This window comes from Gossypium arboreum, chromosome 11, assembly GCF_025698485.1.
Source record: "Gossypium arboreum isolate Shixiya-1 chromosome 11, ASM2569848v2, whole genome shotgun sequence".
Taxonomy (NCBI): Eukaryota; Viridiplantae; Streptophyta; class Magnoliopsida; order Malvales; family Malvaceae; genus Gossypium; species Gossypium arboreum.
Window position 1 is genome coordinate 132425008 of NC_069080.1, and position 64783 is coordinate 132489790.

The window sequence follows — 64783 nt, forward strand, 5'->3', positions numbered from 1 at the left end:
AAAGAAATAGAGAAGGGTGAAAATAGGAGAAAAGAGAAGAAAATGAAAATAAAGAAAATAAAAGGAAAGTTAAAAGACATAAAAGAAAAAATTATGAACACCGATTGTATAATTTAACCTAAATTTTTATTTGAAATGATGATTTAACATGACACGTTAATTTACTATTATACTATTAATATTAATTAATAGTTTAGTGATTAAAATATTACAACTAATAAACTAAATGATTAAAATGTGACATAAGGTAAAACAAAAGTGATTATTTTAATAATTTAAAAAATGAGGAGGAGAAGAAGAAGAAATGATGTGGAAGAGGAAGACGGAGGGGGAGAAGAAAAGAAATAATTTTTTTAGTTCTGAAACTGGAATCCTATTATTTAAAATTAATTGTTAAATTTTGTATAATTTTTTATACGTAATTATTTTGAATTGTTTTTTTAAATTAAAATCAAATTAACGTATACAAATATTTGTAACTGTCATGTTATCTTTCGGTTAACCTGTTAATGGCTGGCGACAAAAAATAGAGCTTGAGTGATAATTTTGCATTTTTTTTTTAGTTAAGTGTTTTTTTTAAAGAAAAAAAGTAGTAAACAGAGTGTAGTTTATTATTATTCACATTTTCTTATTGTTTTAAACTTATTATTTATTTTATATTTACATTAATATATTTTAAACTGTAAAAAAAAAAAATCTTTATTCATAATCAGATTCTTCACTGAGAGGCTACAAAATCTTTCGAAGATCCAACCAATGTCAACTTCCCTCTAATCTTTCTCTATCCAAGTTAGGGGTTTTTTTCTTCACTTTTTTCTCTACGTTTTACATTTTCCAAAATCGTCCACTGAAAAAACCCACAGAAACTGTCATTCTTTTAGGGTTTTGGGTGAATTCATTGTTAAATTTTTTATTTTGGTCCCGGATCAAGCTCCAATTGGGTTTTTTTATGGTCGTCATTTCCAGGGGTGGGATTTTAGGTTGGACTTGTAATAGCCATTTGAGTTGTTGACTTTTGGGAATTGAATTTGTTGATTTCTGAAGGTTTCGATTGGGTTTTGTGGGTGTCACATGTAGAGGATTATTGAAACTTGTAATGGATTTGTAAGAGCTTCTCATTTGGAGATTTTAGGGGTTTTTGTGTGGTAATAGTTAGAAAAAAGAAGATATTTTTCTTGGGTTGGTTTTGATTCGGTGGCTTCTAATTAGTATGCATTAAGGGGCTCCTCTGCTCTTGGTTGTAAAGGATCCCTATTGAAAAAAAAGTTAAATGATTTTAAGTTACTAATCTTGATCAGTTGAGGTAAAATTTGTTAAATGCTTTAAATTGCTTGAGTTTTAGTGATTTCCTGGTGAGAAAAGAGGAGAAAAAAACCAAGTGGGGAACTGGTTGCATTTGAGTTTCTGGTGGACACATAATTTGGTATTTGTGTAAATTGGGGAGGAAATGTTTGCTTCTGCTCCAGATAGTGGCAATGGAAACAGTGGAGTTTCAAGGTCACTTTTGATTCCAATGCGCTTCGTTTGGCCTTATGGGGGAAGTAGAGTGTTTCTCTGTGGCTCCTTTACGAGGTGAGCTGACAAATATCACAATTTTGGTTTTTTATTTGGCCTCTTAAACCTGTGATTTAAATTTATTATATTTGAAGCTCACAACCCCCCCCCCCCCCCCCCAAAAAAAAAAAAAAAACTAATATAAGTTGGACATTGGCTATTGATTGTATCATTTTGTGCGCAGATGGTCAGAGCATATACCTATGTCTCCAATGGAGGGTTGTCCCACTGTATTTCAAGTTATTTGTAGCTTGAGCCCTGGATACCATCAGGTTAATCAGCTTCTTCTTCTTTATTTATGTGTGTGTGTGAGAGAGAGATATTAGCTGTGAAGTCCCAAACTTTAGACTGGAAAAGTCATATTTGGAACTGGATTCTAAGTGATAATATGGTACAATATTCTTGGTTTTTTAAATGGTTGTGTATATTTTCAGATAAAATCTTCGGTCCAGCCTGTTCCTTGTAGAAGAATTTAACCTGTTTAAAGAACATAGTTAACTCTTTTCTCCTGTTCAGAGCACTTGAATGTTGAGACTTGATTTTAAATCTCTCCTCTCCAATTTGAGCAATCATCGAAATGGTACTGATAATTCATTGGATGTAAATGTTGCAAGTACCTTTACACTATTTTGATGAGATCCCAGTTGAGTTATTAAGTACATCGCAGAGATTATCCTCGATTCCTAGTGATGGTAAATTAAGCTCTATAAGCTGTAGCTTCAAATAGATCATGAGCTGCTTTACCATATGTGTTGACGTTTTGTTATCTAACAAATATGACAAGTTTTATGATTGTTTTTCTATTTGAAGCGTGTTGTGTACTAATTGAAGAGTAGGAGAATGCATGAAGGAAAGCTCTGTATATCTTTGCTCATCTCTATGCTGCATCATATGGATGCATATGTAGTCTTCCTGCAGAGTGCATGTTTATTCCTATCTGAAAAATATTCGTGTTTTTTTCTCGGCAGTTTAAGTTTTTTGTTGATAACGAATGGCGGCATGATGAGCACCAGCCTTTTGTAATTGGTGATTATGGTGTGGTTAACACTATCTTTATAGCTAGGGAACCAGATATGCTTCCTCCAAGTTTTAGTCCTGAGACGCCAGGTAGGTCCAATATGGACCTGGATGATGTTTCTAGTCAAATGGTATACTTCTTTCTTAAACAATTTAAATACTTCTTTTTTTAGTATTTTTGGTGTTCACGTTAGTCTCTTTTAAGTTGTCATTTTTTGTCAGTCCTTTATCAAGTGTTGAGGTGCTTTTTGTAAAGGAATCAAGCCAAAAGTTATTGTAATATGTTAGAGTTTAGATGGATAAGACTTAAGTTCATTTATGGGTGACTTGTAGGAAGCGGCTCCAACAATATCCAATGCAGATTTGGAGGTCTCTCGTCATCGTATAGCTGCTTTCTTGTCAAGACACACGGCATATGAGTTGCTTCCTGAGTCAGGCAAGGTTTGAATGCATTACCTTTCTCTAGGAGCTGTTTATGTGGTAATTTATTAGGGTTGCTTGAGGCTAATTCTATCTGAATGTGTCCATTGTCGCAGGTCGTTGCCTTGGATGTTGATATTGCTGTGAAGCAAGCATTCCATATTCTGCATGAACAGGTGAATCTCATTAAAGACTTAAAAACATGCGGATAGGAAAGATATGCACAGTCATTCCAAATGAAGGTTCTACTTCAAATGTTTCCCTCTTTCTTAAGTCTGTCATCAAGAGAGAAGATAACTTTGTAGTGCATGCAATTTTTTCCCTTTTACTGCTTCCTTTTTTTTTCTCTCCCTTTTATGTTTTGTATGCATCTTATCTGAAGTAAAGTAATTCTTCTTTCTCTAGTTCCTTTGGAATAAGTCATTTACATTTTATTAGAGTTTTTAATGATTACATCGGTGTGCAACTCGTATAGTCTTTACATTTCACCTACGATTGTCAGCAAAGATATAATCTTTGTTGATTTATGCTACTTTCAGGGAATTCCCGTGGCTCCTCTCTGGGATTCTTGCAAGGCCCAGTTTGTTGGAGTCCTTAGTGCTCTGGACTTTATTCTTATCTTAAGAGAGGTAAGTTTGAAAGAAAAAGATTTTCATTTTTCCTTTCACATGTTAATCTAAGCTGTAAGAAGCTTAAGGAAAACTTTATTTGTAATTGGAAAAAAAGCAATTTTATTAAGGGCAAATTCTGTTTAGAGACCCATTGTTGTATGGATTACAGATATGAACTTTGATGAAATAGATGGGTGGCTGTTACTTTCAATGGAATTCTGGCATGAAACTAACCATGCTTCTTTCTTATTATGCTGAACTTAGAGATCTCCATTATTGGGGGAGAGAGAGAATAAGAGGAATATAGGAAGGAAAAACCAGAGAGCCACCTAACAGTGGGGTAGCCTCTTGTATTTTATAGTAAGAGGTTGAGCATACAAGTCATCATATGACATCAAGACACCTTATAACAACAATGGCTTAGAGATTACCTATTTTTGATAGAGAGAGAATCGTTCAATGAACTACTGAAGTAGTTCTTTATGTAAAATATTTGGTGAAAGTTTCATTGGCTAGAGATTACCTGTTGTCCTCCACAGCTAATCAAATGTTTTAAATCACTGTAAAGCAGTGGATAAAGTAACATAATTTTATAGGAGTACTAATGGGATGTTTTTAAGCTTTCTCATAAATACTGCAAGTTGAAATGTGGAAATACCTGTTATTTCCCCTTATTTGCAACAGTGTACCTTTGAGTATGTTTAACATGTATTTTGAAGGACAGTTGGGGAATCTTGGTTCGGATTTGACAGAAGAAGAATTGGAGACGCACACGATATCAGCTTGGAAGGAGGGAAAGGTGCATATTAGCAGACAGATGGATGGCAATGCCAGATCATATCCTAGACGTCTTGTTTGTGTAAGGGCTTTCATTTACTTGGTTATCTAATATATCTGGTTCACCATTCATGTTTGCCTCTGATTATTTACATTTTTTTTTGGATTGTTCATGAAGGTGGTAAACTTGCCTCAATACTACTTGATTTTCAGCTCTTCATTTTTTTTTTCTAAATGGAATTTTAAAAGTTAAACTACTGCTTTTGGCTTGAAAAATGGGTTATTTAATTGTTTAAATTATTAGGATGAGCTTTTTTTTTACCATGTGATCTTAAGTTCTTGACCTATTGCTTTTGGATGACCTTTTGGGATATATTCATGAAAAAGAGATGGTAACTTCTTAGTCCAGCAGTTCCAGCTTTTGGAAGGAACGATTATTCAGGTTCTCATGTTACTAAGGTTATGCAATCTTTGATATTTCTCCCAAAATTTAGAACAATTACCCAATCCCATGTTTATAAAGAATCCCGTTGTAATTCTATTTATCTTGTATTTTCTCAGACTTCTTTTGCTAATATTTGTTAGTCCTTGGACTTTATTGAAGTCAATCTAAATTTTTGGGTTAGTTTTTTTTATCTGTACGGTAACATTTAGTACCACTGTATGCAGGCTGGGCCGCATGATTCTTTGAAGGATGTTGCTTTGAAGATTTTGAACGGTAATGTAGCTACGGTTCCCATCACTCACTCTTCGTCACCAGATGGTTTGTTTCCGCAGCTTCTACACCTTGCCACCTTGTCTGAAATCCTAAAATGTAAACTTTTAACTTTGTTGTTAGCTGAAGGTACTTGACTTCATATTTGTTTGTTGAGGGTGCATGAGTTCTTTCTAACCCGAACCTAATTTGCAGGTATTTGCAGACATTTTAAACATTCTTCTAGCTCCTTGCCCATTCTTCAACAACCAATTTGTTCAATTCCCTTGGGTACTCGGGTACCAAAAATCGGGGAATCAAATCGTCGGCCATTGGCAATGCTGCGACCAAATGCCTCTCTTGGTGCTGCTCTGTCATTGTTTGTGCAAGGTAACCTCCAGCCTTTGTGCTTAAGGTTTTCCACTGTTGATCCATGTTACTTGGCTTGAGTGTCAATGCCAGAGATGGGTAGAGGTGTTCATGGGCCAGGCTATGGCCCATGAACCATGAACCATGCTCTGTCATTGTTTGTGCAAGGTAACCTCCAGCCTTTGTGCTTAAGGTTTTCCACTGTTGATCCATGTTACTTGGCTTGAGTGTCAATGCCAGAGATGGGTAGAGGTGTTCATGGGCCAGGCTATGGCCTGAAAAATTTTCAAATCCCTTAACCGAGGCCATGTCTAGATATGCATGGGCACATGTCGGACATGGTTACTTTGAGAAAAATAAGAAGTTGGCTGCGGATGTTTCATGTAGTACAATAAGATAGAAATGATGACTTAGTGAGTAATTTAGAAAGGAATGGACTGTTTCAAGCATTATTTCTTGTAAGGTTGGATTCGGGATGTTTTTTCGTCTACATCTTTTCATTGCGTGTTGAGCTTTTTACCTTAGTTGTCTTGGTGAACGTTCAAATAACTAGTCATATATTGTAGATACGGATGGACCTTGTTTAGAGGTGTTATTGTATTACTAATTCTTTTATTTTGGGAGGGATGTCCATTAGAGTTATAAGTGATAGTTGGTATTTGTTCTTTTCCATCTTACAATATCACTCCTTGTTTTGCAGCCGAGGTAAGTTCGATACCAATAGTGGATGAGAATAACGCGTTGATTGATATATATTCAAGAAGGTAATGACATTTTTTGTTTAGTTCAGAAATGAAAATTATAAGAACAATAAAATGTTGGATGCAAAACTGATTAATTTATGTTCCTTAACAAAAGTTATCCGCATGTGTGCTTGACAGTGATATAACCACTTTGGCAAAGGATAAAGCTTACGCACAGGTTCGTCTCGAAGACATGAGTATTCATCAGGTAATTCTGAAATATTGTATGTGCATTAAGTGCCTATTAAGTTGAATGCAAAGATGGAAATGGAGCTTTTCTTATCAGGCTGAAATGTCGAAGACCTCTTAAGAATTTTGTGATACTCACTCTTGCAGGCCTTGCAGTTGGAGCAAGATGCAAACTCTTTCAATGGACAAAGATGTCAAATGTGTCTACAATCAGATACTTTGCACAAAGTGATGGAGCGGTTGGCAAATCCAGGTATCCTTTTCCAGACGTTCTCTTTTGTTTATATTTACATACGGGCATAATTGAATAAACAGCCCTCAAACTATAGTGCTTTTTTGAGTTAGGTACCTAAACTATTTTTTGGTTGAACCGAGTACCTAAACTATAATTCTGTAACCATTACAGGCCCTACCATTATCTCCATTAGAAAAAAGAACACTTTAGCCAATTAGGAGTTGACATATAATTAAAATTTTATTTGCTCTTTATTTAACTAGAAAATTGAAAAAAGAAAATAAATAAATAAATATTACTGTTAAATAAAAATTAAAATAAAATATCCCCCTCTCTCTCTCCATCTTCTCCATCTTCATGACTTCATCCACCCCCCATTACTTGCAAACTATACCAGCAAACCTCCATCATCTTGATCTACCATCTCCTATTATCATCTAATCTCATTACCATCAAACCTCCATCACCATCTGATTGCTTTAAATCTTAGAAAAAAAACTTAAAATATACCGAATTTTAAAAAAAAAAAAATCTAAACCCAAAACCAAAATACTAGGAGAAATTTGGGTATTTCTTGGAAACTGGATATTTCAAAGCTGTAGGATTTCAAAGTTCACCATATTTTTTGAATCTGAGTATTTTTTTAATGGCTTGAAATTTACCAAATTGAAAGCAAGTGCATGAAGTTTTTTGGGTCTTTCTTTTCTGTTAATTAGAAGGAATACGTACATCCCTGAGAAAGTGCATTCAACAACTTCTTCTTATTCTATTATTCATGGTTTTCGTTCATTAGCCTCTCCAAAGCTTCTTTTTTTAACCTTTTCTCGCTCTATATCTCCATGTCCAGGTTCATCTCTTTAACTTTTCAAATATTTTAGCTTTTTTATTAATTTTTTTTTTTTGGAATTTTTGTTGTTGTTGGTGTTACTAATCATTTGAGAAGCTTTTTTTTTTATTTCCAATGGTAAATTCTGGGATGAGGAAGATGAAGAGAGTTGTTTTCAATTTAATTTTTATTTAATATTAATTTTAATTTTAATTTTATTTTTATTTTTCATTTAATTATTTTCTTTTTTTTCTTTCAAATTTTTAACTAAATTAAGGGAAAATAAAATTTTAATTATGTGACAACTCCTGATTGGTTGAAGTGGCTTTTTTTAAATGGAGATAACGGTTGGGGCCTATAATGGTTACGGTATTATAGTTTAGGTACCTGGTTCGACCCAAAAAACAGCTCAGGTACCTAACTCAAAAAAGAGGAATAGTTTAAGGGCTATTCATTCAATTAAGCCTTACATATGCTGCAGCTTGTTCTCTTATAATTATCTCAAGTTTCCAAATCTCTTCAACGTGATTTAGTCTCTGCTGTTTTGTTGCTCCTATGTCTTCAGGGACTAGGAGACTCGTGATTGTGGAGGCTGGCAGCAAGCGAGTTGAAGGAATTATTTCATTAAGTGATATCTTTAGGTTCTTGCTTGGTGTTTAGCTCATAAAGGTTGAGCCTTAAGTAATTCCATTTGAGCACTTTAATGTGGCGGCATTGAGGAAGATCTATTAATTTCATCGAGTCCTGTTTCTATCAGCTCCACGCGACCCCTCGTCCCATGGTGAATGATCTTTGTGACTCTTGGTTGTTTTGATTGACGGGGCTTCGTAACTGCAACCCCCAATCCGTTTTTAGGATAGAAAATTTCAATGAGCAAGAAAAGAATCTGTAAATTGTGAATTCAATTTTCCCCACCTTCATTTCAATAATCAACTCAACCATATTGCTGTTGTAGCATCATTGTCTGTGACTATGCTAACAGGGAAAAGGAAAGGGTGTAACTGTAGCAGCCGGACTTGGAAGAGTGCATTTCTGGGTTCATAATCCACACAGTCCCTGACATTATGTAGTGCATTTCCCGGTTCAAGATCGGCACAGCCCTAAAGCTCGAGTCTCAACCTGTGATATTAGGTTAGTTGGACTTGAAAGAGTGCATTTCCAGCTCAAGGTCCGCGCAGGCTTAAAGTCTAGTCTTCTCCGGTGAGACAGGGTAGTTTTTAGGCTGGCTGGACTTGGAAGAGTGCATTTTCGGGTTCAAGATCCACATAGGCATAGAGCTCAAGTCTTGGCCTGGGACACTAGATTGTTTTTAGTCTGGCTGGCCTTGGAAGAGTGCAATTTCGGGTTCAAGATCCACAGGTTTAAGGCTTGAAACTCTGCCTGGGGCACAGGACAGTGTAGTTTTTTTTAGTTTCTGATCCTCTCTTTGGTTGGTTCTAGTCTTTCCCAGATATTATATAGGTAATGCCATATATTTGTGAAGCTAATGTGGTTATTATTAAAATATATAAAATATAAATATTTTCTTTTACATACACATATATAAGTGTAAAATCAAATTAAAATTTATTAATATGATACATCCGTTTGGGGTGATATCTGTTTGTTTTCTGTTTTTCATATTAATTTTTTTTAAATTGATTTTGACAAAATGAATTTTGTTTTATGCATTTTGAATAATGTTTGAAAAATTTTTAAGTTTTTAAAAATCATTTTCAATTAAATAAAAAACAATCAATAAATTTTATATGGTATTTTTCATAAATAATTTTTTATATAGATTTTTAAAGTTAATTTTATTATTTTAAATATAAAATATTTATTTTTATGATAAAAATTAAAGCTGTAAATTAAATAAAATAAAAAATTCAGTTCCCTGCATCTCATAAACCAACATTTCGAACATTAAGTAGATTTTCGTTTTTTCCCTCAACTCTATATCCACTTTGCAAATGAAAATAAATAAAATTAAAATATCAAAGTCAATGTAAAAAACACCTCACAAGAGATAATAAATAAGTATTTTTTTTAAATGTTGAATACTTGTAATCAAATTGTTTTTATTTTTTTAATTGAGCTAAACAGGATTGGTATTAATCTGACTAATGACACCAATATATAACACTTCATAACCATCTTCCATAATCTTTATAAAGAGGAAAAAAGGGTGAAAATGAATTAAGATAATGTAACTCATAAGAAAAGAGTTACAAATCTAGAAGTTCATATTTCACTTTTATTAAACATCGTCGTCTAATTGCAAAAAAAATATTGTATTAAAATTGGAAAAATAAAAAAGAAATATCATATTAAAGTTGGTATTAAAGCTAATATTTGAGTCTTAATTTTGCCCATACACATTTGTATTTCTCGGTAAATAGGCAGGTTTTGGGGACAGCATGGATGCAAGCTTGTAATGGCTGAATCAATTATTTGAGCCACATCTGCTGGTGGAAATTGTCTCTCTGTACATCTCTGCACGTTAGAAGACAAACCAGTAATCAGCACAAAGATCTCGATTTTCGATAACTTTAGACACGGATACAATTTACACGAAGGAGACACCGAAAAATAACTAAAATAAACTATAGAATATGATATGAATATATGAAGGAAAAAAAAGTATGAACACATGGATCATTAGGTTTAAGAAGATTGTAAGAAGAAACATGTATGAAACAAGTGTTAAACTCGAAGTGACCGAAAATGGAAATCTGACTGTCTAAACTTGAAGCAACTTGAAAAGCCCGACTGACAAACCCGAATGACCCAAATCTGAGAATCTTAACTCAAAGTGATCCGAGAATTTCATAACCCGCTTTGATCTGACTAAAGTCAACCCGACCCGTCAATTGACATGTCTACAAGTACATGAAAAATAATATGGGTATATAACATCAAATATATGCACTGTTGCGTCTAAATAATTGCAATAAAGAAATGGGTATGAAGCAGTGAGTCTTCTGGTAATCAGCACAAAGATTAATTTGATAATTTTAAGATACAACACAAGAAGACACGAAAAATTAATTAAAACACGAGGGAATAAAACATGAATGCACGAAAATTGCAATACAAAATTTAAAAGAAAAAAGTATGATGCAGTGTTCCGGTACTGTGTTTTACCTGTATCATGAGCAAGGTAGAAACACATGATGTGATAAGCTCCAAAGGAACTTGTTCCTCATTTTTGTTGGAAGCTTCTTGCAACCTGGGATTAGGGGCCCAACCGGTGGTGGGCATTGGTTTTGATGTAATGGAAACCGAGCCATTCACCTGATTCTGCTCCGGTGATTTGATCGCTGGCATACTAATGTCGGATGTAATCTGCTTTTTATCAACAATGTTCAGAGCTTCTCCGATCCTCTTAAATGCATCTTCACCTTCCTTCATCGATGACAGAGCCTGAATAAATAGTGCATGATAACTGATAAGTCTCAGTAAACCATAAGTTACATTACTTCTAAAAAAAACTTAAAATGTAGGGGTATTTGTATTCGACACTTGTATCCAAATCTGTGTAAGACCATAAGCCTTATACAAAGAATGAAAAGATGTACCTTGATAGCAGCATCAACCATAGCACGTGCTTTTAGTCTCGAGCCATTAATAATGTCACCTACAACACACCCTGCTTCTGGTGAAATAAGTGAACTATCAAATGAACAACTTGTCAAGCCACCTAAGAAATCAAGATTAGTTGGGTGTTTCTGCCATGGTAATAGAGGGTTTGCAGGGTAAGTATTACGTTGTCGCAAGTTAAGTAATGCAGAAGAAGCCTGCAGAGAAAACAATCAAACCAGAAGTTGTCAAAGAAGAGAACATGAAAATGAAAAGAATTTAACCAGTTCTTTTAACAATTCATGGAAGCCACATGCCTGGCCACTGGCTTCCTTTAGCTGTACAAGTACCGTGGTAATATGCTTCTTGAAATGTTCAGATACCTTTAAACAACTCTCTCCATTTTGGATTTCTATTATGTCGTTTGTATTTCTGAGCTCTGACAGTAAAGCTTCCTGCAATGTTTTATATATATACATGAAAAAGATCAGCCCCACTCATGTAATTCAGCCTATATTACCCGGATTCAGGGTAAGTGGTAAATATGGATATATAGATATAGGTTAAAGTACCAGGGAAGTCCCTATATTATAGGAACCGGATCAAGTTAGTCCCTCTATTATTAAACGGATCAATTTAGTCCTATACTATTAAAAAGAATCAAATAATTCTAAATTGTAACAGAGTTAACATTTACCGTTTAAAAAATGTCTTGAAACTAATTTTTTCAATTGCAGTTCAATTCTAAATGAAAGATTTCATTTACAGAACCATAAAAACTTTTAAAATATTAACATTATTAAAAAGTAAATGATATTTCCTTAACAGTAAATGTCAACTCCATTCCAATTTTGCCTTGTTTGATTCTTTTTAATAGTAGACTAAATTGATCCATTTAATAATAGGACTAAGTTGATGAGGTCCATATAATAGAGGGACCTCTTAGGTACATTCACCTATATATATATAGATATCGTTATATTAGTTGGACTCATCCTTTTTTATGAAATACCAATGTCTTACACTTGTGTGCAACACACATCTGGATATGGTATGAGGATATTACCCTCTAAATACATCCAAAACTTAGAAAACTTGAACAGACCTATAACTGACAATCACACCCAAGTCCGAGTAACATAGATATGTCTAATATGAATCTACTTAATCCAAAGAGATCATTTTTTGGAGATGGAGGTATCCGCTAGCAAATTAGTTATCTATATGAGCATGCTAAACTCATATGAAAATATCAAAGAGCATTAAGATGAATTGAAAAGGGTATAAACAATGAATCTCTAAAAGTAGTGTAATAACCTTTTTGTCCAAAGCATGACTCAATTCAGACATAGCTCGTATATCAGCTTCCCTCCCTTGAATATGTGCAATTCCAAGGGGCTGATCATAGGCTGCCTGATGTGCACTAACAACATGCGGAAGAGCTGGCTTACCATGCAACAGAGTATGTTTTGCATCAACCTGGACAAAACCCATATATGTTGTATTGGTTATGGATTAATATTTAAAATTATTGCTACAAAAATTCTAATTCTAGACTTAATAATGAACACCTAGAGTATTTGATTAAAAAAAGAATGTGCAAAAAGGGAAGGTTTTGGGGGAAGGAAAAACAGGGTCCTCAAAAACGATGTGTTAAGTTGAAATCTCAAGTCATAAAACAAAGAGATTAACAAGAAACATGTTAAATCAAACCAAAAAAATCTAGAATCAATAAAAGAAATTAGTATTTGCAATTTCTAAGCATTCTTACCTTTATCGGGTTTATGTTCACAGAGCTTGTCGCATTTTCCACGCACCCACAAGAAGTGAATACCTCAGGCCCACCAAGCTCTAAATGTCGATTCCCTTGGGACCCTCTGGGTGCCAAAGAAAATTGATCGAAAGTAAGATTTTGTTTCTTAAGAGTTTCTGGCATATTTTCCAACGGATTTAGTGGCATACAATCAATATCCTGCAATAACATGCCTGTGTGACTTCCGCAATGAAAGAACATTAACAATCTATAATGCTGATATGTTTATAAAAATGCAGTTACCATGACAAATTCAACTCCTAAATCTGGACTGTCAAACTGAACCCTGCACCTATCATGATCCACGGTAAGTACTTTTCCATCATGAACTTCCCTTGTTTTAGGGTGAATGGCAATTACTCGTTGTCCAACACATAAAGGTGGTGCTAAATCTGTGGCAAGCCCTTCCCTAGTACCAACACGAAGTTGAGTATAATGTTGTCTCACAGACTCCCGATACTGTTTAAGTTTTTCCCTCTCTTCAATTAAAAAATGTTCAGAAAGCCTCCGAGGTTTGCCAAGGGAACTGTATTAACAAGCAATTGCATTGTGAAGTTTCTGTTTTTCCAAATTTCTCAACACTAGGGATAATGACAGACTTACCTCCTTATGACACCCCACTCAACACGGGTAAGCCTTGGAATGTGATCCAAGCTGACATGATTTAAGTACTCCACAAACTCCCTTTTAGCAAACCAAGCATAATCAATAGCACTGTAAAACCATTCGAAACAGCACCATCTTCGTGCAAGATTGGATGATAGGCAGGAAGAAAGCATTTCCTGAAATCCAATAACATCCATAAATTATACTCTAAAAGTTTTGAAAATTCTTTTGCGGGAAGGAAATGAATGGTGGAAGATCAGGTTCTACCTTCGGTGTGAACGGTGGAACAGAATGGTTGTTTGGTTGATTTTTTAGTGTGCAAACAGAAGAGTTTTTGTGTGCTGAAAGTAAAGCTCTCTTTAGGTTCATTTTACGTCTACTTTGATGCTTAGCTGGTAAGCTAACAGGATCTGGGGCAGGAACTTGTGAAGTCGACACCACTGAATCAATTCCAGCCATTTTTGGATCATTATTAGTGACAGAACCTTCTGGAACTTTGAATGATGTTTGCTGAGAAGCACATTTACTTTTAGTGAGATATTTCTTCTCTTCCTTAGCCATTTCCTACAAGACAAAACAGCATCAACCAGGTGATAATATATGTAATTAAAGTAACATGGAAGTTACTTGCTCTCTTAATATGCATTAAACAAGTACATAAAACATTACAAGATTCACCTACCTCATTATCACAATGTTTTCTCAAACGAGAATCCATTGGAGCCTCTGAGTTTGATATCTGCAGTTAGAACAAAAGATTGTCAAAAATCATAATTGGAAGGAAAATAGTTACAATAAAAAATATTCAGCACCTACCTTTGAAACGTAGGGTTTTTGTTTTCTTTTCCTTGGGTTATTTGAAGGTTCTTGCTGTTGTTTTGGTTCAGAAACTGTTGATTTTCGAGAGGTATCATCTTCAGTTCCATTAAGTAAGTTGAGCACCTTTTTATTTGGCCTGGGTTGCTTTATTTTATCTCTATGATGAGTTATAGATGCAGCTTCAGGTACACTAGACTGGTCATCAGCTTCAATTGTAGTTCTATCCTCTTTCAGTTTGACAGAAGATTCTAGGCAAACATGGTAACAACAAAAGGAATAAGAAAATGAATCCTTCTAGCATGCATTAAGTAAATGGAGTAGAAAAAAGAAACATATAATGAGCAACTAAAACAAGTGTCTGGGAACCTGATAACATATGGTACACTGAAAAAGAAAAAAGTTGAAATATAAGCAACTGACACCTACCGGATTCCGTTATTGATGTTGGCACCACAGAAGACAAATTGGCCAATGCCAGCAGAGCATCTAGGGCACAGCTTTGATCTACATACAGGAGAAGAATTAAAATCCGATGTTGAGCTTGTATGTGGTATGAAATCCAAAAGTAATACAGTTACAAGAAACCATTATACATTAAACAATGTAACAACGTTAAATTCCTCTTTGATTTTCCTGTTCTTTTTCTATTGTTACTTTTTTGCCTTGATTAAGTAGAACTATGACATCATGCAATCCCAGATCTCAAGTTCATACCTCTGAGGACATGCTTCTTAGTTCTCTTCCTCTCAGTACATGGTGAAAGTTTCTTTTTTGCACTAGAAATCTCCATATCAACTTTCCTTTTGAGATCATTACCTACAATTCCTTCAGTGCCACTACATGCTTCTCCACCATCATCGGACAGATTATTCTTGCTCTCTTCAACTTTGATTTTCTTCCTGTAAAAGTTTTTCCCCTTTCGATGAACTTCAACAGTACCAATGCCGTCCATATCCATCAAAGGGCCTCTATCTCTGGCATAAGTTCCACTTACAAGTTCTATGCCTCCAGGCCCACCTTCCATCCAGCATTCATATGAAGAATCATGAAGCTCAGCCTTACTTGTCTCTGATTGTGGCAACTGATTGCATGTCAATAGAAAAAATAAACATAAAAATTATTGCACAGATAGGGCAAGACAACAAAAAAGAAGTTATAAACTTAAATCAGAGGTAATATACCATCCTATCATAGCTTCGAACAGGTGAGGGTCTTCTGCGTTCAGTTATTTTATAAGGTGAACGAGAAGCAGAAGGGGAACCTCCTTTCTGCAATGTCCCAGTCAATGTCAATGCAGCAACATGTTCATCATCCTTATCATCAACCTCTGATTTCTTAATTCTTTTGGTTGGTGGAACGAAACTTTCAGTGTCATCTCTCCTATATGAATATGAAACAGGGACCCGAGGAGTCCTTTTCCGACATGCATGAGGAAGAATACCTAAAAGGAACCAAAACCAAATGAGGACCTCAATCAAGTTATGGAGATTATTATAATAAACTTTTGCCAGCATTGACATACTATACTTGGCAAACATATTTGAAACATGGCATTCTTCCCCTTTAAATACATAAAACACTAAGAACAAATTATGATTGCATAAACAGAACCAAATATTATACCAAAAGACAATTGGTCCCCTAGACACTGAAAGAATTTTCCTAGATCATGAACAGTCTCCACTGATCTTTGAACTAATAATGATGCTAAATGCAAACACTTGGATTCCCTATAGATAGGCAAGTAAACATGGATTGCAGAAGAAAATACAAATAATAGCAGGAAAAGCCTTAAAATATCAAAAAGAGGAAGAAAGAAAGCTCTGATATTAGCTTGCCAGTGTATCTCCCACATTAGAGATCCTCCTAAAAGAATTTTGATTCACAAAAGCATCTGCACATCTTCCACTTATTCTAATTGATCATCAAGTAAAGCTTTTGTTTTCTCTTCTTGTGTTATTTCTGCAGACCAAACAATCACCAGTGGAACCTTTTATTTAGTTTTCCCCTTCTGATTGATAACATTTCTTTCTAATATTATTAGACTTCTCCGCTCTGCGACAAACCAAAAACAACTTCAAGCACAATTCTTTGCTTTTCTTCCAACATATATTTGGACAAATAGTATCATTTTGACTGTTTCCCTTTTCGGTCTCCTAGTTGCTTTAATTGCCAAAAAAGAGATATAACTAGGGGAGGGAAAAATTAAAGACTCTTATGATAAACAAAGAAACTAAATTGAAGATAGACACAATAGTGCTAACAAGAACAATGTATCTTACCATTAAGACCTGCCCTTTTCAACAAAGACAGGCATCCTTCACTAGATGCAATGGATCGGGGCTGAACAACATCCTCTTTTGAGGACTCAAGATGAACCTTAGCTCGCTTTCGCTTTTGAACTTTCTCTGACATGTCAGAAGGTTTGTTGCTCTCTCTTTCGCCATCACTCACGCCCTGTTGGTTGAGATGGTGCAAAATTTTCAATCCTTAGTCAGTAGAGGAATCATAATAAGAGTTCAAGTTATTTTAGAGCCTAAAATGGAAAAGATGCAATTTGCAAAAAAAAAAAAAAAAAAAAAAAAGAAAAGGAGCACAATGAGGAAGTATACTGCCTAAAGAATAGACTACACACACACACACACAAAAAAAAAAAAAAAAAAAAACAACAACAACAACAACAAACAAACAAAAACAAAAACTTTTATTGATAAGAATGCGGACTGCAGAATGAAGCTTGTGGAATAGCTTTAAAATTAATAGTATTAACAGCAAAGAAGAGAGGGGAACAAAATTTGCTGAAAATAAAAGATAAGCCATAACAAATACAGCAAATATCACAGATTTCCTTGTAAATATTCAAAACGAAAAATCCAAACTCACCAGGACATTATAGTGGTCAGTCATCATTGCTATTAGGCCAATCACAGAAGCTGTTCCATCTGGCAGGGATAAATATGCCTGAAAATAAAACAGTTACTATAAAAAGACCTCAAGTTAACAATATTCATAACCAAATAGAGGACAGACGAAAGCAATGCTTTTTCCAACATATAAAGGCCCAAATGAAACTACATTCACAGGTCCTGAAGCACATGACTCTATATAACCTCTTGAAGACTTTAGAAACTGCTCGTTCACATTACACCATAGCGGTGCATGGATTTCTAAGCACAATCCTCATCCAATTTCAACTGGATAAATCTTGAGAAGCCTAGTTAAAGCTAAGAAATGGCATTAACTAAGAAGTTTCACTGTTTTTTCCCCCCTTTTTGATCTTTTTAGAATAGTTAGTCTTTCTTACACAATCCCTTGAGTAGCGCAGAAACAATAATCAATAAACCTAGAAGCATCCAAGCACAGAATTAAGCAATATTAGTTCTTAAAGCTACATTCAAAGCTAAACATACCCTATTCATACTGTAAAGGGCTTCCACCATTTCAGCGGACCTATTATGCACAGCAGCAGCCACCTAAACATAATAAATCACAAAGTTTTAAAACAAATAAAAAAAGGTTAATTAAGTTTATAATTATACAGTCCATGATGGGATTATCCCAATATAAAAGAATGCATAGAACTACAAAGAAAACCTTTTTTTTTTAGTTCTTTTGATATTTCTCAAAGTTACAGTAAATGTATCAGAAATAACAATACCTTCTTCCAATCTTTCCCGTGTTCCCGGTAAGCTTTATAAAATTGCTCAATTTCAGCCTTGCTCCATTGAGTTCCTAACTTGTCAGTTAATTTCTTCTATGTTGTAGATTCCACACGTCAAAACAACACAAAATTAGCAAATAAAGTGCTCCAAATTAACCAAGTAACCAACATATGATAAAAAAATCAATGAGAAGTTACTCAAACACTTACCTTTGCCGTACTTTTTCTTGAATTCCCAGCATTTTTATCAGGAGATACTTCATATACACTCGAATACTGTTTGTTCACACTTTTAGATTTCCTTGTTGGGGCCATCAACACCTTTCTCTATCTGAAAAATTCCATTAACAAACATAAACCCCCAAAAAATATTATCCATAACTTGAATAAACTAGCTAAATTAGATTCCTTAACTTAATTCTTAGCCAACCAATATATGAAAAGTTGATAAATTTAATACAGATCAAAGACCCCAGCAGCAAATGGTAGTGCAGAATTTAACACAGTTTAGAATTGGAACTTGTTTTGTTAATAAATGTAAACAGCTTAAAAAGGGAGGGAAATATAAAAGTTTGTGCAAATTTAAAATCAATGTCAACAATGAACTAAAAAAAGAAAGTTTAAATTTTTAAATAATTAATTAAAAGAGAAAAAAAAAAACACTAGAACACCTCAAATCCAGGATCAAGATTTTGTTCAAAAAATACATATTTTTTTGAAAATCTAAAAGAATCCGTTATAAAGCTTCTGTAAACCATCACCTTTTTTTTCTGAAAAAAAGGGCATATAAGAACAAATATAAAAAAAAATCCAAATTGCAGGAACTCAAAAACCAAAATCTATAATTCAGTATAAAAGGATGGCCAATGGTTCGAAAAACTGCTTCAAAACCAGTAAAGAAAAACAAAAAAACACTTTTAAAAAACCATAAAGATTCATACTTTGAACACAATATGTCTTATTAACATTCCAAAAGGCACACGTAGTTTCAAAATCTCAGCTTTTTAAACCCTAATTCACAGATCGGAAACAAACCCACTTACCAAATTACAGCCTTGTTCGATCTGAGCTAAACCATGAAGATAAACATAAGGGTTTTAGAAGGAGAAAGGTACAAAGTTTACCCAAACAAAAAGAAGAAAGAGGTTTTTCAAAATAAAAAATAAAAAAAATACAAATATGTTAAAAGAAATTTTTGATAGAGAGAGGGTGGCGTTGCCGCGAAACTTGAATATAAAGGTGGTTTGGCCAATTAGATTATTTTTTAAAAAATTTTAATTTTTTATTTTTTATTTGGCCTTTTTCTCTTTGAATCTTTGTGGGGGGTGATTTTTGAAGGCTATGGATGGGGTGGTGATAACCACAGGACACGTGGCACGATGATCGAATTGGCCATTTTGATGGTTGATTTTGAGGTTATCGGCTTGGATTTATGTGGATGATAATAGGGGATTAAGTTTGAATGTGCACTTTTAGGCTAAATTGTCAAATCAGTCCCTTATTTTATGTATAATTTTGTTTAACTGCCGGAAAATTTTAAAAATTTAAATTGTTTTTTGACTTGTTTTAGGACACCAATCCGAAAATATTGTTTCGAAATTTTCACCATATTGGAGAATTTTAGAGGTGAAAATAATATATTAATTTAATATTTTAAAAAATATAAAAATCATCTAAAATTAAATAAGGCAATAAATGTTTTTATAGATAAAGTGAAATTGAGATGCGATTTTAATTTCTTTTTAAATATTTTATCTAATCTCTAATTCGCGCTAACCCTAATAAGATTTTAATATATTATTTAAATTTTAAAAATATTTTATATTAATATTAATATATTTTAATTCAAGCCAAGTGATTTTAATTAAAATTCACTTTGTTTGAGCTCAATTAGGACTAGATCTATTAAACCGAAAGAATAATTGGATTTATTGGGGGAGAAAATTTTCTTTCCATGAAGTTTATAAAGTACCATCCCTACACAGTGAACGGATTTCTCAACGAATTGGTATAGTCTTCTAGACGAATCAAAATTTTATCTCTTGACTTTATAGATACTTGAAATATCACTTAAAATATAAGTTTACAGAGTAGAAATGTCTCATCCAATCGAACCATGCACTACACTTCGCTCTCTCTGTGTGAACTCGAACTAAACTCTAAACTCCCTTTTAGTAAAATTTAAGGGGGCAATGACAAATGTAGTCAAATTACGTACTTGGTTTTATTTTGATCGCCTAATTATTAATTTATTGGGAATTTAGTCATTCAACCTTTCAAAATTAAATATTTTAGTCACTTTCTCATTAATTTTTGTTGACTTGATAATGGAAGTCTAACATTGACTTTTTATTGATCTAATAATAAATTTAACCCTCCAGTGTTTACACGGTAGATCAACTCAATCCTAAATCTAAAAAAAGTTAACCATCAATATTTACAAAATTTATTATTTTAATCTTTTTATAAAAATAGAGGCTAAATCGAAAAAATAATAATCGTAACCAAAATAGAATCAAGTGCATAATTGAGTGACTATTCTTCTACTTTACCAAAAATAGACTTTACTAGGGTAAACAAATTTTAATTTGATTTGAAAAGATTGAAAATTTTATTTATTTTAAGTTAATTAAATTAATTGATTTCACTTTTGAATGAACTCGATTAAGTAATTTGTCTTTTTGAGTTTAAATTTAATTAAATTTTAATAACTTAAAAAATGAATACATCGAATAACAAAATGGTGAAAATGCTCTTTAAGCCCTTATCAAATTTGAAAATGAATAAATTGATCCATCTAAATGATACAAAATAAACTTCAAATAAATTATAAGAAAACTTTCCAATATTTTATAATGATTATAAAAATACAAACTAAATTAAATTTTATATAAAATTCTAATATATATGTTAAATTAAAACAAAATAATAAATTCGATACTTAAACAAATAAATTAGCAGATTAAGTTTTATCATCTTAAACTATCTTATTTTATATTATTTGAAAAATTCTAAGATATATATTATCATATTTATCTACTCTAGCTTAAAACTTAATTATATTATCTACAGCTTTAATTTGACATATATTTTTAATTTAACTTAAACAAATTCAATCAACTTAATTTTATTTCATTTAATTCAAAAAATAATTAAATTTATATTAAGATTATAAAATAATCAATTTAATTAGTTAAAAAATTTCCATTAAATTTGACTCAATTAATATTTTTCATTGTGCGTGACACTATCCACAATTTTTAGGGTAAATTACAAAATATCATTAAAATATTATTTTTATTTTATTTTAGTCACTGAACTTTTCAAAATCAAAATACGGGCTTTTTATTAGTCTAATAAAAATTTAGCTCTCTAATGTTTACACATTATAGTAATTTGATCCTAAATATAAAATATTCAATAAAATTAGCCTTCAAAATTTACAAAATTTACCAATTTAGTTATAGTTCTAAAAAATCAATAAATTAATTTTTGGTCATTTATAGAAATTAATAATTTAAGCTTCTTAACCTAGAAATCTTAGCTTTAGATTTCAAAATTTTATATTTTTATCCTACTTCTATATAGAATTCCTAGCATGTCTTTGTCATAGACCATTCTTATACACCTTGTTTATCGACCCAGCACACGAAAAACGGAAAGAAAGAATGAAAAAACATCATATAGTAATGATATTTAAAACATTATAATTGATGAAGCAAAGCTAGTTACAAATCTCAGGTAGAGGCTGCAATAATCAACCGGTCAAGTTATAATAAAAAACATCACCAAACAATAAAATTCAATACCCGAAATAGAAAAAAAAAAGTGAGCTCGAAGTTGTTATCTCCAACTTCAAAACATAAAATAAAATAATGAGAAATATATTGTTTATTTATAGTTAACGTAAACTAAAATTTCAAATTTTATAAATATTGAGTACTAAATTTGTTGAATATTTTATATTTAAAAGTAATTTGATATAATGTGTAAACAATAGAGGGCCCAAATCAACTTTGAGTGACCAAATATTTAAATTTAAAAATAGTAATTAAATCAAAAGTTTAATAATTTAATGATTAGATTCAACATCCTAGTTTAATAGTTTATATATTAATTGTATAAAAATAGTTTATATTTTAATTTTCAAAAAAAAACAACCTGAACAAGAAAACATTTTATAAAAACATGTGATCTAATGGTATAATATTTAATGTGAAATTAAGAGATTAAAGATTTGAATATTTGATTTTATCCAGCTTGTGGTATTAAGATAATGAAACCTAAAGAGAAAGTTTGAAATTTGAGTTTGATAATGAGATGTTATTATCCATTCCAAACATCAACTATTATTCATTTTTATATGTTAAATATTAATATTTTATCAATAAAATTTACTAGATTATAATTCATATCTAATATTTTTAAACTGAATCGGTGATCGAATTAGTCATCGTTTGTCTATCCAATCAGTTTGATTAAAAAATTATAAATAAAAAATACTTTTTTTTCTAAAAACTCGATTCAACCCGTCCATACCGATTCTCGATCTAACCAGTTCAAAACTAGTCTCTGGACGTTATCTCAACTGGTTCCTAATCCAACCGATCAGTCTGATTTAAACAATATTTCTCATGACCCATTAAGCTTTTGGGTTAATGTGCAACTAGATATTTAAGTTTTTTCAATTTGATACTCAGAGGTTTTTTGTCTCTATTAAATACCCGAGTTTAATTTTAATGTTCAATTTGGTATTTGAATTTTTTTATCGCCTAAGTACTTATATTTTCGTATTAAAATATATGTGTCAAATATTTGTTCAGTCATACGATGTTATTTGATTTGTATATAAAATTAAACGTTAAAATCGAATTCAAATATTAAATATCAACCCTTAACATATTTATGCCTACTTTTGATTTCAGAAAAATAAATTTTATTTTATTAGAAAATAGTAAAATTAAACAAAAGATGTTTAGTTAAAATTTTACAATTGATTCTCGAATATTGAAAATAAAATTGTAAAATTGAAATAATTAAAAATAATGGTTTTAAATTTAAATTTAATTATCTTTATTTTTAATTTTCGTCATTTTTATTATTTATTGATTTTAAAATAAAACTCCAAATTTTGCCACATAGTACAATCCTAATATGTCATGCGGTGAAAACAACTCTGAAAAATATTGTCATTATTTTGTAATGATTGATCATTAACTTTAGTGTTCAAAAGGCTTAATTAATTGAAAATTTAACATTTAACTGCCCAATTGAGTGGAAAATGAATATAGGGGCTTATTTTCCCAATTGAGTCGAGTCAGTTGATAAATCCTATTTTAGCAATTGAATTCAATTTAAATTTTTTTCGAATCGAATCAAGTCAAAAAATTTTGAGTCAAGTTAAGTCGAGTTAACGGATCTTATTATTTATACTCAATGTTGCGTTTACATGAATCAATTATTTAACTAGTAGATAAAGTATAATATTATTTAACTACATAAACAATATAATGATTTTACCTTTTAAGTTAATGAGTAAACATTTACCAAAACAATGTACTTTTGCATTTTCTTATTTAGATTTTTAGATAACTCAAATTGTGTAATTCATATTCAAGTTAAATAGAAAATTTTGTTTTTTTATTCAAGTTGATCTGAACAACTTGAACTATTTAATTCAAAAAAATTTAAATTTTTCTAATCGAATCTTTCTTATCCGTATCCTTAATCAATAAACTAAATGTTGTGAGTTCAAACCAAACAAGGAAGGACCAACAAGAGAATCTAGTTTTTCCTTCTTTTTTTTTAATAATTATGGGGAGGGAGTAGGGAGTAGGTTGCAGGTTGCTAAGAACTGAAAAGACATTGTAATGCCACAATACAGATGTTCTTATTACTAAATATAGGTATATACTAGGATTTGAGCCCACATCAATTACATTAATAAAATAAATTAATAAAAAACACTTTTTCATTTAAACTTAAGTATAAAAATATTATATCTCAACAAACTTAATGTTAAAAATCCTAAGCATAAAAATGGTCTAAAGTGAGTTTCCACGAACACCTCTAGAAGCAAGTTTAGTTTGTTTTTAGTTTTACTATTGCTTAAGTTTAATGGTAGATTTGGATGAGTGGTGCGTTTACCTACGCTATTAATATAAAAACAATAATGGCGGTGAGATTAGATACTGTAGCATGAGATAAAAAGTAAGCTAAACGCACTGCATCGTACCTAATCATCCATCCAAATTCACCCTAATGATGAAAAAATACAATGATATATATGAATAAGAGATTTGAAAGAATGATCTTATTTCAATCCAATATTTTCATGTTTTAAAAAATTCAAGTATCTATTCAAATTCCATTTAAGAAGCGATTTTTAAAATTACTCAAACTATTATTTCATTTAATGTACAAAATTTCATTATTAAAAAAAAACTCAAACTTCAATATATAATTTTTATTTAATTTAAATATATATTTAAAATTTTCTATTATTAATTTTTTTACACATTCATTGATATCCATATTGCATATATATATATATATATATATTAAACAATGTTATTTTTCTTTTATAATTTGTTTATCACATTAAATCTCAATAATCTATTTTTAAACAGTTATTTATCCAAACAATATAATTCCTATTGCTAATATATTTTGAATGAATTCTAAAAACTACTATTGTTAAAATTCTTTATCCAAAACACTAGCTCATTTATCTATTTTCTTTTCTCATAAATTCATTGTGAAAAATAAATAGAATAAAATAAATAAAAATAAAGAACACATAAATTTTACGTGAAACCCTTTCGGAAAAAAACCACGGGCGAGGAGAAGAAAATTCACTATGTCGAAAAATTTTTACTCAAATACAAGAGGAATAGACTATGTCTATTTATAGGCTTGCAAAGCCATATTCTAGTAGGATTGAAACACCTTATCCTAATCAATATAAAATAGATGGAGTTTAATAAGGTTTAAAACCTTATTCTAAAATAAAATAAAAGAAGTCTAGTTCTATATGGATTTTACTTTTATTTTATTTTCCATCGTATTTTATTTAAATAAGAATTTGGGTCACTTAATTCTAACAATCTCCACCTTGACACAAATTCTCAATGAACAAGTTCTTCATCGCGAACTTTCAATAAACAAGTTCTTCACCTCTTCCAAAAACCCCTTAAGGGTTTAACTTCAACAATGAACACCAACCAAGTCTAAGCAATGCTCAAACTTGGTTATAGGAAGTGACTTAGTCATCATATCTGCAGGATTTTCATGAGTGCTAATTTTGCTCACAACAATATCACCACGAGCAATAATATCACGAACAAAATGATACCGAATATCAATGTGTTTTGTTCTCTCATGAAACATTTGATCTTTTGTAAGAAAGATGGCACTGACCGTCACAAAATACTTGTCTGATTTGAAGGTCTTCATTGAGTTCACTGAATAGTCCCTTCAACCAAATAGCTTATTTACAAGCCTCAAGAATCGCCATGTACTCGCCTTCATGGTAGACAAAGCGATCGTAGTTTGCAAAGTGGCTTTCCAACTAATTGCACAACCTCCGATTGTAAAGACGTAACTCGTGAGAGATCTTCTTCTATCAAGGTCTCCAAGAAAATCAGCATCAACATACCCTATAACTCCATCTTTAGTTCTTCCAAACTGTAAGCAAACATTAGTAGTGCCTCGTAAGTATCTTAAAATCCATCGAATCGCTTTCCGGTGTTCTTTACCAGATTCGCCATGTATCTCGCTAACCTGACCGATCGCATATGATAAATCGGGCGTGAACAAACCATAGCATACATGAGAGATCCTCATCGCACTAGAGTATGGAACATGTGACATGTACTCAATCTCATTATCGATTGAGGAGATAAGGCCGATGAAAGTCCGAAATGGTCGCTAAAGGAGTACTAACAGCTTAGCACTCTGCATATTGAACTCGCAAAGAACTTTCTCAATGTACCCTTCCGACTTAGGTACAATTTACTTGCTTTTCTATCTCGAGAATCTCCATACCAAGTATCTTCTTTGTTGGTCCTAAATCTTTCATCTCAAATTCTTCACTTAGTTGGGCTTTAACCTTTCTTATCTCTTTTATCTTTTGTCGCTATCAACATGTCATCAACATAAAGAAGTAGATACACAAAAGAACCATCACTTTTTTTCTTAAAGTAGACACAACTGTCAAAACTACTTCTTTTGAAATCATGAGAAGTCATAAAGGAATCAAACCTCTTGTACCACTTGTCTTGGTGACTGTTTCAAACCGTAAAGGGACTTTTTCATCAAGCAAACATAGTCCTCTTTTTCGAGACTATAAAACCCTCTGGTTGTTGCATGTAAATATCTTCCTCAAGTTCTCCATGCAAAATGCGCTTTTACATCTAACTGCTCAAGCTCCAAATCATGCATGGCCACAATACCAAGCAAAGCTCGAATCGAACTATGCTTAACAACCGGAGAGAACACATCTGTTAAGTCCACTCGAATTTGATCAGAACCCTTTGCAACAAGCCTTGCTTTATATCCGGGTTCTTCAACTCCTGAGTCCCTTCTTTCTTTTAAACACCCATTTACAACGAATGCCTTTTTACCTTTAGGAAGTTTTACAAGATCCCATGTTCTGTTTTTGTGGAGTGATTCCATCTCCTCTTGCATAGCAAACATCCACTTTTCGAGTCTTCACAGCCTAATCGCCTCGAATAATTAAATGGCTCTTGATTCGCATCTATATCTTCACCACATTTAAAGCATAAGCAACTAGATCAACCTCGGCATACTTCTTTGGAGGTTTAAATTCTCTTCTTGTCCTGTTTTTGGCGATAGAGTATTGCGGTGAAGAAGCAACTCTATTCTCAATTTTGTATCGGCTTGAGGAGTTGATTCAGATTAACTGATGCTCCACCGCTTTTGGTTTTCTTTATTGGAAGAGTCTTTAAGAGATAAGTTAGGTAGCATAGCGCTTTCATCAAAAACAACATCTCGCTAATCACAACTTTTCTATTTTCAGACACCATAACTTATAGCCTTTTACACCACTTTATAACCAAGAAAACGATTTAATGGATCTCGGTTCCAATTTTCCATTATCAACATGAGCATACGCAGACACCCAAAAATCTTTAAATCGTAATAATTAGCAGGATTACCGGACCATACCTCTTGTGGAGTCTTTTTCTCAATGGCAACGGATGGAGATCGGTTGATCAAAAACATGCAAGAGAGGTCGTCGCCAAAATGACTTGTAAGTTGGCATTTGACAACATACATCGAACCTTCTCCATGATCGTTCGTTCATTCGCTCGCAACGCCGCTTTGTTGTGGAGTATGACGAATCGTCAAGTGTCTCATGATCCTTCGACTTGCACAATCTATTAAACTTATCGTAACGTAACTCTAAGTCATTGTGCATGACGGAGGTATTTTATCTGCTTTTCCGTCTGCTTTTTCAATCATAATTTTCCAAGACTTAAATGTGGAAAACACATCGCTTTTCGCTTCGTGAAGAACGCCCAAACTTTTCTCGAAAAATCATCAATAAAGGTTAGCATATAATTAGCTCCACCTCTCGAAGGCACTCTGACGGCCCCACAGATCGAATGGATATACTCCAACGCTTCCTTCGTGTTATGGATTCCTCTAGTGAATCGAACTCTCTTTGCTTCCCAAAACACAAGGTTTCACAGAAATTCAGTTTGCAAATTCCTTGCCCATTAAGAAGTCCTCTTTGCTTAATTCGCCATGCCATTCTCACTCATATGCCCTAGGCGATATGCCAAAGTTTAGTAATATCATCATCCGACAAGGAAGAGGAAACGACAATTGATCACCAAGAATAAGAGAACCTCAGAAACATATAACTTGGCAATCTTTCTTTGCCCTTTCATCACAACAAGGACCCTTTGAAATCTTTAAAACCCCACTTTCAAATGTGTATCTGCATCTTTTGAATCAAGAGTACTCAACGAAATTAAATTTCTTTTCAATTCGAACATGCCGCACGTCACTAAGTGTTCGACAACTCCATCAAACATCTTAACTTTAATTGTTCCAACACCGCGATTTTACATGAAGCATTATTTCCCATCAAAACAACACCTTCGACATCGTTTCATAAGTTGTAAACCAATCCCGATTGGGACTCATGTGGAAGGTGCAACTGAATCAAGTATCCACTCGCTTACTTTAGAATCATTGATGAAGCAACTAGAAGTTCACCATCGCCGTAGTCTTCTACAACATCGCCTTCACCGAATTTTCCGTTTGTTTTCCTTTTGATTCGCAGCCTCCCTTTAATCTTATTTTGTAGCTTATAGCACTCAGATTTAATGTGCCCTTTCTTCTTGCGAAGTTGCAAGTTTTACCTCTGCTTGAAGATTTCGATCTACCCTTAGATTTACCACGAGGATTCTATTCCGTGTTCTACCACGATCATCATCAACATTCCGGTCTTGTCTCCCACGAACAATGAGACCCTCTCCCCGAGAGTTGGGTTTAACCACAAGATGCTTCATCTTATCATACGAGGTTAAAGAATCATAAACCTCATCAACCGTGAGAGACTCGCACTATATAAAATCGTGTCTCTAAAGGTTGAATAAGACGGGGCAACGAACAAAGTAGAATCAACCCTAGATCTTCCTTATCATATCGAACCTCCATGGCCTCCAAGTTTGAGAGAATTTCTTTAAACACTGTTAAGTGTTCGTGTACGACGCACCTTCCTCCAAACGATGAGCATAAAGACGCCGCTTCATATGCAACTTGCTTGTTAGAGTTTTCGACATACATATTTGTTCTAGCCTCTTCCATAATGCAATGGCGCTTTTCTCTTTCATCACATCCTGCAAAATTTCGTTGGACAAATGCGTATGTAATTGTGTTAATGCCTTTCGATCCTTACGCTTCTTCTCTTCATCTGTTAATGTCGAAGGCATCTTATCTATCCTAGCAGGCATCCTCTAGATCCATCTGTGCAAGAACGCTTGCATCTTAATTTGCCACAACGCAAATCGGTGTTGCGATCCAACAATGAATTTCATACTTCAAAGACGCCATTACCGTGATCGAGATGAATAACCCGGAAGCTCGATACCAATTTGTGAAAAATAAATAGAATAAAATAAATAAAAATAAAGAACACATAAATTTTACGTGAAACCCTTTCGGAAAAAACCACGGCAGAGGAGAAGAAAATTCACTATGTCGAAAAATTTTTACTCAAATACAAGAGGAATAGACTATGTCTATTTATAGGCTTGCAAAGCCATATTCTAGTAGGATTGAAACACCTTATCCTAATCAATATAAAATAGATGGAGTTTAATAAGGTTTAAAACCTTATTCTAAAATAAAATAAAAGAAGTCTAGTTCTATATGGATTTTACTTTTATTTTATTTTCCATCGTATTTTATTTAAATAAGAATTTGGGTCACTTAATTCTAACATTCATTTTAATTATTTGGTAAAATAGACGCTCAATTTCATGCTATGTTCGAAATTTGAATTGGATACTAATTATTAAATACATTCAATTAATGATTTAGCGGCACGATTGATAAATGTTAATATTTTAATTAGTATTATCTTATATAAATTATAGAGTAAACTATTCTATTACTCACTCTAAATAGAATAATTCTTATTCTAGTCATTGCTATTAAAAAAATTGATCTAATCAAACTATTCATTCCATAGTCAAATTAGTCATCCCTCGACAAACCCTAGGAGTAGAGGTGCTCATGGGTTAGCCTAGGCTAAATTAAAAATTTAGGCCCATTTATTAGGCTCGGGCCTGGCCCAAAAAAAGGCTTAAAATTTTTGTAATACCTCGAAAATTTTTGCAGTAAGATATTATCCTCGATATAGTAAAATAAGAAAATAAAGTGACAAAAAGGAAAATTTTGAGTCGTGTCAACCTTGGGAAGTATATTATGATATATTAATTCAAGAAAGGACTAAATTGTAAAGATGAGAAAAGTCTTGTTGCACAAGAGTAAATACTCAAAATTTGAGGGGTTAAAGTGTAAATATGAAAATTTTAAAGGACCAATAGTGCAAATATTTTAAGGGTAGAATGATCTAGAAACTAAGGAAAATGGATGAATTAGGACCAAATTGAATAGGTGAAAAATTATGAGGGACTAAATGGCAATTTTACCAATTTAAGTGATGACTCAAGGATGGAATTCTAAAAGATCATGAAGGGCAAAATGGTCAATTAGTAAGAGAGAGAATTCTAGAATGTAATGATTATGTTGATAATATTTTAAATTAATTAATTAGATAAATATTATTTTATTAATATTTTAATGAGATATTTATTATTATTTTATTATTATTTATTTAGTATATAAGGAAGGAAAGATGAACAATTCTCATCATCTTTCCATGCATGCAAACGTTAGAAGAGAAGAAAAGAAAGAAAGTTTTCTTTTCTTTACAATTTGGTCCTTTCACAAAAAATTTACTATTTTCACCTAAAAATCAAAAGAATTTCCATAGCTACCAAGAGAGAAAAATGTTAAGGAGACTGTGGGGAGTTAGAATGTCAAATTGGATTCAAGGAATAGAAGCTGGAGGAGAGAGAAAATCAAATTAAAGATTGGAATTAATAGAAAAAGGTAAGTACGTTAAGATTTTAATATATTTTAAGTTGTTATTATTGAGAAAGCATGAAAATAATGTTATAGTATAGTTTTCTTACATAAGGTTCTATGATATGTTAGTGAAGAGAAAATAAGAGAAAGTGATGAGAAATAGTGTAGAAAAAGAAAATAAGGGTGTTATAAACATAGTAATTAATATCTTGCACTAAAGCAGTTTTGGACAGCAGCAGTAGTCTAACTTTGAAAAATCATCAAAAATTGTATAAATATAATTATAGGATGAATAAAATATGAAATTAAATCTTATTGAGTCTAGTTTCTTATAGAAGAAATTATGTAAGCAATGGAATTTTAATCATGAGATATAATAAATTTTGTGAGACAAGGTCAGAATGATTTTGGGTTCCCCTGTTCTGACTTTGGAAAATCATAAAAAAATGGATAAAAGTAATTATGGGCTTAAATTTATATGTTTAGAATCCTGAATGAGTCTATTTTAAATAGAAATAAACGGAACATCATTTGAATTCTGTACAAGGAGATAATTAACTTTTAGTGAAGAAGGGTCAGAACTATCAGACAGCAGAACAAAGATAACTTTAAAGAATAAACTGTACTTATTGGCTAAACCAAAAATTCTGAAAATTTTATGGTAAAAATATATATGAGTCTAGTTTCAGGGAAAATTATCGGATCTTAAATTGGAGTTCTATAGCTCTACATATAAATAATTTAGTGACTATGACACAGATGGATAGCTTGAATATTCATAAAAGTAAATAATAAAAATTATAGATAATGTTACTTACAAGTGTGTTATATACACTAAGGATGTGGAATGGAGAGGAGGAGGAGGAAAAATGTGTATGAATATTCATCTAGCATGGCTAATTTGCATGTTTTAGGCTCAGAGACTAAATTGAATAAAAGTAAAACTTTATAGATAATTTTGTAAAAATTCTAGAAATTACCAAATTGCATGAAATGGATTATTTTATTATTTAAATTATAAAATTGAATGAAATTATTAATTTAGTTCAAGATCGGGGGAAAACACGTTTTAGGGATTAAATTGAAAAGTGTTGAAATTATGGAAAATTTTGATATTTTATAGAATTCATGGACTGTTATCAATATGTATGAGAATAATAGCTGGAAGTAAGGATTAAATTGCAAGAATTTTATGTTCCTAACCCTAAGGATGAAATCGTCATTAATTAAAAGTTTAGGGGCAAAATGATAATTTTGCCTAGAGCATTAATTAAATGCATTAGAATATGAAACGAATGAAAATGATGATAAAATTTATTTATAAAGATCCGGACAACTCAAATACGAGACTTGATCGTGGATAAGAAAAGATATCGAATTAATGAAATTATAAACACAAACAAGCAATGAGGTAAGTTCGTGTAACTTGAATTATATTCTTAAATGCTTGAAATGTATGTTATTGATGTGAATATGAATTTAATGTTCATTGTATGAAAATTAATGAAACATTGATATATTTGATAAAATGGGAATAAATCATGGTTGAATGAAAGGAAAATTCTATGGATCTCTGAAAATGAATTGACGGTAAAAAAGATCTAGCCCGGACGGGTGATCCTATCCTGATATAGCCCTCCCGAATAATATGTGTAAAATGGATTTAGCCCAGACGGGTAATCCGAATTAGGGTCTGAATTTAGCCTGAACTGGTAATTCAGATCTAAGCTCATTAGAGTAATTATCGTTGCGAGGATTTAGCTGGACCGGTAATCCCGACAAGATTTATGAGTTTACATTACTGAGGATTTAGCTCGACCGGTAATCCACTGTAAGGATGAGGTTCACGGGAGTGTGCTCTCTGAAATGAAATGTGTAAGACCATGGTTGAAAGATACCATGGCAACATGATATGAAATGTGTAAGACCATGGTTGAAAGATACCATAGCAACGTGACATGAAATGAACAATACCATAGTTGAAAGACACTATGGCATCATGTCGAAGATAAATAAGATCGTGGATGAGAGACGCCAAGACATCTGTTGAACAACTAATATTCAGGTAATGTGTATCAAATGATGAATGGTTTTATGAATTGGTTATACAAAATGGTTGTATGAAATGTTTATAAGATTTGGTCATATGGAAATATATGTACAAAATAGTTGTATGAAATAATTAAAAGATAGATAAATGAAATAAGTATAGGTACATGGATTATAATTTATGTTAAGTTTAATATAAACTATTACCGAAATAAATATACATAAAATATATGAAAATGATGGAGCATGAAATATTGATGTAATGAAATGAATGATATATACTTATGAAGAAACGGTAAGAGAATGATATGTTTCATGACATGTACATATATGATTATCTTTTAATATGTTGAAACAAAGAAATTATGTAAGTAAAAACAATTATTAAAACTCAGGTGTGACATGTCGAGAAAATAAGTATATCAATGTTGAATTTATTTGAAATATGTACTAGTATACTAACAATGTTGTTGTTTGATGCTTAGACAAGTGCCAAGCTGTTGATTGAATGGTAATATATTTATTTATATGATGCACTGAATCGGTAAATATTTAATTAAATTTTTTTAAGTGATCTGTAAATTCTAGTAATGCTTGAAACCCTATTTCGATGGCGGATACGAGTTAGGGGTGTTACAATTTTGCTCAAACTCGACCCGAATAAAAATGTTAAAACCCGTCCCGTCTATATTAATTTTTATACAATAATAACTAAATTAACAAATGCCTTTAAAATAAAAATAAAATTAACAATAAAATAAGTTTTATATAATATCCAAACAATAACAATAAAATATTAGCAACATAATAGTAAAATGCTAGCAAATAGGGAGAAAACAACAAGAAAATAATATTCAAAAACAAAAAAAAGAGTAGATTTTTTTTTGTCTTTTAGCGAATTTGGGTTGGGCATCGGCCCGAGCTCGGGCCAAAAATACCTTACCCAAGGGCCGACCTATTTTTTAAACGAGTCTTATTTTTTGTCCAAATCTATTTTTCGGACTTATATTTTTATCTAAACCCTCCCACATTTTAAGTGGGCCTTTGGGCCAGGCCGGATGACCCGACCCATGATGAGTTCTACCTAGGAGTCTCCTCTTTGTATTGTTGCTATTGCCATATTTGAGTGGTCTAATTCTCTAGCCTCATCTATTCTTCTCACTCTTGTGTTTCTCTTATGTTCTTTTTTTCTTAAAGTCCTAATCGTCACTTCTCTCTTCATCATCACTGTCGTTAGCCGCTTCATTTCTAGCGACAAAACACCTCTTTTGTATCATCTTCTCTTCTCCAATATAAATTTTTTGAAAATAAAATAAATGTGAAACCTCTCAAAAATATAATTTAAACCGAAATTAACTCTCACAATTAATCATACCACTCAAGGTGATGAAAAAGAATTAGAGTGACATTTTACTCAAATCAAGTATCTATATTCGACGGCAACAACGACAATAATAAAGGTCATTTTATAAAATAAATAAATAAAAGGAAAAGTCTAAAAAAATTGAAATAAAAAGAAGTGAAAATTCTAGCTAAGCATTTGATTAATATCTTCTATGGATGAATCAATTTCTTAATAACAGTGTAACTAACAAATAGTTTACTATATAGATAAATCCGATACCTAGAGGTGTGCATGGGCCGGGCTGGGCCAGATTCGGGCCTAAAAATTTACCCAAGCCCGGCCCGAAATAAAATTGTTAAACTCGAGTCTGCCCGGCTCAAATTTATATTAAATTTTTAACTTATTTTATTAAATAAAATTTTTAAAATATATTAAATAATCAAATACATTTAAAACAAATATTAAAATAAGAAACAAATAAAAATATATTAAAACAATTCTTAAAACAATACACAATTTGAAAAATATAATAAAAATTGATTATATTAAAATTAAAATTAAAATATAAATATAATTAAAAATAAAAAATATATTTTATATAATTGGGCCGGGCGAGCAAGGCTGAGCCAAAAAATTTTACTGAACCCGACCCATTTTCTAAACGGACTTTATTTTTGTGCCCAAACTCATATTTCGTGCCTATATTTTTACCCAAATCTCATATTTTTTGGGTGAGCCTTCAGGCCGGGCCGGGTAGGCCAGGCGATGCACACCTCTACTAAGTTACGCCCAATCAAACGACCATCTTTAGTTACCGAGTGTTATTATCATTCTTCCTTAAACAACACACTTTTAAGCAAACACCCTGAATTTCAAATTTCTCGTCTTTCACGGATCTGAATACCTTATCGTCTGTGCTCGAGATTTTATTTTGAGAATTTTTTTCCCTGGTCCTTTGTTTCATTTGTAATTTGCTACAATAAACTATGCAGTCCGTACCATCGCAAGCAATACGCCCTCTATCTCACAACGCTTCTTTGTCATCTTCTCGTCTCCCTTTCTTCTCCTTTTCACTCCCTATTTTCCACAAATTCAAAATCAACCCCTCAATTTACAATAAATCACAAAAAGTTCCTTTGTTTTTGACGCTACGGTGTTGTAGTTCGGGCTCTGTAACTGCCAAGCATTCTTCGGAGCTTCGTCGGAATCGTGACGTTCAAGAACCCGACGAAAAGGTTGTTGCTCTTCGCCGGTTATTTTCGAAGCCTGGAATTGGTATTGATGCCTATATCATCCCTTCTCAGGATGCTCATCAGGTTCGATTCCTCTTTCTTTTTTCTGTAGTTTTTTTAATGCGTAAAATAACATGATTGGCTTTGTTTATGCCGCTTTTGGTTGTTTCGAATGCTGCTTAAAAATTGGTGTAATCCAAGCTCAAAGTTGTAAGAAGCTTTCGATTTTGAAGTTCAAACTCAATTCGAACTAAAAATGCTTAAGCTCGCTCGATTAGGATTAAAATCTGAGCTCGATTCTTGAAACTTCAAATTCAATTATTAATTATGGAACTCCGGTTTTAATTCAAATTAAGAATTTTCAATATCAATTCGAACTAAAAACTACTAAGCTCTAGAGCTACTTAAGCTAATTATTAGTATATTTGAGTTCAGTTCGTTTAATGCCAAAGTTGCTAGAGCTCGAGCTCACTTGATAATTACTGAGCTGAATTTGGATCTTTTTAAAGCTAAATTCGATAAGCTTGTGAGTATTAAAGTCCCGATCAAGCTTCATTTTTAAAGTTTGAACTCTATTTGAGCTAAAAATGCTTAACCTCATTCAATTAGACTTATGTACCAGTAAAAGATGAGCTCGATTCTGATTCTCATGCCTGAATTAATCTCAATCATTTATGTTTGAGCTCAAGTTTAAGTTTAAATTAAGAAATTTCAATACTAGTTAAAGAAAAGGCTCTATTAAGCTATCGCGCTCTTTGAATTTAGGATGCTCGATTTTGCTTGTCCAATAGCTGAAGTTGCTTGAGCTCATTTGATAATGACCAAGCTAAATTCAAAATTTCCTTTTTCAAGTTAAACTGGAGTAACTAAAGAGTACAATTATCTTGTACTTTAGCTACTAAAAGTAGTTTATATGGATGGGGTTAAATGCTATGTGAAATGTTGTTTCAGAATTTAGATGATAAATTTATACCTTAGATAAATGAGATTAACATTGTTTGGTCTCTTACACGGCTATGAACTGTCACATATTTCATCATCCACTACATATGTATCTTCACATTTTTATACATCAAAATATACATCACTTTGATGTATTTTTGTATGTTTTTCTCTGTTGATCTCAAATTTGACTAGATTTTGGTGGTTTCATTAACTTGAGTTTTTTAAAGCATATTTTAAGTGCTACTCTGTACTATTTGATAAGCTAAAGAAAGTGTTGATTTTAAGATTAATTGTTTGGTATGCTACTGAATTGTTAAACGTTTAATAAATTTTCTATTGAATTTTTAAAGGAAATATTTTTAGTTGATGGAAGTTAAAAAGGAAAGAACAGATTGTTTAAAGAAGTTATTTCTAAAACTGATTAATCAAATGCATTGATAATCATCAAAATTATATTTTATGGTTTATCAAACACACTAAATTTCATAGTGTGACAAATGTTATGCAGTTTTACCACTTTTTAGCCTTTATGGAAGTATCATCATTAAGGATGATTAGGCTTACTTGAAGCTTATGTCAATTCTAACATCTGTTGCAATTAATTTAATTGATTGTCGGCATGGTTTCCAGAGTGAGTTCATCGCTGAATGCTACATGAGGAGAGCCTATATATCAGGCTTTACTGGCAGTGCGGGGACTGCAGTTGTCACAAAGGATAAAGCAGCTCTATGGACCGATGGCCGATATTTTCTGCAGGTTTCTTTTTTTTTTTTTTTGACAAGCTTCATAAAGTCGTTTTAAACAGATTTCTGTCTAGTATGATGCACTATGAGTGAATATGTGTTGATAATAGTTCTTCCTTTGTTCTGACTGTTTAGGCTGAGAAGCAGTTGAGCTCGAGCTGGATTCTCATGCGTTATACCCGTTATTCTTGCTCGGTTGTTTCTGATGATGTCTGATAATTTGAAGGGATCAGTTTCTTTTTTCTCATGATGCCGCAAAAGAACTGAAGGAGGCTATATCTAAGAAGAATCTCGAGTTGGTTTTCTTGTATGATTTAAATCTCGTGGATGAAATATGGAAAGAATCAAGGCCGAAACCCCCAAACAATCCAATTAGAGTACATGATATGAAGTATGCTGGTTTAGATGTGGCATCCAAATTATCTTCCTTGAGGGCTGAACTTGTTGGCACTGGTGCATCAGCAATCGTTATATCCATGCTCGATGAAGTTGCCTGGTTGCTGAACTTGGTACTTTTTATACTCACACGTGGTTGTTATTTTTGTAGAAACAAACATGCTGACAGACTTTGTTTTGTCAAGATTTTTCAGAATGATTGTCACTTTCAAAGATATTCAATTTTCTTGAACTATCCATATTTGTCACTTGTGTTCAATGCATACCTGGACATGGTTTGGGTGATATAACCCTCCAAATATACAATTAATGTTCAAAAAATTTGAAAAGACCCAAACCTTATCTGACACTCACACCCGAGCCCAAGTAAAGTAGCATTCAGTGATTCCTATAACTTATAAATTCTCCATTCAAATAATACCTTACATCTTGTTTTGCAGAGAGGAAGTGATGTCCCACATTCACCTGTTATGTATGCGTACTTAATTGTGGAGGTTGATGGGGCAAAGTTATTTGTAGATAATTCTAAAGTCACCAAAGAGGTGATGGATCATTTGAAGAATGCAAGCGTAGAGTTAAGGCCTTATGATTCCATCCTTTCTGAAATAAAGAGGTATGTATGTTTTAGGTGCCTCTTTTTTTTTTTTTTTTGAACTGATCATTTTCTGTTTGCGAATTAGTTCACTAGGAAACTAGCACATCTTTCCTGGAGCAGATTTTCTCAAGATTTGGTACATTTTCATTTGGACTTCATGGACTATCTTGTTTGAAAATATGTAATATAAAATGCAAAAGCAATCCAGCAATGATGTTTATTTTATCCGAGATTGCAAAAAAAATCAATTAGATCTAACCTTGGCCAATTTTGCCAGACCTGCTAAGGCAAACTTATTGTGGAAATAACTATGGGCTCTTTTTCCAGACTTGCAGCTCAAGGCGCTCAACTGTGGCTAGATACATCATCTGTTAATGCTGCTATTGTGGAGACATACAAGTCTGCTTTGGATAAATATTGTTCGAACCATGGGAGTAAAGGAAAAATAAAGAATAAGAGATATGATGAATCCAATGGTCTTTCAGAAGGTCCTTCTGGAGTTTATATGCGATCCCCGATCTCCCTGGCGAAGGCCTTGAAAAATCCCGCTGAATTAGAAGGAATGCAGAATTGCCATTTAAGGTAATTGATTTCTCCATGAAATAGTAATACCGGTGAACGTTTAAGTCCGAGAAACAGTTGTATTTTGAGGTTATTCCTTTTAACAAGCCTCAATGTTTTCCTACTCTTATCTTCTGTTTCCTTCTATGAGCAAAGAGGACATCTACCTTTGTCTATAGACATACATGCTGTAGCCTGTCTTTATGAAAACTGTCTACTTTAGCACAGCCAAAAGTTATTGTCTGCAAGAAAAGATATATGTCAATACAGAACTTTCAAGGATTAGTTTATCATGATATACATGCAGAGATGCAGCAGCTTTGGCACAATTCTGGTGCTGGCTGGAAGAGGAAATTCATAACAATGTGGAACTTATAGAGGTAGATGTTGCAGACAAACTTCTTGAATTCCGTGCAAAGAAAGAAGGTTTCCTAGATACAAGCTTTGATACAATAAGTGGTATATTAATCTTGATTACCTGTTTTCCATCTTTAGACATTCCAGTTAAGGTCGTTTTAATTTCTTGAATTCTGGAAAAGTAAATTGCCATGCTTAGTTTTTATGTTGTAGGGGAATATGTGCACTAATAAATTTAGAAACCAAAAATGGACTCTGGTTATTAGTTTATAGTTCACTGTTAACATTTAGAATGATAGTGCAGGCTCAGGTGCAAATGGTGCTATTATACACTACAGAGCTGAAAGAGGAAGTTGTAGTGTTGTGGATCCGAATAAATTGTTCTTATTGGATAGTGGAGCTCAATATATTGATGGAACAACTGACATAACAAGAACAGTACATTTTGGTGAACCAACTGCCAGGGAAAAGGAATGCTTCACCCGAGTTCTAAAGGTGGGTTCTATATTTGATCTTGTTGGTAGCATAGAAGCCCCTTGTATTTGTCACAGAAGAGGTTAACACATATGCCAAAATTTTCTATCAAGTTATTTGAAATACTACAGAATATCGTAAATTCTATGTTGCTTCAACTCTTCATTTTAAAAAAAAAGTAACTGTACATCATGACCAGGGTAAGAAGATATGGTGCTCCAAAGACACACTAAACACATGGAAAAACTTAAAAAAAATAAATGTACCAAACTACCAATGTTGAACACATGTCCGTTCTGACACTCACCCTCGAGTCCGAGTAATATAGGATAGATTTGCTTGTAGTTTGTGAGACCACAACAGCCTATATCTCTCAGAATCCCTGCTTTATCTAGTTCTTGTCTTTCTCCTTTTCGTTTTGTAAAATGTAAAACCAGTTAGAAATGAATGGGGCATGATATTTGATCATTTTTACACGTCCTACGATAACCTTGCATGATATGATTCTCATTGCTGTTATACTTTTAAGGAGTACCTAGCTATGGTTTAAAATATTTCGGTTTTCCATGATACACCATCCAATTGCAGGGTCACATTGCACTTGACCAGGCAGTATTCCCCGAAAACACTCCAGGTTTTGTGTTGGATGGATTTGCTCGCTCTTCCCTTTGGAAGATTGGACTTGATTACCGCCATGGTATTTCTTCCATCTTTCTGTTATTCTTACACTATTAAAAGCATTGCTGATTAATTGATCATAACGTCATTATCTTGCTCTTTTATGCAGGCACAGGACATGGTGTTGGAGCTGCATTGAATGTTCATGAAGGCCCACAAAGTATTAGCTATAGATATGGAAATACAACTCCCCTACAGAAAGGCATGATTGTTAGCAACGAACCTGGTTATTATGAAGACCATGCTTTTGGCATTCGGATTGAGGTAAAAAGTAATCTGGCCATGATTCTTTGTCCTCAAACTCTACATTAGCTACAACAATTCTGGCTGCTTAATTTAAAATATGCCATAAGTCCCTATACTCTTCACAAATTTGGAATTTTGGAATGTAGTCCCTGTACTTTTATTTTCAGGAATTTAGTTCCTCTACTTTTCAGATTTTAAAAATTCAGATCTAATTGTTAATACAGTTTTTATTTTTATTTTTTGTTAAAATTGTTGATGAGACATTTTGAAATAAAAAATACTCACATGATAGCAATGAAACCAAAAAACTGATCTTGTAGTGAACTTGAATTTAACAAAAATAATTTTAATACTGCTAACAATTAGATTTGTATTTTGAAATCTGAAAAGCATGACTAAATTCCTAAAAGTAAAAGTACAAGAATTAAATTCGAATTTCGTGGAGAATACAGGGCATTATGTCATGTTTTAACTTGTCATTTTATCACTGTTTCAAAACCAAAATTTTAGCCGGTCCATGGCCATGCACTATACTTTATTTGAATTACATGGAGATTAAAAATTAAAATATTTATCAGACTTGAGCATTAGTTTATACTTTAGTTTAGGAGGAACCCTCCAGTTGCTGTTTTAGAAGCTTGTTCAATAACATTTAATTAGCCCAAAGTTTAATAATGACTTACTAACATGGGCTCTTTTAATCTTGCAGAATCTCCTCCATGTGCAAGAGATTAATACACCAAATCGTTATGGAGGAATTGAATATCTTGGATTCGAAAAGCTAACATTTTTCCCCATTCAGGTATGCTATTGACTTTCTTATACCATTATATATGAAACTTGTGCTTTCTGAGTCTTGGATTCATCAGTTTTCTTCAAGTATCTCTAAACCGTGTTTAACGCATATCTGAACAAGAGTATTAGGATACCTAAATTCCAGATTGAAGAAATATATAGAAGGTCAATGAAAAAAATTGACCTGGACATATTGTATTTGGCTGGGTCGCTTCAGTTTTCAGTGGCATTTGATTTCGATCGATTTGGCTATGGAATTCAACTGGTTTTGGTTTGACTTGAAAAAATTAGATTCCAAAACCAAATCAAACAGAACTGATACCATTTGTAATTGAACAAACTTGAGTGCAAATTCCATTACATGGAAATGGCTTTACCTCAAATTATGGTGTCTTGTGTGCCAAAACACATGATTCAATTAAAAGATTTTACCTGTATCAGAGATTTCATTTTTTCTGGGATTTGTGTACTATTTTCAGGAAAAGCTATCACAGCATTTCCTATAGAATCTCTTTCCCAGCTTCTAAAAGTGGTAAAAGTTGATTTGGTTTAAAGCCTCCCCAGGCCCCTACATTAAACCATGAAAGAACCCAGAGTTTGTTTTCTTAAGGTATGGGTTTATGTTCAGTCATTGCTTCATAAGCATGGAGTATATGGTGAAAATGCTCGACAAATGTCTGCATTTTTACTGTCATACAGCAGCTTGCTTGTCCTTCACCGAGGCATTAAAAGCCAAATTCAACGACTTGGAAACAGGAGTATTTTGGGGTTTTCATTTCCTATTAGCCCTAACAAGAGAAGGTGAAAGGGACCTGGCAGCTTTAGCAAAAGCTAGCAGAAAGTCAGTACTGGAGTGGAGCTAGCTCCTCAACTGTTTGTCTTTTTGTTTATGTAGGCTACCATTGAACATACTCCTCAACAGCCTTCCACCATGATTTCTCAATCTTGTACAGACAATGACTTGTTCCATGTTTACTTCCAAAACTCCCCATTTTTTCAGAGTCATCTTCAGGAAACTATTACACATGGGATACTCGTAAGTATTTCTTTTTCTCCTTTTCATATTTCTACTTTGTAATCAGTTTCACTCATGAAGTTCATTGGCCATGACCATATATGGTTATTACTAGGGGACTCCTAGAAATTTTGTGAGAAAATATGGAAACCAATGTCAAGCCGTGTTAAGCTTGAGGTCCCCAGTGGTGCAATATGGCAGGTGGAACTCACAAAGATTACTGATGAAAAGGCACAGTTGCAAAATGGCAAGCAAGAATTCACAGAGCATTACTTGCTTGAATTTGGGTCTTTAGATATGAAGGGAATGATCATTTCCATGTCCTAATTTTTTTTAAAAGTGCTTAAGAGATCGAATATCCTATACTAGCACTGAGGATGATGATGGTGACGGGCATGATCTAACTTGGAACCAGTTCTCAATTTCTTGAGGGAGTGGACATGCCAAATCTGATTTCTCTTTGTTTTTCCTACTGGCTGAGCTTGACACTTCATCACAAACCTCAACCAATACATGATCATGCCCATCACCATCATCATCTTCAGTGCTAGGGATATTCGATCTCCGAAGCACTTTTATAAAAAATTAGGACATGGAAATAATCATTCCCTTCATAAGGCTGTTGAAGAGTACATTCGATGCTAGCCTACATAAACAAATAGACAAACAGTTGAGGAGCGAGCTCCACTCCAGTACTGACTTTCTGCTAGCTTTTGCTAAAGCTGCCAGGTCCCTTTCACCTTCTGTTGTTAGGGGCTAATAGGAAACATAAACCCTGAAGGACCCCTGTTTCCAAGTCAGTGAATTTGGCTTTTACTGCCTTGGGGAAGGACAAGCAAGCTGCTGTATGACAGCAAAAATGCTAACATTTATCAGAACATTTACACCATATACTCCAAGCTTTCAAACCCATACCTTAACAAAACAAACTCTGGGTTCTTTCATGGTTTAATGTAGGGGCCCGGGGAGGCTTTAAACCAAATCAATTTTTAGAAGCTGGGAAAGAGATTCTATAGGAAATGCTGTGATTTTCCTGAAAATAGTATAAAATTCCCAGAAAAATGAATTCTCTGATACAGATAAAAGCCTTAATTTTTTTAACCATGATTGTATCTGGAAGTGCAGGCTAAGTTGGTCGACATATCTTTGATCTCCGATGATGAAATTGAATGGCTCAACAATTACCATTCCCAAGTCTGGGAAAAGGTTAGTTTTTTGACATATGCATTATACACTCCACTGCTTTCATCCTAACTATTTGCAATAAAAGGTGTTATCTGGTCTGTTTTGTTATTCTGTCACGTTCGTCTCTCTCGTGTGATGGAAAGTAACTTATGGTCTTTTTCAGGTTTCGCCATTGGTGGAAGGTTCAGCTCGTCAATGGCTATGGAACAATACACGAGTAATTCACAAACGGTGAATCCAGTACTGAATCTTCCCATTTGCTTTCAGCCCCAAAAAATTGAATTTCCAGAAATGAATCCCGTTAGTTTGTTTCCTCCACACGATTGCTATTGATTTGGGGATCATTACATTTTGTATAAAGCATAGCATTTCAATACATGTAACCACACAGGCCCCCCTAATGCATCAATCTCCTAGAGGGTATATAACTTGAAAGCCTACTTAGGTTGAACTTTTTTGTCACAGAAGTCTGAAACCAAATGGAATAGTTGGCCATAAATGTGACGATTTGAAATTATTAATTTCAATAGATATATATTAAAAATCACGCTCACATCGACATGCTCTTCAATTCATTATTGCGGTACCAACCGAGCTGAATCATTCGCTTTTAATTATTGATCTAAACGGAATAGTTGAGTAAACATGTTTAGTTCATTCTGTGTAGATTGTATTCAACAATCAATTTTTTTTTCTTTTTAGTAAATGTTCTAAAATTTAAATTGTTGGACCAGTTGAAGGATTGCACTAAATTTTAAATAGTTTACGGTTAAAAGATATCATCATCTATTTTAGATATAATGTTACAAAATTAAAAAAATAGATATTTGAATCCTTTCTTATCGTAATACAAATTATAATAAAAATACAAAAATACTTTGTTATAATATGTAAAATATAAATTTTTAAACAAAAATAAAAATCATTTATCAAATGTAAATATGAATATATAAATCATATTTTATATTAAAACCCTATAACCATAATCACTACAAATCGAAATCAATTCCAAAAATAATAATTTTATACCCAATATAAAATACCAAATTAGTATTGCTTCAAGACTTAACAATCTAATCTCATTACACCCGTAAATTTTAACCCAAACTTGAAAATCTTACCTGATTAACCTGAATCCGACATAAATATAAAAAGTACACAACTTTGTTTAATTAAATCCAATCCTAAAACAATCCAAATCTAAAAAGTAGTTTAAATCCAAAATTATCTAAATAAGTAATTCTAAATGATTGTAACGTATACAAATTTAATATGAAAAATCCAACCCTCAACCCCAAATCTAAGCCCAAGAACTGTAATTACCTGAAATAGTTATAACTTGAATCACCTGAAATAGTTATAACTTGAATCGATGAAATCCAAAACCAACCCACTTAATTCACATGTCTAGATTTCAATGTTTTAACACCCAATTGGCCGATAGATCTTAGAACAATGCTAAGTGCTTCTATTTTCAATCCAATCATAAAAATCCAACTACAAGGCCAAAAATCTAAATTAACAAAAAATTTATTTAGTAATAAATATGAATATACATTACAACAGAGAATTGCATTGAAATACTTGTTTTTAAACATGACTATGAATTAGCCATCGAGCATGCACGTAAAACTACAACAATCATCGACGTCAATGTTTTATTGAGTAAAAGTGGAATGGGTAAAAATTTGTTACCTTTTTGAATCTGTTTTTGCATTTTATTGAAGTGAAAGCCAAATTTATAGTTTCGAAAGTGCCGGTTCGGAAGTTGAAAGCTCAGCATACATGTTGGCTATGGCTTTCGCAAAGTACTCCTTGGTTTGAGATCGCTTGATCTGGAAAATAAATAACAACAATAAGCTTTCAATGAGTAAAAGCTTTTACCTGATTTCTTGTTGACATTAGTGAGATAAAAACAAGACATTCTACTCGGGTTTAACTCAATTATTGTCAAATTAAGGACCGAATTTGAGTATCTTAATACTAAGGAGCTCCCAAGCTTGATCAACTCTTTTAAATGCATATTTTCCTATTTTATCTAAAATTTTCGACTCAAATTTATCTCTAACTTGAGTTTGAGCTTGAGCTTGAGGACAAATAATTGAGCTAGAAACCGAATGTGAAATCGAGCTAATTTTTCAAGTTTAATCAAGTGAGCTCAAACAGTTCAACCTTTATTACGAAGAGATTTCAAGTTTTCAAAAAGAAACCCAATCAAGCTTCAAACATCGAATTTCAATACAACTTGAGCTTCACTCAGCTCCTCTGCACACTAGTTGAGATATAGATAATAGGTTTCATTCATGCTCCAAGATTCTATTTCTGTTTCATTCCAATCTCTTCATACATTCAGAAAGTATTGATGCTCGAGCAAATATTGCCATTGGGATTATATATAGTTCTTAAAATATGTGCGTCGATTCAGATTCTAACATGCATACGAAATTATGATCATACGAAAAATCCCCCAAAAATTTGAATATAAATCTTAACACAGCGGTAAACAAAGAATGGCAGATTACCTTGAATGTTGGAGTGAGAAGGCCATTTTCCAAGGTGAATTGTTCAGGCACCAAAGTTACAGCTTTAGCAAATTCAAAGCCTCTTAACTGCATTTTTTTAAGGAATTCAAATAAATTAACATGGCTTCCTAAGAGAAGGGATGGTAAAAAATCATTTGGTTTAAAATAAATTACCTGTGCTTCCCTTCCCACATCATCCATCTCAGCGAGAACAGCATTCCTTGCTCTTGGATCATTGCACAGCTGTCCTAAATCCTCGTACTGTAAAAATGCAACCTTAAAACGGTTAAAAAACTCAGAATTCATTGTCTTGACTTCTCATTTTCTTTTTTGATGTTTTTGTCTTTGATGCATATTCATTATTCGCACATGAGTGCCAAAGATAGATCCGTCAAGAATTCTCTAATGAAAAATTGAACATACTTGTGACTAACAATCACAGGTGAGTCCTAAAAACGTAGAACGAATGATTTCAAAAGTTGAGTAATAGGTTTTGTAGTTCATATAATCCCTACGCTAAACAATCCCTTGAACTGTTTGGTATCCAATATTCCTGGGCTATGTACTTTATCATCGTTGATGAACTGAATTATAGCCCATATTATCAATTCATCTTCAGAATCTTTTTCCCATGAGTTTGTTTTATTCAATATAATATTTATAATATCGATTTGTCTTTTAAATATAAATATCAACAGCATGGTCTGAAAGCTATGTTTTTAGACCCAGGAGGAGTTTCAAGTACAGCTATTTGCTCAATACATATATGCTCAATTTTTTCTACATTTTTCTACATTTTTCGTACGTCTAAAGGATCATACTCTTTTTCCTATGTTCAAATATGTGTATAGAATACAGGTGTCGGACAAGGGCATAAGGAAAATGAAGAGTCAAGAAAGTTTTGGGGTCTTGAACTTCCGAAGGTAAATATGAAAGGACAAGAGAAAAGAACACACCTGGATACCCTCAGATGCAGCCCAGTCTCTTAGAACATCAGGTTCCACTGCAACTACCGCTACTAAAGATGAATTGAAACTATCACCTATAAACATATTAAGCATTCAGGAGAATGTACAATTGTGAAATTCAGTCGCGGTTTAGAGTCTATTTCCTTACCGTATACAAAACATTGTGAAACAAATTTGCATTTCGCATATACATTCTCGATCTTCTCCGGTGCTATGTATTCGCCTTGTGCCAACTTAAATATGTTCTTTTTCCTGTAACGAATTAATGAAAATGGTCAGAAAAGGATTCAGAAAAAGTTGAACTGCCATGGATAAAAATGACCAAAGCAGATGGTTCATCACTGAAGAAGATCAACATTATTCTAAAGTGTCCAAAAAGGTTCTTCTAGCAACCGAATGCAGCCAACATGCAATCAAAACATGCACAAACAAGACTACTAATAAAGCACAATCACTGTCTCATATAAAAATATGTAGATATCTAGAGAATAGATCAAGGTGTTATTCGTATATAGACCTCGTATAATATGAGAATAAGGTTAAACAAATATGACCTATCAATAATCTTGAGACGACCTCCAGGTAACCACAAACCAATGTCTCCCGTATGAAACCAGCCATCATCATCAAATACTTCTCTCCTGTTCAACCAACAAGGCAACTGAGTCTATTAAACATTTGCTGCTAAATAAGGCAACAAATATAACAACGTGGGAAGATGATTACGTTTGGACTTCATCCTTGTAGTAGCCCTGAAAAACAATAGGACCTCTCACACAAATTTCCCCACGAGGATATGGCTCGTCCTCAGAGGTGTAATTCATTTCAGGAACATCTACAAGTTTCACTTCTGAGAAGACAAAAATGGATTTTAACAAAATATAAAGGACCTTGATGATCAAATGAAACAAGATTCATGAAGATAACAAAATTCCAAAATCAGATGAACTCTAACCAACAAGTCCTTCATTTTAAAATGACTAGCATTTAGATATCCAGAATTTAAAGCTAGAGATTCTCAGCTGTCCCTAAAGTTCAACTTGTAATATTTGGTAATTAATGTGTCCAATTTATCCACCTGGAAAGTGATATACTGATTCTATCCATATTTTAAAGTTTCCACCTGAAAGAAATCAAGGATACTCACCACAGGCAGCATGTGGAGACCCAACATGACCAGCTAAGACGTCCCCTACATCCATCAAGGTTATGATACAAGAAGTCTCTGTCATGCCATAGCCCTCAATTAACATACAGCCAAAGCACCTGCAAAATACTTTCATATCAAAGACGAGGAACATAAAGCTACGCAAATTCAGTTTTTATCTTTACCATATCACAATCAAATCGTACCATTGTTGCCAATTTGAATGGATATGGCCTATGGACCTGTACAGTGCTAACAAAATGCTCAGAGACAGCAGTCTTGTACAATTGCCTCATCTAAGAAAATTGACTTACACTCTCAAGAAGTCCATTACATCAGGAGACAGAGGGGAAGCACCGGATCCCAGAATACGTACTCGACCTCCAAGCTTTTCCTTTATTTTATTGAAGACCAATTTGTCCCAAATTGGCGATGCATTCCTTCCTGGAACAATTGTAGGAGGGACAAGCAATTGGATAGCTAAACATGAGGCAAGCATACTGATAGAATTTACTGTTTTATGCTTCAAATTCTCTCATTATAACTCTATATACATTCTCTTTGATCATCAATATGATGTAGCAGAAAATTATTGAGAAAATTTACGCTATAATAAAAAAGGAAAAATCAATTATTAGCTTGGATACCATTCATGATGGCTTGCCTCTTGGAATTGTAGGCAGCTCTAAATAGCCTCTCCTTTAAAGCACCAGAAGTGCTGACAGCATTGGTGATTCTGTGCAGCGAAATGATTTAAATAAGAATTGATAAACAAAAAATTTGCAATTCATTTATTTTCCAAAATCAACCACTATCATACCCAGCATAGATTCGATTATATAATCGAGGCACACTGCAAAATATAGTTGGTCTAAGAGCAGCTAAATCATCCATCAGTTTCAAATTGTCCTGCAAACACGAGGGGCATAGACTTCATAAAACTTGTATGAAGACCAAACCAGATTTTGAGCAATACAGAATTGGGAAGAAAATTATATCTGTTTTACCCTGGACCAAAGTTTTGAATTGGACACCAACGGAAATACACCCCCCCCCCCCCAAACCAAAAAAAAAGAAAAAAAAAAGAAAAAAGGGAAACAAACAGACAGCTGTCTATCTTCACTTTTAAGATATTGCAGATCTAAACTTTTATCCCATTATCTGCTATTAATGAATGATGCAAAATTGAAAAGGAAAGAATAATTATGGTTTATAAGTAAAGATAATATAATAACAATGTCACATACCCCCTGGTAGAAGCCAACCCCAACGCCATTGTTGCAACAGATTACTTGGTTTGACCGTTCATAAATGTGCGCCAAAGGAAGATAGGATATGTAACTATAAAATGAGAACATTGATAAATAGAGAAACAATAAACAATATATCTTAAAAAAAAAAAATTGTAAGTTTGCATTATATCAGGTGATAAATTGAACACTGAACTCACACGTCTGAGGGATAGAATTTCACTTTTCGGCAGAAAGCAGAAGCATTTGCAATTAAATTTCCATGTGTCAAGACAACTCCCTTTGCAGAGAAAACAAGCAGTATACGTTAGGCAGCAAAGAAAGTGAAGGCCTGCAAGGGAAACTAGCAGGAGAAGTCCAACATCAAAGTTATCATAAGAATCTTACCTTTGGTGTCCCTGTAGTACCACTGGTGTAGCATATTGTCGCAACATCATCAGGCTTAGGAGGGAAAAATGGCTGCAGGTTTCTGCGGCCCTAAAAGAAAATCATTTAGAATAAGTTGATGTAAACTAGAAGCCAAATTAAATAGGCAGATCTGCAATTTCGATCGCATTTCAGTTAGATGACTTGATAAACTCATTATAGATCCTATGCTATAATACAACCACTTAGTCAGTAATCAGGTATAAAGTGTTTACAGCTATCAACATTCCAAATAATTTGAGGAAAAATTCTAGGTTCTGAAAAACAACTTGATCTTATATCAACAGTCATACAACAACATAAAGCACGTGTAGCAACATAAAATATAAGCAGCATATTGAAGATGAAATGATTGAACTTAAAAAAACACAAAGAACTATTTATATACCTGACCAAGTAATTTTAAATACGATATGAACTTCACGTCAGGTGTTGAGGGGAGTGAAGGTAAGTGTTCATCAGCTCCTCCCACCACCTGCATAATAAAAAGTGCCAAGAGAAAAAGCATGCTTAGTGGGAATAAACACCTGACAGACATATAGTTTTGTTATGATTCTATAATGAGATTCTATAAGTACATACCACTATGAGACGTACAGATGGAATAGAAGATATGAAACTCAACAGCTGCAATTTTAAGACAAAATGAGATAAGCAGTATATTTTAAATCAGAAGTTAATGCAATAAGTTTTACACGGTTTTATAGAAAGTTAAAAACTAGTATGGTGCAAAACATAGGTCCACAACTTTATGGCACTAAAAAATGCAACTGACCGTATTTAAGGTTTCTGGGACACAAAAAATAGCTTTAATGCCAGAATGGTTTACAACAAACTTAACAGCATCAGGACCTGCAAAAGAGCAGAACACTGTTAGAATTGGGCTACAAAGACTTGAGAGAAATTAACTAACCAGTCAAAAGCATACCTAGAGTATCGTATAAAGGAACTGAAATATACGAATATGCTGAACAAGCATGATCAACCACCATCCACTCGGGTCGGTTTATAAAATAAAGTCCAACACAAGCTCCCTGTTCCAGAACCACAAAAAGTAAAAAATGACTTAACAATATCAATAATTAAACATTGGAACAGCAAGAAATTCTAGGTGTAGGGAGCTAATATGTTCCGAGTAAATCCACAGCTGGATAAAGATGGACTGTAAAACAAGGGAAACCAAGTTCCCCGAAGCAACTTACTTGTTCTAACCCATAATACCTAAGTCCAGAACCTATAGCCTCCCGAGCTGTAGCTGCTTCTCCAAATGTCATCCACTTATACCTTCATATGAAAAGCATAATTAACAGAATCACACAATTAAAATCCCCGTATTAATTCTGAATAAAATTGAATTTTAAACTTTTTAAAACAAAATACTTAAATAACTCACTCCCCAACTGTTCCATCCACCCGAATCCGCGTTCCCAAGTACTTGTAATCTCTATAAGTCTCCACAGCGTGTCTAAGTAACCGAAAATTGAAAAACATATAATAAGCGTATAGTACTTTATAACTAAAAGGAGCAATCACAGGAAAAAAAAACTCTCACACAAAGTTTTCATGCAATGTCCCGATTTCAGGATGATCATCAAACCGACTCAAAAGCTTCATCGGAGACCGAGCTGATCTGCGGAAGCAAATTCAACATTTAAAAAAAAACTTCAAAAACAAAATCAGAAGCAGAGTGTAGCAAGAAACAGCGACCTGTAAACATTCCATTTTCCAGTTTGCAATTTCTCAGGAAGAACCACACTGTACTGTTGATCTACAAAAACAATTATAAGCCAAAAAAATGAGAAAACAAAGATTAAAGTGATAAAAGAGAATAAGATTAATTAACTCATATAACATGATGATCAAATCAAACTAAGCCATCAACCAGAAAATTTCTCAATATTTAACTTGAAAGTACATAAAATAAAAAGAATAAGATTAATCAACGTATATACGTCAAGAATAAGATTAATCAACTCATATACTGATGATCAAATCAAAAACTTCAAATTTCTGGCTATTTAACAACGAAATTTTTTTAAAAAAAAGAATAAATCAAATCAGTAACTGTGCGTACGAACGGAAGAAATAATAAGATTAATCAAGACGCTACGATGATCAAATCAAAATAAGCAACCAATCAAACAATACACAAACACATAAAAATACTTCCATTTCCTTAATATATATATATAACTTCGGAATACATACAAAAAAAAAAACGAATGATCACGTCGTCAACTTTACTTAATGTACGATCACGTATACGTTCAGTGACTTGCAGAGTTACCTACCAACAAAGAACGGTGGAGATGAAGAGGAGGAGGTAACATTACGTCCGATCAAGGATTCATCCTCGGCGGCGTATACGGCGGAAGGGAGGAGGTGAGATTGGATAGCGTTGAGGCGGCGTTGAGCTGGAGATTCCATTTTTCACGGCGGTTTCTTTTTCAGCGGCAAAATGAAATAAAAAAGAATATGTAGGTAACGTAACGAGAGAGGCAAAAGTTTGCAAAAATAATTGTACTTTGTTTTTTGTTTTTTGGAGTTTTTAAGTAATTGGAAAAATATATAAATATTCAGAAAGAAAAAAACCGGATGGGCACACTTTTCAAGACAAGATGGCTGATGATGACGTGTCTCTTAAATCCTACGTTAAAGGATAGCTTTTTTTTCTTCTTTTATTCTTTCACTATTTTGAAATTTATTACTTTAAAGTAGTGAGCGTTTCAAAGCAGGTAGTGGATGATGCTAACGTGATCATTGCGTGTACCGTGCACGTTAGAAATTATAATATTGTATGGACTTGAGGGTTTGAATTATAATTTGGGTTGTATTTATGAAGGGTTAATTAATGACTTATATTTTAAATTAATTTTGGTATACCTGGTCACCAAACAATTAGTCAAACACTCTTTTCTCTTTAATTTCTAGTTGTATTTTCTTGTAAAATTATTTCATAATAATCTTTAATTTACAAAAAAAAATATTTCGTTCAATAAAATTATTGGTAAAACTTTTTTATATTAATTGAGTCAATCCAATGAATGTCCTATAAGGCTAGCCTACATGCGCTTATCAGTATAGTATACCTAATCATCTAAACCTCAATTATAATGTATTAATATTCAGGAAACTCATAAGTTAAGAACTTAATTATCTAAATTCAAGTTCGAAACTTACCTATTCTGTAGCAGTGGCACGTGATGAGTATGGTAAAAGGATGTAGGGAATTGGAAGAAACATTAGTAGATGTAGTCTACAGTGAGGTGAGCTTTAGGCTATTTATGATGGTCATTAAGTAGGCTAATTGGAAAAATGTTATTGTTAAGATTGATTGTACTCTAACTATCAAATGTCTCCATGGTGATATTAGAGGGCATTCAAATAGAGATTTGGTGATATAAATCTAAGAACTCTGTAGAAATGAGTGGAGAGTGGTCATTAAGCAAATATCGAGAGAGGCGAATTGTGCCTATGATATTTTGGTTGACCTAATGAAAGGTTTTCCTCTATGATATTTTGGTTGACCTAATGAAAGGTTTTCCTATTGGTGTTTGAATTTTTCATGTTGCTCCTTCATTGATTAATGGTTAGATACGGTTAGATAGACACTTTCTGTTATCCAACCCTACTGCTACTATTAGTTCATAATTGATTTTTATTTTTATTTTGTTAAAAAAAGGGCCTAACTAAAATTTAAAAAATTTGGAGAATTTAATGAGAATGTTTTAAAATTTTGATAAGTTTAATTAAAACTTTCAAAAAAATGAGAATGTTTTAAAATTTTGATAAGTTTAATTAAAACTTTCAAAAAAGTTTAAAAGTTTAATCTTGACAAAATTCGGAAGGATTTAATTAAAAATATTTAATAAGAAATTCTAATTTTTTTTTAAAGGCCTAATTAATTTTTTTAAAAGAAATTTCAAAAATTTTAAGGGAAACCGATACCATCCGCTTTTGATTAGAGAGAAGTAATCAACCCATAACTAGGACCATTCATGGTAAAACCAAGTTACCTCCATATAAACATGCTTACAAATTGATTGATGTGTTCTAAAAGTATTCCACAGTCAATATTATATTTGAGTTGGTATTTAACTCTCGAGTTAATGGTTAAATCGAGAGAATGACTTGATTGATGTAATATTGATGTTTTAAATATTCAGTTAGAACAATTTTTAAAATCTTTAGGCCAATTTAAATATTAAGTCATAGTTTGAAGACGATTGATGCAATTAACCTTTATAAATTACTTTAGCCAAGTGTTTTCAAAATTATTTTGTTTAAAATGGTTAATTACGCCCAATGTTATCAAATTATCATGTAGATTTAAATTAATTTTAAATTTAAAAATGTTTTAATTGGTACTTAATATATCAATATTATATCAATCAAATTCTTTTATTATTCTAATTGTCAATTTAAGCATTAAATATTAGTTTAAATTTGATACGGAATATATTCAAAATATACTGATCAAATTACAAACACGTGTATATTTATGGTATCAACAATTTAAATAAAATATTTTAAAAACACTCAATAAAATTTAAAAGAATTATTGTTGTTAATCATTAAATTTAAATTCACCTATTCAAGGATTGTGTTAATCCAAACTTAAAAACCAGCCTAAAATACTAGAGTTTAGAAAAATAGTATGATGTCCAAAAGATAAGCTTGAGCCAAATTTAAGCTTTTCTTTTTATTTGAGCTACACCTTGAAGAATTCTTTTTAGGCTTCAGGTTAGATTAGCCCTACTCATATTTAATGTATTTTAAATATAATAAATTCTTTTATCTCTTTACTATCACATTTAATATTTAGTCATTATATTTTTTATTTGACATAATTTAATCATTTATTTTATAATAATATTAATTAATTTAACGTAAATATTTTTAACTATCTCGATTAAAATAGTAACATATTTTTTATTAAAACACATTTTAACCTACATTATTTTGACATTTCTAAAATAAGAAATTATTTATCATTTCTTGATGAATTTTTAAAATAATTTTAACGAGTTTTAATTAATAATAAAATATCAGTGTTATAATTATTTTAATAAATACATATTAAAATTTTAGTAAACATTTAATTAAGGAGAAATATTAAAATTACATAAACTTTGATTTAACGTGTAAAATTGTATATGAACTTTTATTTGTGTAATTTTATACATAGCATTTTGATTCGATTTAATTTCATAAACAACTAACAACATTATCTATGTAAGACCATTTTACTTTTTTATATAATACATGCATAAATAATTATATTTATTTAATATACAAATAAATTGATGTATTTATTTTCTTAAATGTGTATAATTGCACAAAATCAAAGTTTATGTATCAAATTATAAATTAAATCAAATTACAAATTGATATTTTACCTTATACAAATTATGCTTAACATTTGTGATTTAAAAATATATATAATTTTAACTAAATTTTAATTAATAAAAAAGTAACTATAATTATTTTAATAAATACATATTAAAATTTAATAAACATCTATTAAAATATAATTAAAACCATATAAAAAAATTTGAAGCTAGGCGAATTCGTGGGCAAAACATACTCAATATGACAAAAAAAAAAAACTACGCTAATTAGAATTTGTAGCCCTTTTTGGCAAAAAAAGGGAGGAAATTGTAAACTTCATCCAACTTCTAGGACCAAAATACAAGAATGTAAGTATACGATTCTTGAAGGAGCCTCCTTGGTCTAGAAATCACAGAAAATATGGAACGCAATAATAGAAGAATGAATGTATAGAGAACAGCATGTTCACTTCTGGTAATTAACCCGTTTAACAGGGTAGCAACAGTGAGTCGAATTCAAACCTTCATTCCTTATCGGAAGAATGTCGTAAAGGCAAAAACGACGACTTCCGGTAACTACTTTGCATACCTTTTAACTTTAGGGGACTCCACACCAACGATTTCCGTTGTAAAGCAACAACGGTCGTATGTCTTGGCTTCAATGAACCCGCTTGCGCGGCTGGAGGGCTCCCCATGAATTTGCTACTGCTTCTCATGGCTGCAGGTGATGTCTCTGATGGGTTACTAAACTCTGGCAATGGAGAAAACAATCTAGAATACCTTGCTTTCCTGGGATCAGGCGCCAATGACGGTCTCTCCATTGTACCAACATTGTTGAAACCGGAAGCAGACCGACGGAGTGGTGTTGTTGTCATGTGGGCATCTGGACGGAGGGTAGCGATGGATACTCGCCTTTTAGGCTGAAAAGCTTGTGTCTTGACCGGAGGTTTGACAGCAATGGAAGTACGTCTCGGTTTCAAAAGGTTTTTCGTGTTTGTTGGTGGTGCCATCACGGTTTCGGAGTTGTTTTCTTTGTCATCTGATGGTGGTGCTGTTACCATGGACATTCTAGTTGCCTTTCCTTTTGTGGCCATAGGTGATGCTGGGGGCATGAAGTTGGTGATTCTTCGCAACGGTAACCTCAGTTTTGATGGACCGAGTGGCGGCTTTTTATCCGCTTTGGTATTCTCAGTCGCTTGTTTAAGAGATGGTCTAGTAGAAGCAGCAACAGCAAAAGCTCTGGATTCTTGCTTTAATCGGGTTTTCCGTTCCTCTGCTAACTGATTTTCTAGGTCACGAACCTGACATCAAACACGAAGAGGAAAAAACGTTTATGATCCAAAAAGGCGGTTCTACTCAGAGATAACCGGTTCGATTTATTTAATGTATGATTTACCTTTTCTTGGAGACTTTTGCATATATGTTCTCTGGCAGAAAGTCTCAACTGTAAGGACTGTACATTGTCCTGCAACTTCTTTGTTTCTTTGTCATCATGTTTTAACTTCTCTGCCTGTTAATTAATCAATAACCAAAGGTCAAACAAATTGAATCCAGTGGAAAAGTTGGAGGGAAACATTTATATTACAATGATTTGTTATACCATTTGCTTGTACTTGTAAAGCTCGGTAAGGTCCACCTGTTTGCGGGCAGGACCACTTTCAATCCCCCTAACTCGGCTAGCAAAGTTCAATGAACAAAGGGTCTCACCAAGGTCTGCACTAGACGGGCTGATCTGTACAAACATCACGGTCTTGCAATCTCCTCCTGCATTATTTCATGATTTTCCATTAGGCTACTAAGCTAGCTTCGAATAAAGGGAATCAACTTCCACTGGTACTACGATGAGATAAAGCTTACCTAGAGAGCTCTGTAGCATGTGTGTGAGCTTTGAGTTCCTGGTTTTCCATGGAAAAGTAGAAAAAGTGTTGATGTTAGACATACTGACTTTTTTATTTGGTTGTGCGTGTTAGAAAAGAAAGAGAGAGGGAGAAACCTGTAAGGAACATGGGCTGTTTTGGATGCAAGGGCGGAAATTACATCACCAAGGGCTGAGAGAGATTTATTTATGAACTGGGATTCCTTCAACCTTTCACCTTCAACTTCGATTTTTCCAACACGCTCACTGCCAGCCAAATCTACCAGCCACAGGTGACTCTTAGTCTTTTGGCTGTTTATCAAATTAGTTCCCCTTACAGTTACACGCAACAAGCTGCAAAGAGAGAGATTCTGGTCATTATAGTTAAATGCACCATTATTTCTCAGCTAGAGTTGTTGAATAGTAAAAGTTTCCTATTAGATCACTAAAAGTCTAGCTTCTTAAACATAATTCAGAAACAAAACAAATAGAAACTAATATATTACCAGTGAGAACGACTGCTTAATTCATTGGCATTGGTAGCTCCAACTGATCTGACCCGGTTTCCAGATTTTAGTAGCTCCCACACTTCCTCTGTACTGTAAACACAAGCTTCAACAAGTCCTGGAACTTCTTGTGTCCCTTCTGCTGCTTGCTTGATCTCCAACCTTTATCAACATAATGGACTTCAAATTAGGACTTTAACCAGAGACCGGCTAGAAATTATGAGCTTTATTTTATCTTCCAATTTATCTTCTCTACTTATTGTCCCTAGGAATAGTTATTAAAGTTTGTGTCAACGGATTTCCTTCTTCATGGAGATATAAGTAAACAGATTGCATGTAAGTGTCTGTTTTGCAACAAGGCTAAATTGGCCAACCATATATAAATTAGTGTTAGGAACTAACTTTTTAGTAGGCTGGTTGGAGCTTTCTCCTAGGAGGTCCCTTATCTTTTCATTGTAGACCTCCATCATGCTGACAAATAGTTCATATTTCATTACACCCCCTCTCTCTCCAGCAACTCTAAACAACTCCTCCAATGTCCTGTAGTTAACTCCTCTATTTTCTGGTGTTCCCTCCATAGTAAATGTTTTCCCAGTTCCAGTTTGCCCGTAAGCAAATATGCAAACATTATAACCATCCAATACAGAAGTTACTATGGGTTTAGTTCGTGCAAATACAGCATCTGCATTGTTAAAGAAACACAAAATTAAGAACATATACAGTACTACTTAAAGAGATCTCAGGTGTGGAAACTCTGTTAAGAGATCTTAGGGGTTACCTTGGCCATCCTCAGGTCTAAATACATGGTCGAACTTGAATTGCTTCTTGGACGAATCAGAAGAAACTATCTGTAACTCAGTATCTTGGGATGAGTCAAATTCAACTACAGAGGAGGAACCATTCGCAATTTCAACTTGGTTTAGAGGTCTACATCTGCAGAAAACCCTGATGTTTCCTTTAAGCTCAATAACTTCGTTGTAAAGGCGCTTCCTCTCTGATGACTCATCCAGGTACTTCTTCTTCAGAAGGTCATATTCATTATCTGTACCAAAAAATAAGTAAAAGATCAATTCAAATAAAAACAAATAAAAATAATAAAAAAGGACCCAATACTGTGATCACTTACTGAGAAGCTGAAGCGTTCCTACAATGTCGTGACCAGGAAAAGACTTCACTTGATCAGACAGAATTTCATGCTCTTTCTTCAAATTCTGTAACATTAAGTTAATCAAAGTCAACTCCTTGAACCAATAATGAGGACATAAACAAGTAAAAAAATTATACATTCAAGCTTATGAAAAGCAGTATCCAGCTCTAATTTACCTGAACACTGTTACTCAAATTAATAACTTTCTGTAATATTGGAAGAGTTGGCCCCTGAGCTGAAGATATTTCTTGGTTCATGCTGGATATAGTATCTTCATCCATGGAATCGGTATTCTCTTCTAAAATTTCTAAAGAAACAGCCAATATTCTTCAAATTAAAATTCTAATTGCTAAAATACATAAACAACATACTTTCTCCCAAATATGATCATTTCAACATGCAAATGCACCGCTAAATTAAGAAAAACAGAAGCATTGCAACACATTTGCTAGCCAATAGAAGAAAATGCTTAAAATTCAACTTAATAAATGCTACATAGAATATCTAAACTAAACAAAATAAAAATCAAGAATCATCAATCACATTAAAAGTACAATCCAAATAGGAATTTTCTAGGGTTTTTAACACGTAAAGGTCATCCCTAATTGCTATTTTTCTCTTCAAATTTAGATAATATTTCATAAAAATTTGCGTAAATGCTTTCATCAAAGTAAAGAAAGAAAGAAAAAGAAAATGAACTAACCAATGTGAGACTTCGGAGAAGGCTTCGGTTCATTCTCCACCGTTTGATCTGTAAAAAAAATCACAGATTTTCACAGATCAGAAAACTTGATAAATAATTGAAGAAGAAAAAGAAAGAAAGAAACCAGAGCGCTAACCTTTTTCAAGAACGATCTGATCGCAACTCTCCGAGCACATTTCAACCATTTGATTACAAAAAAAAAAAGAAAAGAGATCTCGATTATTAGAAAAAAGAAAAGAAAAATCAAGGGAGAAAATTAAACGATTTAGTAAGAGAAATTAGGAGATTAGAAAAGATATTAGATTGAGAATTTTTGAAAAAAGTAAAGAAATTGGCGAGAGAGAGGGAGAGCTAAACTGAAGTGTCGAGTTTAAATTTTGAAAGGGAGGGTAGGGTTTTCGTTTTATTTGATTGGATTCAAAATGGAATAACTTGAGCCGTTGGATATTCTAACGGCTATTTTATATATAGTATTTTTATAAGGAGCGTGTGCCTCGGGTTTTTAAAAGTTTGGGTTTGGGTAATTTTAACCCGATTAAGTTAAATTAGGGTTTTTCGCGGAAAATTAGTGTTTATTTTTTTAAGTTTACCATTAGAATACAAATACACTTCGAATTGGAATAATCTAAACCATGAATTAATTAACTAAACTAAAACTCACACATGATAATAACTTATGGTAGAACTCGAAAATTTATATATTTTGATTAAGTATAATTAATCCCGAACTTAGATACTCAAAATTTATAACTTTCACCTTTACCAATAATACCAAGATCTCAATTGCAAAAATTAGAGTTTGTTTAATACATTGATTAAGGTTTTTTATAAATCAAATCAAAGATTTTAATTATTAATTTAAAATTTTATATATTAGTGGGATAAATCTCAAAATTATATATATTAATTCAATTTGTAATATAGTGTATGAAATTTAATTTTATACAATTGTATATATGAAAATTTTAAACACGACATGATTTAAGCATACTTGTTGAATATACAAACATTTATCTTACTCAAGATGAAATTAATTGGATTAATTTATTTATAAATGTGTTTAATTACACTAAATATTTTTGAGCATTTATAAGTATAAATACAATATAACCACAAATATAATACAATTATAAATTCATACATGATAATTGTGCATGGTGAGACCAAAGACTAGACTTGTTCACAGATTGAGTCACTCGACTAAGTCCAAAGGCCTGTTCAAACTTTGAGAAGTTTTGAGCAAAAATATTAGACATGAAAAATGTATTTAAAAAAGTTAAGCCTGTTTAAAATATGAGTCGAGCTCAGACTTATACATCCAAGACTCAAACCTGGCCTAATCTGTTTTCTATATTTATCATATATTATATTATGTTATTTTATGTATTATATAATTTATAACATATTTATACTATATATAAAAGCACAAGTTTAGACAAATTTATTAATTGACAAAAATACTTTTTATTTTTATATTACTAAATCACATTTAAAGATAAAAAGTATTGAAGTAAAATAATTGTAATAATTATACATTTAAAATAATTTAAATTTAATTTACAGTTATTAGTTAAAAATTGTGCTAATTTTAAAATAGGTTATTACTTAAATGAAACTCTAAGCATAAAATATAGAGAAAATTGTGATAATTAAAATTATAATTATTAATTAAAATTTGATGTGAAAAAGAAGTTGTGCTAAATTTATTTTAAAAATGTTGTGCTAATTTCATTGATATAAAATATAGTTAATACTTGAATAGAATTCTAAGCATCTTAATTGTTATTTTATTAATATTATGTTAATCAATTGTTGTTTTGAATAATCTTACTTTGCATTAATTACATAAAGTAAAATTATATTGTATGTTGACTATGTTAAAAAGGCTTAAATTATGATTTAAAATTTTTATTATAATGTTTAAATTGATAAGTTAATTTATTTTATATTTAACAATTCAAATAAGAAATATTATTTTTCGTTAATTATTTACAATTAAAAAGGTTTAAAATTTTCATTAAATATTAATGCATAAAATCACATGCAAGGCATGTGACACTAGAAACTAGTAAAGACGAAATGTATAATAGGGTAAACTATAAAAATAGTCACTTTTGTTTGCCTCAAATTACATTTTAGTTACTTATATTTGAAATGTTATGTTTTGATCACTTACATTATTGTTTTGTTATGAAGTGGTCACTCTACCGTTAAGCTCTGTTACCTCCCTAGCGAAAGTCCTACATGGTAGTCTTAATGGGTTTTAAATGCCAACTTAGATGTCCAACTGTCGGGATGAAAATAAGTTATTAATTAAATAAATTTAATTTGGACTGTCATAAAGAATATTCAAGTTGGCATTTAAAACTCATTTGGACTACCATATAGGACCACCATTAGGGAGATAACAGAGGTCAATGATAAAGTGACCACTTCGTAACAAAACAATAATGTAAGTAACCAAAACGTAATATTTATATAATCTCAGGCAAATAACAATTATTATTTTTATAGTTTACCCTATAAAATATTATAATGTAAATATTACAAAATCAAGTTGGATCAAGTTTGCACAAATATAAAATAAATATCATACTTAAGCCAAACTCTACCCATAAACATTTTAACTGGAGAGCCACACATCCTACACATTGCAAATGCGCACAATGAGACTCAAACATAGGTACTTAGGGTCTTATGGCTTTAGCGTTTATTAACAATGCTAAGACCTTATTGGCAAACTTAAACCTTGTTTGATAAAAAATAAATTAATTAAAATTAATATTTTAGTAATTTAATATTTTAAGCACATTTAATAATCTATAATAAAAATAACTCGCATTTAATAAAAAGTATGAAAATGATAAGTAAATAAAAATTACCTACCACTTGAAATAGAATTTTTTCTCAATTATTTTATTTTATTTCATTTAATATTATCTTTTAAATTTTTAATAATTTATTCAATTAAACGAGTTATACCAATCAAATTCATTCAAGTAATAATCCAACCGATTTTGAGATCATTGATATTAGGATAGATTTTACTTTGCTTTGGCCCATGGAATCAATTTATGAGATCAGGTATTTGTACTATAATTCGGATATGATTATTATAACAAAAACATGCAATTTTTCTCTAGAAAACACAACCATTGTTAAAAAAAATTAGGCGTAAGTTTATCCATTGATTTAAAAAAAAAAACAAAAATTTACAAACCGACCAAATAAACTTATTTAGATCAATTTATCTAATCAAGTTACTGAAATCCCCTCTTTGAGATGATTAACATAAACAAACGGAACTAAGAAGTATCAACAAGGCACAACTTCAAAGAGAGATTAGACTAGGCTAGAAATGCCTATGCCAGTTTTCTTCTGTTTTCATAACTGGATTGGACCAGCTGGTCAAGAACAATTGGACCAGGAACCGGTCAAGATACCAGTTCAAAATAAGGAATCAGACCAATTGATCAATGAACCATCAAACCGACTGCTGAATCGGTTAAACCAATTGTCTCTATTTATTAAATATATTTTTTTAGTAATTTATTCAATTGAACTGATTGAACCGAAAACCGATGATTTGACCAATTCAACCATCGGTCCAATATTGAATACTTTGGTTTTATTGTAGTTTTAACACGGAAGTTGTTCGAAAACAAGTATGTTCTTCGGAGGGTCCTTGAAGAGATCACTATCTCATGTCCGAAAATATGACAAAACATCAATATTTCAAGAAAAAAAACATAACCAAGCAATGAACATTGTAACAAAATGGCTAAAAATCTAGCAAAATTTTTTCATTACACAATTCAGTTCAACATTTTCCTTTTTTCCTCCTAATATTTCTACACATCAAACTCTTCCACCATTAATACGACAGTAGATTTTTTGCAGGTTTTTTTTTCTCCGTATAAGGATTTCTTATATGAACGGTAATGAGGGAGTGGAAATTTGATAAAAGCAAGGAATAGATGTTTCTAAGAAGATGAAATTACCATGTTTAGTGTGTAAGAGATAGGAGAATCTTCATCCTTAATTGGAGGCATTCTTCCTTGCAGCATATACACGATAAGCTGCCAATCCGACAATGGCTACAGCAGCTCCAACTGTAAAAAGCAACACACGGCATTGAAAATGATTAACAATTCAGCATCATGAATGTGACTATTGAGATAAAATATAAAGAGAGAAGTTAAAAAAAAAAGGCAAGTCAGAGGGAAGAAACAGATTAAAAAAAAAAAAAGAACAAGCAGTGACATTCATGTCAAAGCAACTTTGAAGCAATAAAAGGAGTGTTGTCTCCGATTTTCCAAAAGCTTGCACATTAATCCTCCAAGAAAAGCACGGCCAAGGAGCAGTAAGCTGATGTGTCTGAACATCCTGCGTAAGGCTTAAACAGAACCCTAACTAGATATTGTCAAGGATTTAAAGTGCACACCATACCCAAGTTCAAAACACAAAAGGAGAGGTACATTAGTACTTGCCCCCGACTTATGTTACTTGGATGTGGAGTGAGAGTTAGATACGGGTATGTGTTTGGCACAAATCTCTTTTTAAAAGTTTTTTTATATCTTTCGGAGGGTCTTATCCTCTATCCATGTCCAAATATGCATTGGACATTAGACTTTCAGACAAGGGTATCGCAAAAAATGATGTGTACAGCAGCTACTCATAACAAAATCTAACCATGGCAAACCATGTTTCAAGAACCCGAAGCTCTGAGTGCATCAAGAATGAAACAGTTGTGGGATGCCAGACTATCAGAGTACCTGAAACAAACATGAGAGATCGGTTTATAAGCCGATGGTACTGCTTCCGACTTCTGCCAGCCTCAGTTTCAGGAATGCTCAAATGAGGATGCTCAGCAGCATTTACTATCCTTCGGAATATGTTATTGAAATCACTCAATTTTGAGCTGATAGGTATAGGTGCCTCTATTCCCATATCCTGGCTAACCTGCAAAAGCAAAATTTGCAACGATATGCATTCAGTCCTGTTCTTCAAGATGAAACTGCAAAGGACTTCCCCTGCAATTACCCTATACGGTGAGGCAAACAGTGACATAAACACATGTTGCACCTCTTCAATGACATTAGACCTGAAATCTGTGTATCTGTATTGTGTTCGTACATTTTGCTATGTCAAAAATTGTGTTTAAGTTAATTTATCTTTGTTTAACTTTGACACGTTAATAATTCATTTTGAGGCATTTTTATATTAGTATCATTAATGTTTTAGTTATTTTTTCAGTCTCAAGTCTAATATTGCTGGGTCTAAATGAAATGAACACAAAATTTAGAATTTTATGAGTCTTCTAAGACATTCTACTTATTCACTTAACCATGTAAGAACTTTAAATTATTTAGACCAAAAAAAGAAAAAAAAATGAATGCAAAATACCCTGGTAGAATCCTGTATTGCGGTCGGAAATGGATCCAGATCATCCTTAGCAGCAACAATGAGGCAAGGCACCTCATAACCAGTGTCTTCACCATGACCGGCAACATCCACGAGCAATTCAGTTGCTCTCTTCCATGAAGACTCATCAGAACTGAAAAAGGCCAGACAATCATGACATAGCACTCAGCAAAAGGAACAAATACATGTGGATATGCATCTAAATGAATTTTTATAAAAATTCAAACATGGAACAAAAAAAGTTTAACTACCTTTACTTAACAAAAAAAGAGTACACTTCAAACCCATGCGAGAACAACCTTTTGCGTAATTAGGATCAAATACTGAAATCTTTTAACTTATAATAGCAGATACTTCTAGATTT

The 64783-nt window shown here is 32.6% G+C and overlaps 6 protein-coding genes across 15 annotated transcripts in view; 2 read left to right on the forward strand and 4 right to left on the reverse strand.

Annotated features, from left to right (window-relative positions):
- Window positions 1–297: 297 nt before the first annotated feature.
- LOC108472057 (sucrose nonfermenting 4-like protein) lies at window positions 298–9031 on the forward strand. Its single transcript, XM_053021875.1, has 13 exons — window positions 298–1572; window positions 1739–1826; window positions 2523–2702; window positions 2905–3012; window positions 3108–3167; window positions 3531–3620; window positions 4327–4461; window positions 5049–5193; window positions 5290–5463; window positions 6143–6206; window positions 6324–6393; window positions 6522–6627; window positions 8001–9031. The coding sequence occupies exons 1-13, from the start codon at window positions 1448–1450 to the stop codon at window positions 8093–8095; spliced, it is 1440 nt and encodes a 479-aa protein (XP_052877835.1). The 5' UTR covers window positions 298–1447; the 3' UTR covers window positions 8096–9031.
- Window positions 9032–9492: 461 nt separating this feature from the next.
- On the reverse strand, window positions 9493–19199 carry LOC108470417 (protein ALWAYS EARLY 2-like). Of its 6 annotated transcripts, none has more exons than XM_053021796.1 (20): window positions 18939–19199; window positions 18106–18226; window positions 17893–17985; window positions 17645–17707; window positions 17118–17195; window positions 16517–16691; window positions 15416–15675; window positions 14949–15315; window positions 14661–14738; window positions 14232–14482; window positions 14098–14154; window positions 13683–13979; window positions 13413–13591; window positions 13053–13335; window positions 12768–12968; window positions 12314–12475; window positions 11380–11451; window positions 10996–11214; window positions 10562–10840; window positions 9493–9910 (listed from the first exon to the last, which is right to left on the reverse strand). In XM_053021796.1, the coding sequence occupies exons 2-20, from the start codon at window positions 18208–18210 to the stop codon at window positions 9740–9742; spliced, it is 3390 nt and encodes a 1129-aa protein (XP_052877756.1). In that variant the 5' UTR covers window positions 18211–18226; window positions 18939–19199; the 3' UTR covers window positions 9493–9739. The 6 variants fall into 6 exon arrangements, with proteins under 6 accessions (XP_052877756.1, XP_052877755.1, XP_017627202.1 ...); XM_053021795.1 differs by having other exon boundaries at window positions 11347–11451; XM_017771713.2 differs by having other exon boundaries at window positions 11314–11451.
- Window positions 19200–34661: 15462 nt separating this feature from the next.
- On the forward strand, window positions 34662–43685 carry LOC108470573 (aminopeptidase P2-like). The gene is given in 13 exon segments (XM_017771923.2): window positions 34662–35235; window positions 36727–36852; window positions 36975–37050; window positions 37053–37348; window positions 37676–37848; window positions 38158–38412; window positions 38699–38850; window positions 39053–39243; window positions 39811–39919; window positions 40010–40164; window positions 40856–40948; window positions 43082–43162; window positions 43305–43685. Coding segments are annotated over 13 exon segments (2109 nt in total). The 5' UTR covers window positions 34662–34905; the 3' UTR covers window positions 43377–43685.
- Window positions 43686–44162: 477 nt separating this feature from the next.
- LOC108473899 (long chain acyl-CoA synthetase 7, peroxisomal-like) lies at window positions 44163–52061 on the reverse strand. 3 transcript variants are annotated; one of them, XM_053021537.1, is made up of 24 exons: window positions 51746–52061; window positions 51162–51222; window positions 51007–51084; window positions 50848–50919; window positions 50657–50738; window positions 50383–50488; window positions 50230–50306; window positions 50037–50081; window positions 49843–49929; window positions 49416–49505; window positions 49229–49308; window positions 49026–49119; window positions 48599–48687; window positions 48426–48514; window positions 48093–48222; window positions 47779–47897; window positions 47358–47481; window positions 47186–47272; window positions 46780–46883; window positions 46620–46705; window positions 45838–45924; window positions 45664–45750; window positions 44837–44976; window positions 44163–44489 (listed from the first exon to the last, which is right to left on the reverse strand). In XM_053021537.1, exons 1-23 carry the CDS (start codon window positions 51879–51881, stop codon window positions 44881–44883), a joined length of 2106 nt encoding a protein of 701 aa, XP_052877497.1. In that variant the 5' UTR covers window positions 51882–52061; the 3' UTR covers window positions 44163–44489; window positions 44837–44880. The 3 variants fall into 3 exon arrangements, with proteins under 3 accessions (XP_052877497.1, XP_052877496.1, XP_017631198.1); XM_053021536.1 differs by having other exon boundaries at window positions 44366–44638; XM_017775709.2 differs by lacking the exon at window positions 44163–44489 and having other exon boundaries at window positions 44515–44976; window positions 51746–52059.
- A 2895-nt stretch (window positions 52062–54956) lies between these two features.
- Window positions 54957–59435, reverse strand: LOC108470975 (kinesin-like protein KIN-14S). The gene is made up of 12 exons (XM_017772518.2): window positions 59132–59435; window positions 58996–59043; window positions 58469–58599; window positions 58272–58356; window positions 57924–58187; window positions 57548–57827; window positions 57146–57307; window positions 56778–56993; window positions 56642–56679; window positions 56385–56548; window positions 56181–56294; window positions 54957–56085 (listed from the first exon to the last, which is right to left on the reverse strand). The coding sequence occupies exons 1-12, from the start codon at window positions 59178–59180 to the stop codon at window positions 55309–55311; spliced, it is 2328 nt and encodes a 775-aa protein (XP_017628007.1). The 5' UTR covers window positions 59181–59435; the 3' UTR covers window positions 54957–55308.
- A 3321-nt stretch (window positions 59436–62756) lies between these two features.
- The window catches only part of LOC108470386 (mitochondrial Rho GTPase 1), a 7139-nt gene continuing 5112 nt past the window's right edge, over window positions 62757–64783 (reverse strand). For all 3 annotated transcript variants that reach the window (XM_017771669.2, XM_053022363.1, XM_053022364.1), the window contains 3 exons: window positions 64402–64552; window positions 63771–63957; window positions 62757–63107 (listed from right to left, as the gene is read on the reverse strand). In XM_017771669.2, the coding sequence (XP_017627158.1) occupies window positions 63034–63107; window positions 63771–63957; window positions 64402–64552 (412 nt within the window). In that variant the 3' untranslated portion in view covers window positions 62757–63033. The remainder of the gene's footprint in view (window positions 63108–63770; window positions 63958–64401; window positions 64553–64783) is intronic.

Coding starts and splice junctions, on each gene's coding strand:
- LOC108470975 (XM_017772518.2), bottom strand. CDS start 59,180: ATGGTTGAAATGTGCTCGGAGAGTTGCGATCAGATCGTTCTTGAAAAA. Junction 57,828..57,923: donor TAGACCTGAGGATGGCCAAG/GTAACCCCTAAG, acceptor TTAACAATGCAG/ATGCTGTATTTGCACGAACT. Junction 57,308..57,547: donor TCCAACCAGCCTACTAAAAA/GTTAGTTCCTAA, acceptor ATGTTGATAAAG/GTTGGAGATCAAGCAAGCAG.
- LOC108473899 (XM_053021537.1), bottom strand. CDS start 51,881: ATGGAATCTCCAGCTCAACGCCGCCTCAACGCTATCCAATCTCACCTC. Junction 50,307..50,382: donor TCCTTTATACGATACTCTAG/GTATGCTTTTGA, acceptor GCTCTTTTGCAG/GTCCTGATGCTGTTAAGTTT. Junction 49,120..49,228: donor AAATTCTATCCCTCAGACGT/GTGAGTTCAGTG, acceptor CTCATTTTATAG/TTACATATCCTATCTTCCTT.
- LOC108470417 (XM_017771712.2), bottom strand. CDS start 18,210: ATGGCCCCAACAAGGAAATCTAAAAGTGTGAACAAACAGTATTCGAGT. Junction 17,708..17,892: donor ACGGGAAAGATTGGAAGAAG/GTATTGTTATTT, acceptor TATTATGTTTAG/GTGGCTGCTGCTGTGCATAA. Junction 17,196..17,644: donor CCCTTTACAGTATGAATAGG/GTATGTTTAGCT, acceptor TTTTATTTTCAG/GCATATTTATCCCTGCCAGA.
- LOC108472057 (XM_053021875.1), top strand. CDS start 1,448: ATGTTTGCTTCTGCTCCAGATAGTGGCAATGGAAACAGTGGAGTTTCA. Junction 3,621..4,326: donor TTATTCTTATCTTAAGAGAG/GTAAGTTTGAAA, acceptor TTTGAAGGACAG/TTGGGGAATCTTGGTTCGGA. Junction 5,194..5,289: donor CTTGTCTGAAATCCTAAAAT/GTAAACTTTTAA, acceptor CCTAATTTGCAG/GTATTTGCAGACATTTTAAA.